We start from the raw sequence: 72089 nt of genomic DNA on the forward strand, positions 1-72089 counted from the left end.
TCTATACATTGTAGCCTAAAATGGACCCATCAGATGAATTTGCTGACAGACCTCCACATGACTACAATTAGATTTTGAGTTTGTATTAAGCTGCCCAGCTAGGATCAGTGTGCTGCACCACAGTCTGAGATGTAGTCATAACAGATGTAAAAAAAAAAAACTCAAGAAGAATGGTGGTTTGGATGGTTGTTTGTGAGAAAGCAAGTTTGGAGCAGTGGGCAGGAGAATTGAACCGGAATGGAAGAGGATATAAAAAGCCCTGACTAAAGTTTATTCTTACACCTGAGCACCATGGTATCTTCATGAAACATTTGGTTTTTAGATTCTGACCCATCAAAATGTTTGGAGATTCCTTTTAATGAATGAGCCTTGATATTCAAACCCTACCACAATCATTTCTGGCCAACAAATATGCATCTAGCTATACTCCCCACTTTGGCATCTTCCGTAAAAGCAAAATAGTTCCAAAAAGCAGAATGAAGTTGCTTTCGTGCCCTCCACCAAAAGACTAGAGAGGAAGGGGGGTCATTTCACACCATTTTTTGCATTATTAAGTATGACAGAAAAACAGCAATGAAGACCAATGTCAACACCTCTAGAAGGATTTGTGCAGGTGAAAAGAATCCTGGGATTTCTGTTAATCTCTGTACCTTCCTTAGAGCATATTTCACATTAAGCTGCGCACTAATATTCCTTCATACTTTATTTTAAATTCAGCAGAGCATGTACATAATGCACTTTTATCTTCTACTTTCCTCATTCATATGAACATATGCTTCTTTACATTTTGGCAGTCCTTCAAATGGGATCAGTTGAAAAAGACTTACAGTTAATGACTTTAACTTTCCAAAACAAAATACACCACATCTTCAAAATCTGGAGCAATTTCTCTAACATTGACAACCACTTCTGTTAGTCAGACCAGTCATTCAAATATATCATAATTTTTTAGGTAAATAAAATTCAAAAATCCTCCAAAACTGCCACAGATATGTATGCAACATAAAATTATATTGTCATTCTTAACAGAAATTATTCTCTATGCATAAAAACCATTACATTACAAAACATTAAATTAGAACAGCTTTTTCCTTTAACATTAATATTAATTATTTCCAATTTGTTGCCATTCACCATCAGAAAAAGGAACACTGAAAATATCTGAAAGAAATTCTGACTTTTAACCAGTGACAAGGTTATAATGTAAGCACCTCCAAAGTTCAGGTGCAAATGAAACTATCAAATAAATTTATAAATATGATGAATGAAGAAAAGGTAACATATATATATATATATATAGTACTCAAAAGTGTATGGATCAAACAGTTAAGAGTAGAACAAATAAAAGGTGATATCAGTATTTGTATTCCTTCTAACTCTAAAAAAAAACCAAAAAACCAAAAACACACAAAAAAAACACAAAACAAAAAAAAAAACACCCACAACCAAAACCATAACCAACTAGCTCTAAGTCAAAAGCCAAAATCACTTGGATCTAGCTCTTGCAGTATTTCTATGGAAACCCGTGAAATTCCTGCAATTTATGCACAAGTAGAGTACACAATTACAGTGATGATAAGGCATAATTTTGCCCCCTGTATGTCATTGAAAATTCAACATTTTATCTTTCATCCAGTGTTTATAGCCTTCACGTCAAACTGAAACAGGAGAACTTTACCCAAAAATAATATAGGAATGTTCAGATCCTTTTTTTTTAATTGATGATGGCTAGAGTTAGTATAGTCTTTAGCATGAAAATTGGAAGCAGATCACTTGCTGTAGGAAACAGCATTTTTCCTTTGACTTAGGAAATTAAATGAAAAAGAAATTGGGGTAACCAGTTTAGCCAAAATCTTTATTTTAATATATATAATGAAAAGGTTATTCTCCAACAGATTTGTCATTAGCAAGAGTTTTACACTCTGCTTAAAATATAAAGCAGCACACAGGAATGAAGAAAAGGGATAGTAAAAATAAGGGATATTCCTTATCAGATGTTTGTCCAATTTTTTAAAACTCTGGCCCCAAGCTTCATTTCTTCAACCAAATGCAGTGGATTAGTGGCAAAAACTATCTCCTTTTTGTAATCTCACACATGCTTACAAGTCCGGATATTCTTCTGTATTTCTGTTGTTGTGCAGTAAACCACATTGCCATTTATAAAGGAATTACAGAGCAATGACTTATCATCTCTCCCATCACTATTTCAAATTGTCTGCTAGTTATCTAATTTCCTTCTCCTCAAGCAGTCCTTTTTCAAGAAAATCCTTCAAGGTTCAGAATTCAGCATAAAAGTAAAAGAGCAGAGGCTTTCCGGTCTAAGAAAAAAATGAGAGAAAAAGAAGCATCATTTAACATTACAATATATAATTTTTTAAATAAGTGCAATGATTTTCAGTAGATGTTCATCTTTCTGAGTGCAAGTTTTCTTAAATACTTTTTCCCTGCACTCTGGATGACCCATTGAAGTCTAGAACAAACCTGAGCAGAGTACATCTGTCCTCATTTTCCTACATGTTTCTACTAGGGGATATAAAAATGATATATGCCTAATAGTGTTTTAAATACATTTATTGAAACTGAATATGATTCTCTTGCAGCATTTTACAGAGTCACATTATCTCAACTCCTGGAAAAACATAGTAAGAGCTAGGCCTGGGGCTGAATGGCTATAAATGGTAAGTTCTTGTAGTAAAGCTTTCCTGCAAACCTTACATTCATTCCTGCTCCTATTACAGAGCACTTGCTTTGAATCATCACCTCAAAGAGTATAATCTTTCCCTGATTTTTCCTTCTCCCATTTTACCTCAGCAAAAGAAATTCAAAAGTGAAGCCTGGAAATCATGGGGAAGAATTAACATATTTCTTTCTTATTTCCCAATAAACTGAGACACAGGGACTTCTTCCACGGCTTGGAATCAGATAGGAAGTGCCTTTGAAGTCCCACACTCCTCACAATTTGCCTCTGATTTATGGTTGTTTATACTCTGTCAGGGGTCCTTGGAAAGGTAATCACTGTACTTTGCAATTCTCTGCAATGTTTTTGCGGAGAACAATATAAATTTAAACTTCCTTTCACACATTAGTTATTTGGATTTTTGTGTTTTATTTCCAGACCTAGAGTGGTCAGCTGGACAAAAATGAGAGCTGTGCCCATCACCTTTGTATAGCTAATTATTCTCCCTTACTGTGACAGTTGTATATCCTCCCTTTCAGCAACATTCCTGTTCAAATCCATCTGTCTGCCCGGTCCCCATCACCCCTGTAGGTAATTTGCTAGCACAAATAGTCATATTTAGAAAAAAAAAAATTCCAACAGGAGACAATCCCATTTTTGTTTTAGTCTAAAAGTCTATATTCTTCAAGAAACCCTCTGCTTATTTTCCAGAATATTTTTCTGAAAAATACTTTTCTGAAAGATATTTTTCCTTCATTGGAAACATTTTGTTTTCCTGTATTCACTCAAAATACTCAAAACTGCTATTCCTCAAGTCAGGCCAAAGGCCCAGTTTGTACCAACAAATGTAAGTAAACTCAGAGCTGCAAAACCACAGATGTCAAAGGCAAGGTTAGCCTAAGATAAAATATACATGAACAAAGAGCTCAGGTGGTGGGAAGATCACAGTTACAAAAAAGCCTTCCCTGCAAATATTTAGCAACATCTTATTGTCAGTTTAGCTAACCAGGTGGGAGCTATATACGTAACAGCAGGAGGGAAAATTCTGCAGGGACACTGAAAACACCTCAAGATGCAGTGAAAAAGAGCATAAAAATCAATAGAAGAATGTTTCAGATGAAGCTAACAATTTAAAGATCAATCAAGTTCAATCGACATTGTTCAAATTAGTATGATAACATCATTGCATTGGTTTGCTGAAATCCATGGGAAAGCATTGATAACTGTGAATTTCCAATGGAAACCAAGCAGGGAAAACTCTCCTCAATCTCTCTGAAATTTCCCAGCAAGTCCCATTACTTCTGACATAAATTTTTCAGGTCACATACAGAAATCCAAGCTCTATTTCACTCAGTGTATCTAGTGACATCCATATATGATGTATGACTAATATCATCACTTCATGCTATATGAAAAAACATTTTCCTTAAAAAAAAATGGGCTACTATATTGCACTCTGTAAAAAGAAAATTATTCCAAGAGTCAGAGCAAAAGTACTCAAATCATCCCAAGCCTAAATTATGGAAGTTACAGAATCATTACTCTCCTCAAAAGCATCCAAGCCTCTCAGCCAAGTCCTTTGTCAGTGATTTTATGTCACCTTTACTACAACTGTGAAGCAACAGGACCTTGGAGTATAGCATCATTACCCAGCTGAGGAACAGCTGAAGAGTGTAGCCTTTTCTTATGAGAGCAATGACTTATGCATAATATTAATATTCAAACCACAACCATGAGAAGTCATTGAAGAAAATATTTTACTCCTTGAAGGTCAACAAGGCCAAAGGACTTCAGGGGACAAATAATTTTGCAGGATAATTGATTGTGGAGGTAGACATATCAGAATGAAACCATTTACATAGCCTTTGGTTTAACCTTTCCAAGCACTTTGAAAATCACTTCAATTCTTCCCGTCTGTGACAGATTTTATGTGCAGATATGAGAAAAGACTTGCCAAATTCTTCAGTAATTCCAGACACTGAAGTGTCTAGATATTTCAAATTATTAGTAATTGTTAATATGGATTTTAGTTATTTTACTCAGTTCTTCAGCCAGAATTTTATTGACTTGGCTGTCTCACTCAGACAGATTAAATACTACCCTTTACTACTAGGGAAGATTCCTACTTTTTTCTTGCAAATACAGAATTAAAAGTGAAGAAATTCTTATAAATAGCTCTTTCTATTGCCATTGTTCAGAAAATATTTCTCACAATATCTTCATAATGGATAATTTCTTGGATAGTGATGCTGGCTTTAGCAAATAACTTACAATCTTTGGTGTACTTTTCCCAGTGATTTCAGAAATATTTTTTGGATACTGCTACTGAAAGCACAGAGCATACTCACTAGCAATTACCTAAATATTGCAGTAATTCCTCTCTTCCACCTTTGGTTACGCCCCCATTTTGGCAAAATATATATACTTAGATATAAAATTACAGCCTGCTCATCTGAACAGGCTTCTCCTTTCTTTCTTTACTCTCTCAGCTGAATTGCTACTACAACTGCTCCTAGTTTTCACTTTCTGAACATTTGCCCTTCATGGCTTTATGCACCGGTAAAACTATTGTTCTTTAGTAGTTTTAGACTTTAAAAATAAAGCTGCAATGAACCCAGTCCTTTGGAACATAATAAAGGTAATATTAAGCCATCAGGGAAGTAACTTCCAGCTTATGTACTGAGTTACTTGCATAAATAAAAAACTAAACACTCTTGCCTCACAGCATTACTTTTATAATCGGTGAAAGAGAAACAGAATACATTAGATATTTCTTCAGATTATAAAGCAGAAGGATTGACAAATCCTTCACAGAAACACAGGTTCAGTTCAAAAGCTGAATTGCTTCTTTAAAATACTAAATTCTTGGTGGGGGAGGAGAATTAACATTTAAGCCATAGCAACTAAAAATGCTCTTCTGTAAAGCTGAAGACAGAATTACTCTATTTCTCTATTAAAAAAAATAATTTAAATTAAATTTTGGTGACATGGGTCCAGCTATAATCAAAATATAATACAAGTAATGCCATAAAATTAGACTTATTGCAAAATTAATAAGAATAAATTAAAACTATGTATAGAAAGAGACCATACCACTACATATTTATCCCAGATCACATATTCAAATTGCCTTGATGACTTGAAGGAACAAACGTGCTACAGCTAAGAGGATATCAGAAATGAAAAATAGAAGTGGGTTTAAAGGATTTTGCAAATAATGAATAAAATAAATCACTATCCAAAATCAGTTTAGAAGTGTTTCCCATATCAACAAGACCAAAAAAAGTGATAAAAACCATGAAAGTTATACAATTGTCTCATGAAGATAAATATGGGAATCTTAAAAAGCCTGGAAAAGAACTTGAGCAGAAATACATTGTTGGCTGGTGTCAACAAGACTACAATAGCTTTTCTCAGCACTACATTGGTTCTTTCTGATGCCATTAACAAATGTACATGTTTTTGCTTTCCACAGGCTTGTATGCCTAATAAAAGGCTTTTTCTAATTTTTCATCTTCTAACATTTTAGCTATAAACAATATCATTAAAGGCAAGACTTTGCAGAATTTTTTTAGTATTTTCACCTCCTCAGAGAAGGAATAACTTATGTGATTATGCTTTTACATGGTGGTAACAGACTACTTACTTGATGGTAGGACAGAAATATTCCTGGTTCAAACTGTGATTTTAATTCTTTCCTGCTTGCATTGGCAAGCTGAACAATTTGATAGAACTTATACTCACCTTGTTTCCAGGAGAAGAATCTCAAATCTATTACAATAGCACAGCTGGAAATTATTACCTAGAGGTCAAGGGACTGCTTGCTATTCCCTTATGCTGATATCCTTAAGTGGTTCAGGAGACGCTTTGTGATAATTAGATTCAGTCCCTCTTAAATAAAAATGGGGCTTCTAGAGGGAGCCAAAAAATACGTTCATTTCTTTTTATAGTAAAATTGAAGAAGACACTGCATTTCATGTTAAAAATAACTCCTACTGGCAGGAGTTTCTTCTTGAAGATCAACATTAATAGGGGACAGTTATGTAATTCACATAGACTAGAAATCAACACAGAGAGATCAGACCATTTTTCATTTCTGTATTATTCATCTGCATCATTTATCTGCATCAAAAGCCTTTCTTCATTTTAAGTATAAACAAACTTGGGTTTTTTTCCTTCTTGTTAAACTAAATGCAAAGAATTGAAAAGGAAATGTTCATGGAGAAAAAATATTATCCTATGTAAATAAAAGAGCAAGAGAGGAAACACATGGAAAGCTAAAGCATGTGAGGGTAAAATCTGTGATCTCATAAACATCCTGTAGTCTCCCTGCACAAACACACTCTGGTAATGGTTCACCAAATGCTTATGTGCATGAGGAATTCCTACTGAATATATAATCATTCTTACATGAAAAGCACTTACATCTCTGACAAGAAAACCATCACTGAATTGAGATGTAATGCTTAAACACAGGAGGGAAAAAAGAAAATAAACTTTGATATGAGTATTGGGTCAACATTTTCAATGGCTCTTTATCAAGTGCCAAAGAACTGAAGCAGACTGAGCAAATAAAAATATAGAGAAAGACAAACACCATTAACTTGACTTGAACTCCATCTACAGAGAGAATATTGTTAGCCTGGTTCTCACAGATTACAGGCAGATGCGTAGAGCTGTATCCAGTCCATTCCTAATTAACAAGCTTTAAGAAGCTTCTCAATTGAGCCACTTCTCATTGCTGTGACAAATACCAGGGTATATAATCTATTAGGAAAAAATCAATTGCTTTTATAATCAACTGAAGAAAACATTTCCTTCCTCAGTTGACATGTAAGTAAGTTGGAGCCATACCGGACCTTAAATCACAACTACATACAGAGAAACCATTTCACATTTTCAGTATTTTGTAACAGTCAATCGCAATTAGTTTACCCATTCCTTAAAATTTAAAGGTAGATGTTCATTCTCATGTACTTAATTCTATGAGACTATGTGTATCTAACCAAAGGCTCTTTTAAAATTATGAAAATACTGGGATGTATTCATTTTATTCATGGCAATTAGGTCACAGGCCAGACTCCACAGCTCCAGAGCACCAGAGTGCACCTGGCAGCTGTTTCACAGGACAGAGGGCTTTCCTTCTTTCCTGCATCACATACCACACACATAAACAGCCTCCAAAATCAACAGGGTTGAGTTTTCAGCTTGATTTTTGTGCAGTTAGATGGTACATCAGGAATATGTAATTACCAGTATTCAACAGATGAATGCAATCACTAAATATCTCTCTCTGTTTGAGCATACCTTTTATTGGACGGAGCAAGATGAAAAAGTATGCTGTGGATTTCCACGCCTCTCCATATGAACTGAGCAAGCACCCTGTGGTGACAGCAGCTGCTCCTCTCTGCTGTAATGGATATAGGCTTGGAAACACTGCTGGAGACAAGACTACATCTGTGGTCTCTAGAATTTTTACATCTTCAAATGCACATTCACTTGCTGTCCCAACAGCCTGATGTGAGTCTTTTGCAAAAACTGTTGTGTTGTCCTCCAAGAACAGATCACCTTTGCATTTGCACTGTGGCTGTGCTCACAATGAGTACTTGTATCCATTCCACTATACTTACAAGTGTTGAAGTGAGGACTGGATTTCAACAACTGGGTTCCCTAAAAAATGCATTAATCTGTGTTTTATTAAAAAGTGCCAAGGAGAAGATACACCCATGTGTTAAAGAGCAGAGTTGCATCTTTAACACAGAGTTGGAGACACAGGGTAACTCCATCACAATGTCATTAGAGACACAGAACCAGAACAGCACACACCCACTGCCCTTGGAACTATCTCTTCGGTTTCTGTCTCAGGCATTTTCCCAGACTGGTTCCACTGTTTTGGAATGCTTCTGTCACGGGTCCTGTTATACAGTAACATTATCTGTAATTTTCACCTGGTAACCTTAGTTTCCTTGAAGACAAGTTTATCTTCCAAACTCCCTTGCAATAAACAGTCTTCTGTATAAGCTTCCATGCCTTGCCAAATCTTTAGTTTCCTTTGGAAGACTCTCAGGACACAAAAAATGCTGAATGAGGAGCAGTGAAGTCTGTGTTTACTGACGGATATTATAAAAAACTGTAGTTTGACTAAACATTCCAGAACTAGGGAAACAGTGTATATGTATCAATGAAGCTGAATCTCTTATTTTATTTATATTTTTATTATTTGTATTTTCTATTGATCACTTCACACCTATTTCTCATTAAAAAAGGTATTCCATTTCAAATCTTAGTGGCTTTATCTAAATTTTGTGGCTGCAAGATCCCAGAAACTGGTTTTGACAGTGTTAGTGAGCCCCCCAGCAGCACAAAACAGACATTAATTTCAAACTTGTTCACTAATTTGGTCGTTCTGAGCAAAATACATTTCTTTCTTTGCCTTTGGGAAAGGGATTCATAAAGACATGGTTTAACAAGCGGTATAACCATGTTACAAAAAAAACTCTTAAGTGTAAAAACAGGGAGATTAGGCTGAAAGAAAGAAAGGCAAAGGACAGTAGAGAGAGAGAAAAAAAACAAGTTTAAAGACAGACATTTGAAAATTTTCATTTGTCTTCACTTGGCCAAAAGTACGCCATGGATCAACAATGCAAACTGCCTCAGCCATATTCTTACTGTATCTGCTGCAGTAAAGCAGCTTAGCCTTTCCTCCATGTGTGCTCCTGTTTACATAATCAATTCTGACTCAGTTATTTAATGACGTGAAATACAAACATTTCTTTATCAACTCATTTTGCAAAATATTCTGCCTAATTAATCTCTCTCCAACACCACCTATTACTTTCTCTCTGTTTTAAAACACAAGTTTTCACAGCAAATGTTACAAGAGGATGACAAGGGCAATTATCACTAGAACAAAGCAGAACAAAGCTATGGTAATGAGAGAAACTGCAGTTCATTAACTGAGGTTCTGGCAGTGATGAAAGGAGTAAACTAAGCCTACCTTTATTTTATAGATAACAAAGCAATCACAGCATGTAAAGTAATACAGAGAAAATAATAATTTACTGGAAAACCAGTAGAACAGAAGACTCTGAAAAATACAAAGAAATGCACACTTATATAAAAAATAATTCACTATATCAAAATTATTGTGAATAGGTGATATATAAGAATTGTTGGGGTGCATAGCAAATAAAACCACCTTTACAAAAGGAAATACTGTTAACTGGGGGGAAAAAAACCAAACCCTCAAAACAACAAAAACAGAAAAAAACAAAAACATAAGGAAAAAAAAAACAAAAAAAAAAACAACCCAAACAAACAAAAAAAAAAACAAACCACAGGAATAAACAGAAGTGCTTTATTGAATTCTGCAAAGGGGTAGCATATTTTGTTATTGTAAAAATTTATCCACAAAAAAGAAAAATGTTGTTTGAATAGGGAAAACACCAGGGGCAGCCCACATACCTTGCAAGGAAAAGACACATAACTTTAGAATGGTGCACTAAGGCCACTTTGGCAGGTTGACATAGATCATGATAAATTGAAAGTGCCATTGCACCTGTTGTTCTGTAGCTGGCACTCAGGATCTGTTAGAAAGGTAAATTAAAATTTCTTCTTTCTTCCTGCTGCGCAGTTCTTTTGAATGAAGTTCAGGAATGGAAAACCTCACAGCGTATGAGATGGAAGGTTCCAATAGGGTTCCTATGTTGGCCCTCTTGCAAATTGACCACCCACAGGCACCTCCACCAGATGTAAATGCTGGCAATAAAAACTGGTTATACATTCATGTCATGTCTTCTTGTCTTCTGATTTCAGCAATTTGGCCTGTCTTAGGAACAGCAAAAAAATAAGTGAAAGCCTTAACTAGGAAAAAGCTTCTGCACTAGAAATTCAGTCAGATTAATCTGAAAGCCATAAAATGCCACATTAAAATCCAACATTTCCTGAACTCATGTTTTGGCAGCACAGCATGGCCTAAAAGCAAATTAAGAATAGCAAATAGAAATCTGAGGCTCAAAAAGGACGAGTGCCTGGCTCAGACTCATGAAGTGAATAACCAAGCCTCAGATCCTGCTTGTGCAATCAATATACTGCCCTGCTCTGCATCCATTTTGAGTGCATTTGTGGCAAGCTGTCTTGGATTTTCAATATCGGTCAAAATAAAAGATCCTTTCATTGCCTTCTTCTGGGCTAGAATTGCCCATCCTTGCCTACAAGGATTTTCCTAGGAAATTCAAAGCCAGTCAGTGGTACCTTCTGGAAGACAGATGCCACAGATGTGTATCTTCCTTATCTCCCTGCACACAGTTCAGCGTGAGCATCTACAGCCTGGGAAGCAGCATTAACCCCATGTGCTAAGCTAAGGAGTTGAGCCTTTCAGCAGTACTCCAGTCGACTAGGAGCAGGAGTAAGTGCCAAGTGACCTGGGTTTCCACCCTCTTTCTCAACTTGTTTTATTTCAGAGCATAACCTCTACAAGTTTCAATTTCCACACTTGAAAAAGTCAGATAATTACCCCTCTATACCTCACAGGGACTCAGTGAAGTTTAAATTAATAATGTTTGCCAAGTGCTATGTAAATGCAAAGAATTATTAAGGTCACTCAGCATCAAAAAGGGGACCAGAGTCCTGGGTTTTATGGTTCTTGGCCCCATATATAAAACACAATACTTTCCACTCAAGAAGTTGTATTAAATAAATCCAGGGCTTCAGTTCTTTATTATTTAATATGTCAAATGTCTAGACAGTTGTTCATTCCAAAACTGATTTCTACTATACATATACATTTTTACAAAGCAAAATTGCACTGTTTTGGGCTGCCTAACTACTCACTAAGACATTTCCTGGCAGGTTAAATAAGAATTTTCCTCCAGCAGTTCTATCTATCCCACAAGCAAATTATTTTTTCTAAGACATTAAATAATAATAAACACAATAATAAAAAACAAAAGGATAGTTCTTATAAGCAGATAATAGATGGAAGCTTGTTTTTATTTACAAACCATTTTAGGGATATACCTATTTGTTTTCCCTTTATTTTTCACCTCAAAAAATTATGCTTTTTATTGGGTGGAAAGAAGAATGCAGGATTTTTCTGTGTTTGTATTCATGCAAGCACTTGATTTTAAGAAAAACCCCAACTCATTAACAATCCTTAACTTCAAATTATGCCATTATAAAGAGTATTTAAGCACAGTACAAATATGCCCTTAATAACATCTTGGCCCATTCATTTGGGAGTCTTTTGGGGAAACACAAAGCTCAGGACTAATTTGTTGTTCAAACTGGCTCACCACTAAGGGGAGATACTATACATAGCTTTAGGATTAAACGACAAGATGATGGAGGCAGTTGCTGTTCTTCCAGACACATCCAATGACAAGTAATTGTTCTCTGGAATATGGTTTAAGAACTAGTAAAATGCTTCATATTATCCCTTTCAGTCACACTAAGAACAGCAGTCTCCAAAACATATTCAGTTCACTCCTTTCCATGGGATAGGTAGGGGAGATAAATTGTAAGTACACTTTGAAAAAAAAAATCTCTTATTGACAATGGACAATATTTTAAAACAATGACTCTCTGTAATATCTTCTCCACCCCAAAGGAAACCAGTAAAATTTGCAAATATCAGACAGCCAGGATAAATTTTCTGCAAAGTAAATTGATTTCACATTTTAGCATTTCTGTTAAAGAAATAGGAAGCATGCCTGGAAGTTCACATTTGAGATTACCCTCAGAACTTCACCCAGACTCTGCAAGATGCAAACCCAGGTTTTATTCTAACCTCCTTTTCTGACATGAAACAATGCAATACATAACAGTGATTTTAAAAAAAAAGACATCTTTTTTATTTCCTTTGTTTGTTTTTTTGCTTGTTTTGTTCTGTGGGTGGGTCAGCATGAGGTTTGAGTCATGCTTTCCCCAACTCTCAATGGTATTCCCATCTACAGTTTTAATTTTGAAGCTATAAGGTCATAAAAATGAAAGAAGAGCTGAGATTGACAATAGACAGGACAATGATATTTCTTCTGAATTTAAAGTCACGAAAGATATCACACCAGTAGTGTGAAAATATGTGCAAATTTCTTATAAATAAGACAGCACATGAATATTTCTGGCATCACTGTAGGATTTAGATACTAAAACTAAGATTTACTCTTACATTCCTTTCATTGCCAAAACTATGGAAAGTTAAGAGGGAAGGGACCATAAAAATCATATAGTCCCAGCCCCTACTGTGAAGAGCAGAGATATCTTCTGCTAGAAGCAGGTTGATTTTAAAGCCTTATCCAACCTCCCTTGAACACTGCCAGCGCTGGGACATCCACAACGTCCTGGACAACCTGTTCCAGTGCCTCACTACCCTCACAGTGAAGAATTTCTTCCTAACACCTAGCCTCTTTCAATTAGTACCCATTATTCCTTGTCCTATCAATACAGATCCTGGTGAAGAGTCCTTCTCCAGCTGCCCTGGATGCTCCTTTCTGTTACTGGGAGGTTGCTGTGAGGTCGCCACACAACCCTCTCCTCTCCAGGCTGAACAGCCCCAACTTTCCCAGCCTGGCTCTGTAGAGGATGTGCTCTAGCTCTCTGAGCAACTTTGTGGCCTCCTCTGGACTTGTTCCAACAAGTCCATGTCCTTCCTGTGATGGGACCCCAGAGCTGGGTGCAGTGCTCCAGGTGGGATCTCACCACAGTGGAACAGAGGAACAGAATCCCCTCCTTCCCCTGCTGCCCACGGTGCTTTGGATGCAGCCCAGGACACGTTTGGCTTTCTGGGCTGTGAGTGCTCATGACCAGGTCATGTTGAGTTTTCCATCAACCATCATCTCCAAGCCTTTCTCCACAGGGCAACTCTCAGTCCTCTCCCACCCAGCCTGTGGGTGTGTCAGGGATTGCCATGACCCAAGTGTAGTACATTGTACTATAATTTAATAAATTTATAAAAATAACTAATAATAAATATTTTAAAAAAACTCTCCATCTGGAAAACAATACTATTACTAATACTCTTGGGCCAAATGTTTACTCTAAAGACAAATGCACAGAAAAAAGGTTATCCTAGTCCTTGCTCTTTCACCGATGGTTTTAGAAATGACTCAGTAGCAGCTGTTGGGAAGCTTAAAATAATTTGAAAACGAGAACTTAAAAACATACAGTTGTTGGCTTAAACCAACTCTAGTGGAAGGAAAAATTTTGCCAGCATTGTGTCCAAGTTGTCCTTGTTGATGAAATATAAAGCTGTACTATTTTCTATGAAGATGGAAGGACAATAATTTAAAGTGAAACCTTATATCTGTGAAACAAACAGAGTTTGTGATGAAGACATCATTTGAATCTGTTTTGGCTTGCTGAACTAAAGCCATTAGAAGGAATATCTCATATATTTCTGATTTTGAACAATACCTTTATTCAAATGTTTAACTTCACATTTCTGTTCATTTTTTAAGTCAGGAGGGAAAGTTCACTTGAGCACAAAATCCACACAGTCCTCAACCCTTCTAGACTGACAGTGGATGAACACATTTCCCACAATATAGCTTTTCTTTAAGAGGCAGAATGACCTGTTTCTGAAGTGGTGAGAGGGGAGAACCATTTAAGGTCCATCTGATTAACCAGATACTTTACAGTGAACATTTTTCTTCAGCTGCAGCAATGGAGGGAAATTCAAAACTCCTTGTCGTATGTTTTTTCTCCCTGAACTTCTCTGATTTCATCCCCAAACAGGTATACTTCAACTCTGCAAGGTGCATGTAAATTATTTGGATTATGTCACAGTAAAATAAAAGCTACATGCTCGAAATCAGCTCGGTGAAAATAAAAAGAAGTGTCATATACAGCAGTGCCTGACATGTTGTGCTCATCACTCTATTAGTCCCAGGGAGACTGTCTTTAAACGAGGAAGCGTTTCAGTTTCAGTGCATTGTCTGGTTCCTGTCTCCTTCCACATTCCATATGTCAGCTCTGTAACTATTACTTGAGCTAATCTAAAAGAAATAACCTACCTATTCAGGAGAAGACTGAACATTTCACGTAAGATTACATTTCTTCCTTTCCATGTCAGAAGCGATAAGCAAAACTCAATACCCTGAGCAAAAAAAATGATAATTCAAAGAGAAAGAAAATACTCTTGACATTTTAACAATAACAAGTTATTAATATAATTCACTTCAGTTGAAAGAAAGTAGAATACATTTACAATGCAACTGAATAAAGGTTAAGTGTATTTTGTGTTTTGCTCTGCATTAAATATAAATATCTGTCATATCAAATCCTAGACGAGTTGTAAGCACTCTCTTAAAATCCATGTTTCTAGAAGAAAGCAATTTAAAATACCATTTTAAATACCACAAATGACAAAATCCAAATCAAGCAAACCCCATATGGAATAGCTCAAGAAATCTAACATAGTTATTCTGAGCAGAGTTCTCCACACACTGGGAACATCACAATCTCTAATACAACTGGTGCTATTGAGATACAGCACCCTTGCAGCATCTCACTTAGGACCAGTTTCCCAAAATAAAGGAATATAAAGCAGACTAGTGTCTTCCTTTTCCTTGCTTGTTTCACGTTATCCCTTCCATGCTTCCCTCTATGAAAATCATATATTTTTACATAAGAAAATATTTAACCAATAAAAAACCACTGGAGATTTCTTCACAAGAATTTTTGCAGGTGCTTGCTATATTATAAAAGTACAAGACAAAATCCAAACATAACTAGTAGCAAATCCAATGTCATTCTCTCCCTCTTGTTAATTTATAAGAGCAGTCAGACTGAAAAAAGAATTTATTTCTGAAGGTAGCATTGGCTTCTCTACATTTGGGACCAAAGACTGAAGCTGCCAGATTTGTCCATTTTCACCAGTGACATCTTTGCTCTTTCCTAGGACACTTTCAAGTCAGCATTTGAAATGCATTTTCTTTCCCGTAAAATTTAGGTCAAACTCTCCCCCAGAGGTAAGAATCTTTGAAATGAAAGGGAAGCAATGGGGTTTAGGCTGGTCTCCCACTACAGTTTTTTTTTAAATTCACCACTAGTTGTGGAATAGTTCTGTTCTAAAACTAGGAGATATGGCCTGTCATTACTAGCAAGAGTCTCACTATATTAAAACAAAATCCAAGTGATGAAAAACAAATGTTCTAACTTTTGGGGATTTTACACCATACAGGATTTGGGGAAACAGCACTTCCCCCTGCCCGCACCATCCCCCCCTTCCCCCTTAGGAAGCATACTCCAGCGAGTAAAGTTCTTCACAGCCAAGAGCCAAACTCCATTTTCTACTATTTGCTTTACAATGCCTAGAAATATGTACAAAGTTGCCTACATAGATACCAACTATTGAATAAATTACCTTTGTTCCCTGTACTCTAATCAGCCACTAACAAATGAGCAGGTGTAACAGAATAAAGGGTATTTGTCAGGAGCATTTCTGTTTTTCTAACATATTTTCCTTCAAAAGCTCAAAAGGTAAAGCACTTGGAAGATGTGGTGTGCAAAAAATGCTTTACAGAAGGTGGGAACTCTCAGAGTCAGAAGAAGAAAAGACACGTGAAAGATATTCATGTGCAGAAGTGTTCTTCATTTGAAGGGAATTAAATGGAGAAAGCTGAGGAAGGAAATAGACAACAAGGAATAACAAAAAAAGATGCAGAGGGTAAAGAAGAATTAAAACTTTAAAAAAAATAGTTAATGAGAAGTTCAGCTGCAAATCAATGCAGCATAAAATTATACAAAGGTAATTAGAAAAACATGTTTAGTCTGTGAATGGAACACACAGATTATATGAAACCATGGTTTTCACATAAGAAAGGCGATTCCAGCATCAATAACAGATACACGTTTACTTATTCTACTGCTGTGAGAAAACATATATTTACAACAAGGTGAAGGTTATATTTAAGTCAAGGAGTGCAGCGAGATCTTGCAAAGGACATATGTATCTTGTGTGATGCAGCTCTAAGCAAACTAGAAACTTGTAACACTGATGATATTTGCAAGGTTTCTAGCTCTGTTCAGAAAACATCTGCAGAAACCAGCTGCACAAGGACAATACCAAAGAGTAAAGAGAAAACAAGCCAGTAAATTTTTCCTTTTAAATCTGTGATGACAAGCTCAAAGGCTGCTGAACAGCCACTTTTTACTGGGAAAAAAGACACATAAAACTTCTGCAATGAGAGTGAAAGTGGCTAGTGGAAGGAATACAGAAGTCTAATAACATGAAAGAATACTTACAAGAAAAGCAAATTCAGTGAGGAATTCAGCAAGTCGATTAAAATAGACACCAATTTAGAGGAATGATCTTCAGCTCCATGTCTGCCTCTACTGCTTCCTCTGAAGTAAAAAAACCAAAGATTGAAAACAAATCTAGTTCACTTCTCTATCACAGAAGGAGGACAGGCTCCCTGTGAGTATAGCAGCTTTCCTGCGTGCATGGCACAGGAGTAGTAGAACAGCAGGAAGTTTGCAAGAGAAGGGAGCATGAAAAGGTCTACTTAGATATTACTCACTCTTCAGGACTCTTCCATACAGAACGACCTCTGAACCTCTTTTGACCTCAAAGTGGGCACTACACTCTGCATTTGTTAAAAGTCCTATGACTAAAAAAATTATCAAACACTGACACATGTTAAGCAGTTGCAGCTGAGACAACATATTTTCTTTCAGATTTGCCTACAAAGAGAAATTAAATAATATACAGCAACATGGCAGTTTAACTCTTGCCATGAAGATTAAGGGGATGACCTCAATTTCCCTCCCACTCATCTGAGACTTGGGCCTTTGGGCTAGTTAGTTCTGTCACAGTCATGCTGTGAAGTTACTTTCAACTCCATTGAGAGATTTTGGTTGAAAGAAAATATCTTGAGGAATGAAATAGTTCTTTAAAATTAGTAAATAAAAGGCTTTAAATAAAAATGCACACCTTTAGTTGTTGCAAATTAATAGATAGAGCTCTACCATGATTTCACAAGGAACATTGAGATCTAAGAAATTACTTATAAAACTGTTCTAAAATACTTTTTTCTTTAAAGAACCATTTATAATAGAATTCTAGAAATCATATTAGTTATATTTGCTATTCACATAATCTTCCAGTGTATGTTCCTAATATATTCAAGAAAGACTTTCCTTCAATGCCTCACACTCAGTACAAGAAAAATTTCATTTTTAGGAAAGCCCAATGGCATTCCAGCCCAAAATCTGTTAAAGCTAGTGTTTTGTTGAGTTGGAGAAATGAAATGGCAGTCAGTGTGCACAACTGGTGACAGGAAAAACATCCAAGAAAGATGTTTCTGACTCAGAAAATAGTTTAAAGTGTTTCCTGCTTCTTCATCAACTAAACAGATTAAATGTTCTGAAGTAAGCCTGATGTACCAAAGCACATTCATAAGTACTTTGGATGATACAACTAAAAGTGACAATAGCAAAAATAACTAGAAAAGGAGAGCTACTACTAACTTCTATGAGAATTGTGAAGAAAAGTAATAGTTTCATCACAATTTTGCCATTTTTCTTATACAGAAATAGTGGAGATGAGAGAACACAAAAAAACCCCAATATTAACATTTTCATAAACTATGATTGTATTTAAAATTGTGTTGTCCTGTTTAGAACCTCTGCATATTTTGTTTAAGGAGTGGCAAGAGATCCAGACAATGAAAACACATCCGGAGTTTGCATTGTCAAAACAACATATTTTCTTGAAAATATATTTATATGAAAACTGTAAAGATAACATTCAAACTCAGATATATCAACGTTACGTAAAAGAGGACAGCATTTTTGCTACAAGTATTTAAATTGATCACTTGGTCTGTATCAGCTCTCAAATGCTGAATCATGTTCACAAGAGAAATCCAACCAGCTGGCTGTGTTCTACATAAGGGTTGAATCAGTGTTATCAGATTATAGTAAAGAGAGTGGCCCAGACTTGAGCACAGAACAAGAATAGAATCTGGTTTTTAGTGTAGTTCTTCGTAAACCAACTGTTGACTTTTGATGAGTTACCTCTAAGGCATGAAAGAGCTAAACCATGAATACTACCAGCTTGTAATTTTTTTTTCTTGAATCTCCAAAAGCATAAACAATTATATTGACAGCTTTTCATAATGCAGTGAAGCGGTTCTACAAGGGTTACTATTATCAAAGACAACCCACCGCCACTAATGACTTTAACACTATCTAGTGATATGTAATATCATCATCAAGCAGAGTTTCTTATTTGCTAGCAGGTAGACTGCATCAGTTCACCCAGAAAACACTCAACAAAAGCATTCTGGGTTCTCCCAGAAAAATTTGGTGTACACTTTATTTTAGGACATTCATACCAGGGGTAGGGTGTGATAACTCAGGCTAGCATGTAATTTCTAACTTCAAACCAGTTCATTGATAGTTGTACCAGGAAAATATTAACAGCTGGCCGAAAACATGAGCTGAAGACATGTTCTCCTGGCACAGGGAACAAGAGCAAGCCTGTACCTTGCTTTGTAAGGTTACAGCTAAGCTCCTTGGAGGCAGTTAGCTTTACATTAGGATGGTGCCTCCAGGAGACACAGTGATGCTTTTGGCTTCTCACAAAACATATTCTACGAGATCACAGAAACATAAAACAGGCACAATGCTAGGCAATGTATTTGCTTAATTTTAAGAAACAAAACAAAAAATCTTGGACATCAAGGAGACTGTGGACCCACAGATTTTATAATATAATCTGTGGGATACTAAAATTGATGGATGCAATTGTTGGTACTTCTAGCATAAACTACGATTGTATTTAAAATTGTGGTTTTGCTTCTAGCAATAGATTTTTGAAAGTTTCTGGAGAGCGTAGTTTTGTGTAGGAAAGTTAATAAGTAAGAGAGTTGCAGTAATTAAAATGGACTTGATGTTTTACAGTATTTTCCCTATTCCTATAATTTTTCTTTCTCATTTTTTTCACTTCTTATCCACTTCCATGTCCCTTCCATGTCCACTTCTTGTACACTTCTTTGTAAATGCGATAAAATATCCATAATCTGTGATTAGTCCACTCAAACTGGAATAAAATAACTATAGGATTTTTTATTTTTTTATATACTGAACTTCAGATCAAAATTTTTTATTAGGGAAAAAAAATCCATGTAAAAATTCACAAACTAAACCATCTGCAAAGAAAATTACAATCTATGGTGTACCTAGAATATCAGGAGCAAGTTAAGATGCCTCATGAAACAGTGATGATTTCTGCAATGTCCCTTGGAGATACATACATCAAAACAGCCCTCTCAAGTAGAAGGCAAGTTTTACTGCATCCCTGAATGCTGGTAACATGTACAGAGAGAAGGATAACTAATATTAGGAATTTTATTTTATGCCTGAAGCTAGAAAGCACTTTTAGCTGATACTGTACTTATAAAATAACATTAATTTAAAACAATTGTATATAATTAAACATATTCTAAATTATCCTTTTGATTAGTAAATGCTACATCAAAATAAATACTCCAGGTTTTTGTTTGTGTAGACATTCAAAACATAAATAATGCTTCTGTTTAGCTCTTTAACAATTTGTTTATTTTGAATGGGAGGAAACATAAAATTTTTTAATTAATAAATAGCTATGAGGCAGAATATTATGCATAGACAAGGGTTTTGTTGCTGTTAAAATGGTGTGTTTTTATTTTGAGATTTGGTGATTCTGACCTGAAAATGGAACTTGTACAAAAAACCCACATGGTGCTCCAAAGAGTAGCAATTTCGCTGTATATTTTTAAACTAAAAGGCAGGCTCATATTACCCCTCTAATATCAACTTGTGCATTCACAGGGTGTAATAATATTTAAATAATTTATAATAGCAGTTAGAGATAGGTATAGTGTCTCAAGCTTCACTAATTTTTAGACAATTTACATGATTCAACATAACAACAGGTAGCACCATAAGACAGTTTAATACTCAGCCTGTGGGAAGACAGTATGATATCTGTGATGTCACAAAGAGCAAGGTTCTTATTGCTTTTACCTCAGGTCAGTAATTTATAGGGTGGTGAGAAGCCTTCGCTTCATAAAACTGTGTTGCTCAAGAAAAAAGACAGTGACCAAGACCAGGGAAGAGTGATATGCCTCAGTGCAAATCCATGGGACAGAAATGTTTTGATGCTGCATGTAATTCTGGACCTGCGTGCAAAAAGACTAAGCTAGAAGGAGAAAAACAGATGAACATGGGTACACATTATCTGCCTAAGGATTTACTAGGAAAACAAGGTCTCTTTAGTCTGGGGAAAAGTGGAGAAGAGTTTGCTAGAAGAGACCTACAAGGTCCTTCATGGCACTTGGAGAAATGAAAGAACAGACTTTGCCTAACCTTTGAGATCCCAAGGACTGGGAAAGCAAATGACACAACCAAGGCGGTGCATGTGTCCCCTGCTTACCCTCACAAAGAGGCATTCATCACATCAGTCAAGCTTTGGAAATCCTTGCCATGGGGCACTGTGACTTACAGGCATCCATGAAGCAACTGCACTACTTGATAGGAGAGTAAAAAGCCACCAGTCTATTAAATAAAAAGACAGGCATCCCCAGGGCACAGGTTGCTGAAAACTAAGACCTTGTTTTGGAGGAGTTGTTCTTACTGTGCTGCAACACCATGGTGCCCTCCATGTCCTGCAGGCACTTCCAGGCTTCTGCTCCCAAATCCTGGCCTGACAGACTTTTGTCATACCTAGGTAAACAATTCACATAACTTTACACAATGAACCTGTCATCTGCTGCATACATCGAGGTGTTGAGGCTCTTTATTGGGTATGAATGTCCTAGGGTGACGTTATGATGCTTGTATCCCCAGTCGTTGCTCTGTTTATGCTGGATATTATGTCCTGTGCCTTCAAGACTGGCTCTGAAGAGCGAAGTTTTGCTTTGTTTTGTTTTGTTATCAGCCTGCTCACTCCTCCAGAGTCGGCGGGACACAGAGACCGGGCAGTACATAGGGCTGCTTTTGCTTTTTTTTTTTTTGGCTTGCTCTCGCTTTGTTCTAGCTCCTGCTTTGCTCTTGCTTTTGCTTCTGCTTGTTAGTTAGTTTAGCTAGGCAGTCCGAATTTTCCCTGGACTGTTTTTCTTTCCCTTTTCTTGGAACCACTCAAACCTGCTCTGGACCGGGACCTGGGAAACACCGAGAGCTTGCACCTCGTGGCCTGCGGCAGCCATCCCCAGTGCCGGAGGGACCGACAACAGAGCGGCCACTCCCAGGAGAGACTTTCTGAATTTGCCATCTTTTTCAGAGCGGTGAAAGAGTTTTGTCATCCAGTATTGTTCGTTTTGTGTGCTGGGGGGTGCTGTGCCTGTTAAATAAACGGGTTCTTTCCACTTCTCTCCGAAGAATCCTTCCCAAAGCGGTTGGGGGGAGGGGCCATTTGGGTTTGCTTTCTGGAGGGTCCCCCTTTGGAGGTTTTCTCCCAAATTTACCCTAAACCAAGACAAAACTTGGCGCCCAGCATGGAGCACTGAGCACGTGATTGGCTCAGGATAAAGCAGGGAGAGAAAGGCTGTTACTATGAAACACACCATAACAGCTTTCCTTTTTACAATCTGAAGATATGCAGGGTTGTGGGCCTTTTGAGCATGCTGCCCTGGCATCAAGGTGAAGTCCAGTTTCTCAGAGGAACAGGTCCAGATTTTCCGTTTCAGCAATTTAGACAGTCCTTCTGCTTTTACACCTGGTAAAGCAGCATTAGACACTGTTGGATTCAATCTATATCAGCACAACAGGGCAGGTTGAGAGAAGCAGCAAGATTTTGGATTCAGAAAGGTAAAAAGTTGTGCTTGAGAGTTCCATCAGCTGCCTGTGTTTATGAAGTTCAAGAGATGCACTGACAAGGATCTGTGAGAGGACTCCAGCACTCTTCTGAGGTTGAAGGGAACAGGGTTGTTGCAATATTTAAAGTTAGCCAGGGCACGACCCCTGGAAGCTGTGCCAGTGCATTTCTAAAGAACTCTGAGCCCAAGCACCTGAACCACAATCTGCACTGGCAGACAGGAGTCCCACTGGAGCAGGCTGAGGGAGAATTCAGAGAGGAACTCCAGCCCTGTGTGGCATGGGCTCTCTTGGGTGGTGATGGGGCTGCATGTACCCGTCCTCCTTGGGCCCTGGGCCCTCCCTGTGGGCTAGTTAAGCAGGATTCAGTAAAGCTATTTCTCATTTGATTTAATTCAACATCCATTCTTTCCTTAATTTTTCCTTTTCCTTATTCTTTCTTCAATTTTTTAACAGCTCTAGAGATAGGTCCAAATCTGAACGTTCCTTTGGAGCTCTGTTGGCCATTCGGGTTTTCAGGCAATCTACATCATCAGTTAAGGTGCCTTTGATGTCTCTTTCAGATATTTTAAGAGGTGAAACTATCATTCTTTCTCCCTGTTTCATTCGTTACTCTTTAAGATCTACCTCCATGGTTAACTGCTTTGTACTGTGATTTTTTCGTAGCTTTCTTTTGCTAAACAAAGGAAATTACTTTTGCTATAAGTAGAGTGCGTGGAGTAGTCATATCTTAGGAGCATAAAACAACAAGTGACCCTGATCATTAGATAAAATTATTTTCTAAACACTGCAGTGAAATGTATTTATCAAAGATATTCCAAATTTACCTCTGAAAACTGGTGAAGACATACAACTTTCAATGTTTCCAAGGAATATAGTCTTCTGGAGGTGCAGATATGTATGTGTTGAAATTTAAAAAAATGCTAGCTTTCATGCTTGTACAGTATTGAAAGTCAGTGATATTCAAGGACCTTTCAAAGGATCTGCAAACGTGACTAGATGCTTTAACAAGGGTTTACAATCTCATGGCTCCAAGAGGCACAGCTCCAGATCAAGCAAGAAATCTTTCAGAGTACCAGGAATTGAAGCCTTCAGCATATAGCTGCGGCATTAGCTGCAAACCCACATTTCCTTCTCTTTGATAATCACAGTTTGAATCCAGTTTTAATGAAGGTGCAGGATTACAGTTATTTTATCTTAGCTGGTTTGTTAATTCCTGGTTGACAACACATTTTCTAATACCAGAGTAATAACTTCAGCACATATAGGAACTGTAATCATGCCAAGACATCCTGTCAGACTTTATAGAAACCACATAGGAGTTAAATAGAACTGTGTGTAAGGCCAGACTAGCAAGTAGAAGCCAGATAAAACATTTGAGCATTCAGATTTGATTAAAGGGCATGGAATTGGCAGCATCCTTGATCTCTCAGCAGAGAATTATGTTGTGAAGAGGTGAAGCAGCACCATAATATAATATAATTTAATGTGGATGAGCTGGTATTTCATTAGCAGCTAATGATTTGGAAGAATGTTTTCAACACATTGCTTTTGAATAGGTTATATATTAAATCCATATAACAGTGCTTAACTAGGTCTGAAGGATGGTTACAGCATCTGTCATTGACAGATTCCAAAATGACTGTCTTGGAGAAAGAAAGAAAGAAAAATGAGATGTCTTGTGAATTTGACTAAAATTGGCTAAGAAAGTCGTTTTGACTGGTAACTTCAACATATGAAGTTCTGTAATACTGGGGCTGGTTTTAGAAATCAGAAAAACACTTATTTCCTGATTTTTCCAGGATTTGAACACTTTATTTCTAGTTAAGAAGTTGTGAATGAGAGAGAGTTTTCTTTTTTAAGTGTGGAGGCAGTTTTAGTTATTTTTGTTCTTGTAGACTAAGTCTTTGCATTTAGGGCAGTATGTCCTTCAAAATTTTGATAAATTGTAGTGTTCAACCCATCAAATATCAAGAAAACAAGAGTTCGGGTAGGGGTCCAAAATTTGGTGGGCTTGAACAGGAGACCTCGTAGGTGGTTAATGTATTTCATGACATGTTTTGGATTTTTGCATGGTTTTCAGGTAAACTAGCAGGTTCCATAGCTATCCTCTTTCTTCACATCCTCTCTGCCCTCCACTTTCCTTCTTCCTCTTCTCCCTTTCCCGCTTTTTATCCTTCCTGATGGATCTTGACATTGTAGTGGTCCTCTTAAACTGTGCTGTTTCTTTCATGCAGTGCATTTTAAACATTTTAAAGGAACCCCTTAAAATTAATTAAATGTATAAAAATACATTAATTTTTTGACCACACCTCCTGTCCAGGTTCATTGGTGCTCTCCATTAGTGGTACTGTAGCTGTTGGGTAAATAGAGTTGTATCACTGTTGGCCCTGAGCCGCTGGCAGGTGGTGGGGAGGCGGTGGAGTGCCGGGCGCTGGTGCTGACGGGGTTCTGTGGCTATGACAATGTGAAGGTGCAGGTGTGGTGTGGCGTGGAGCTGCTGCCTGGAGAGGTCTCGGTGAGCATCCGTGCCTGCGGGCTCAGTTTTGCCGACCTGATGGCACGGCAGGGACTGTACAATCGGCTGCCACCGCCGCCCGTCTACCCCAGCATGGTGTGCACCGGCACCGTTCACGCCCTCGGTGACAGCGATAAGGTAATGGTCCTGGCCAGGTCAGGGCTCTGGCAAGAAGTAGTGAATGTGCTGGCCAGTCACACCTTCTCAGTGCCTGAGGGAATGAGCTTTGAGGAAGCCTCTGCTCTTCTTGTTAACTACATCACGACCCACATGATTCTGTTTGACCTGGAAACATGAGACCCAAGCCCAGCTGTGTAAGCACCATGAGCCCTGGGTGATGCTGTCCTTCCCACTGGACCCTACTTGTGGCTCTGAGCAGCTCTGGTGCTGTTGGTGCTTACTTGGCAGGGATTGTAGGTGTGGTGGGCTTTTGGGCTTAATTTTGGATTTGAAATGGTAAAACCAAGGGCACTAAGAAGAGCTGCCCATCATGAAAGAACTTGTGCTTCATAAGCAAAACCTTGAGGCTAGAATCCTACTTAACTAGCCCACAGGGAGGGCCCAGGGCCCAAGGAGGACGGGTACATGCAGCCCCATCACCACCCAAGAGAGCCCATGCCACACAGGGCTGGAGTTCCTCTCTGAATTCTCCCTCAGCCTGCTCCAGTGGGACTCCTGTCTGCCAGTGCAGATTGTGGTTCAGGTGCTTGGGCTCAGAGTTCTTTAGAAATGCACTGGCACAGCTTCCAGGGGTCGTGCCCTGGCTAACTTTAAATATTGCAACAACCCTGTTCCCTTCAACCTCAGAAGAGTGCTGGAGTCCTCTCACAGATCCTTGTCAGTGCATCTCTTGAACTTCATAAACACAGGCAGCTGATGGAACTCTCAAGCACAACTTTTTACCTTTCTGAATCCAAAATCTTGCTGCTTCTCTCAACCTGCCCTGTTGTGCTGATATAGATTGAATCCAACAGTGTCTAATGCTGCTTTACCAGGTGTAAAAGCAGAAGGACTGTCTAAATTGCTGAAACGGAAAATCTGGACCTGTTCCTCTGAGAAACTGGACTTCACCTTGATGCCAGGGCAGCATGCTCAAAAGGCCCACAACCCTGCATATCTTCAGATTGTAAAAAGGAAAGCTGTTATGGTGTGTTTCATAGTAACAGCCTTTCTCTCCCTGCTTTATCCTGAGCCAATCACGTGCTCAGTGCTCCATGCTGGGCGCCAAGTTTTGTCTTGGTTTAGGGTAAATTTGGGAGAAAACCTCCAAAGGGGGACACTCCAGAAAGCAAACCCAAATGGCCCCTCCCCCCAACCGCTTTGGGAAGGATTCCTCGGAGAGAAGTGGAAAGAACCCGTTTATTTAACAGGCACAGCACCCCCCAGCACACAAAATGAACAATACTGGATCACAAAACTCTTTCACCGCTCTGAAAAAGATGGCAAATTCAGAAAGTCTCTCCTGGGAGTGGCCGCTCTGTTGTCGGTCCCTCCGGCACTGGGGATGGCTGCCGCAGGCCACGAGGTGCAAGCTCTCGGTGTTTCCCAGGTCCCGGTCCAGAGCAGGTTTGAGTGGTTCCAAGAAAAGGGAAAGAAAAACAGTCCAGGGAAAATTCGGACTGCCTAGCTAAACTAACTAACAAGCAGAAGCAAAAGCAAGAGCAAAGCAGGAGCTAGAACAAAGCGAGAGCAAGCCAAAAAAAAAAAAAGCAAAAGCAGCCCTATGTACTGCCCGGTCTCTGTGTCCCGCCGACTCTGGAGGAGTGAGCAGGCTGATAACAAAACAAAACAAAGCAAAACTTCGCTCTTCAGAGCCAGTCTTGAAGGCACAGGACATAATATCCAGCATAAACAGAGCAACGACTGGGGATACAAGCATCATAACGTCACCCTAGGACATTCATACCCAATAAAGAGCCTCAACACCTCGATGTATGCAGCAGATGACAGGTTCATTGTGTAAAGTTATGTGAATTGTTTACCTAGGTATGACAAAAGTCTGTCAGGCCAGGATTTGGGAGCAGAAGCCTGGAAGTGCCTGCAGGACATGGAGGGCACCATGGTGTTGCAGCACAGTAAGAACAACTCCTCCAAAACAAGGTCTTAGTTTTCAGCAACCTGTGCCCTGGGGATGCCTGTCTTTTTATTTAATAGACTGGTGGCTTTTTACTCTCCTATCAAGTAGTGCAGTTGCTTCATGGATGCCTGTAAGTCACAGTGCCCCATGGCAAGGATTTCCAAAGCTTGACTGATGTGATGAATGCCTCTTTGTGAGGGTAAGCAGGGGACACATGCACCGCCTTGGTTGTGTCATTTGCTTTCCCAGTCCTTGGGATCTCAAAGGTTAGGCAAAGTCTGTTCTTTCATTTCTCCAAGTGCCATGAAGGACCTTGTAGGTCTCTTCTAGCAAACTCTTCTCCACTTTTCCCCAGACTAAAGAGACCTTGTTTTCCTAGTAAATCCTTAGGCAGATAATGTGTACCCATGTTCATCTGTTTTTCTCCTTCTAGCTTAGTCTTTCTGCACGCAGGTCCAGAATTACATGCAGCATCAAAACATTTCTGTCCCATGGATTTGCACTGAGGCATATCACTCTTCCCTGGTCTTGGTCACTGTCTTTTTTCTTGAGCAACACAGTTTTATGAAGCGAAGGCTTCTCACCACCCTATAAATTACTGACCTGAGGTAAAAGCAATAAGAACCTTGCTCTTTGTGACATCACAGATATCATACTGTCTTCCCACAGGCTGAGTATTAGACTGTCTTATGTTGCTACCTGTTGTTATGTTGAATCATGTAAATTGTCTAAAAATTAGTGAAGCTTGAGACACTATACCTGTCTCTAACTGCTATTATAAAATTCTTCCTTAACATTTGTAAAAATAAGTAGCATTAGAATTACTAGTCTGATGAATAGTACCTAGGTACTTCATCATAAGTCTGGAATCTCCTTTGAAAAAAAAAGGATTTGTTATAATTTTATTACATAAATTCATTACTTCTATTACATGAAACACTAAAATTCCTAATAAAATTCAGCAGAGTGTCAAAATAGCATTTTTCCAAGAGAAACCTGCATTTCTGTTGTAAAAGCAACTCAATCAGTTTTCCTGTTCTATTTTGGCATATTGACACAGCGTTCAAAATGAAATTCAACTTTTATTTCCACACCAGAAGTATAATGTGCTGGATTTGGTTGGGGTAGAGTTCATTTTCTTCACAGTGGCCTGTATAGGGCTGTGTTTTGGATTTGTGCTGAACAGAGGGTTGATAATACAGAGATGTTTTTGTTATTGCTCAGCAGGGCTTACACAGATCCAAGGCCTTTTCTGCTGTTTGTGCTTTCACGCTGGTGAGGAAGTTGGGGGTGCATGAGAGGCTGGGAGGAGACACAGCTGGGACAGGTGACCCCAACTGACCAAAGGGATTTCCAGACCACGTGACATCATGCTCAGCACATAAAGGTAGGGGGAAGATGGAGAAAAGGTGGAATATTTGCAGTGATGGCATTTGTCTTCTCAAATAAGAGTTACACATGATGGGGCCTTTCTCCTGTGGAGATGGCTGAACACCTACCTGCCCATGGGAAGTGGTGAGAAATAACTTCTTGTTTTGCTTTGTTATGCACATGGATACTGTCTTCCCTATTCAACTGTGTATATCACAACTCAGGAGTTTTCCAGCTTTTACCCTTCCCATTCTCTCCCCAGCTGCATGGGCAGGAGAGTGACCGAGGGCCTTCCTGGGGTGAAACCACGACTGCTTGCTGGGGTGAATCCATGACATGTGGTTTCCACTAGAAGTTCTCTCATCTCAGTGGTCATAGTCCAGTTTACAGAAAGTGACACCTGGATGCAGGCATTACTTTGTACCAATTCTAGACCCCATTATAAAACCCACATCCAGGAAAGATCCTTAAAACTCCAGCTCTTTTTGGATGATCTTTCTCAGAAGGAAGAAGATCCATTTTTTCAGATGCAAAACCTTCCTGGTGTACTGAATAATATCTGAAGAGACTACAGAAGGCACCAAAGTGCTAACTGAAAACTCTTGAATGAGAGGTGAGCTGGATAACTTTTCCACAACACAAAGAAAATGGCTATTTTTGCCAGAACTGAGTCCTTTAGGTTCAGGGCAGATTTTCCTAATGAAACAAAAAACAAACACCACTTTGATTTTTTTCCCACTTACAAGGCCTGATTGTAATTTCACAACGAGATAAGTGCCTGCACATTGAGGGTGGCTGAGCACTGGAACAGGCTGCCCAGGCTGGTCATGGAGCCTCCATCTCTGCAGAGATTCAAAACTCAGCTGGATTCATTCTTGCGTAACCTGCTGTAGGTGGCCCTGCCTTGTCCAGGGGGTTGGACTGGATGATCTGCAGAGACTGCTTGTAACCCTATTTATTGTTTTGGCATGGCCTAGTTTTTGGTAGCAGGGGGGCCACAAAGATGGCTCCTGTAGGAAGCTGCTGGAAGCTTCTACCGTGTCCAGTAGAGCCAATTCCTGATGGCTCTGAAGATGGACATGCTGCTGGCCAAAACTGGGCCAATGAGAAAGGCTGGTAATGCCTCTGTGATGACATATTTAAGAAGAAAATCAAAACAAAGTCACAGGTTTTTGCTTCTAGTCAGAGAAGAGGAGGAGGTGAGAACATGTGAGGGAAACAACATGGAGACACCAAGGTCAGCGGAGAAAGAGGGGGAAGAGGTGCCAATGTTCCTCTGCAGGCCATGGTGAGACCATGGTGAAGCAGCTGTGCCCCTGCAGCCCTTGGGGATCCAGGGGTGATGCAGAGATCCACCCGCAACCCACAGCCCGTGGGGATTGACAGGGGATGCAGAAATACACCCACAGCCGGTGGGGTCCACGGGAGATGCAGAGATCCACCCATAGTCCATGGGGATCTACAGGGGATGCAGAGATCCACCCAGAGCCCATGGGGATCCATGGGGGATGCAGAGATCCACCCGCAGCCCATAGTGGAGGTGCCCATGCTAGAGCAGGTGGATGCCTGGAAGAGGCTGTGATCCAGCAGGAGACCCAGTGGGGAGGGCCCTTGTTCCAGGCTAGAGCAGCCTGTCCTTGGAGGACTGCACCCCGTGGAAAAAGTGACTCATGTTGCAGCAGTTTTGGGAGGACTGTCTGCCCGTGGGGGGAGTTCATGCTGCAGCAGGTGTGGTATGGCTGCGGCTCATGAGAGTGGACCCATGCTGGAGAAGTTCACAGAGAACTGTCTCCCATGGGAGGGACCCCCCAGCCTCACAGGGGAAGGATCCCTCTCCCAGAGATGTGGAAGAAAATCTCAGTGATGAACTAACCAAAACCTCCACATCCTGTCTCCCTGAGCTGTTGGTGGGAGGGGCTAGGGGAAAAAAGGTGTTTAAGGGCTTATTTTACTTCTCATTATCCTCCTCCGATTCTGTTAGTAATAAATTTCACTTTGCAACTTCCAGTTGAGCCAGTTTTGCTCTTAAAGTGTTTTTTCCTGGTCCTTATCTCAAATCAGGAATGCTTCATTTACTTTTTTTTCCTTTTCCATTCTCTCCTCAGCTGTGGCAGGGGAGGGTGAGCAAGCAACTCCCGTGGGTGCCTGGCGTTGGGCCAGTGTCAAACCGCACACCCTAAAGATTCCGTGATTCCACAATAACACAAAAGTCTGAGCCACATTTACAAACATTAAAAATTAGTATATAAATATTCAAAGAACGTGTGGCAGATGAAAACCCATTATCCACTGAAAACCCATTTCTAAATTTTGCACTGGAGATCTGAGCTCCATATTACTTTAATGACTGCTTTGATAGTATGTAATATTAAATTTTCATACTTTTAAAAAATCTTTGTGTCCATAATCAAGCACAAACCTGTATTTGCTTTCTATTTAAAGATAAAAGACCATATCTCTTGGTAAACTTATTATAATGTTTTAATTTTGTTAACTGTATGTGTGTGTCTGTCTTACACAGTACCTTGCAGGCTATGAATATTTGAGAGATTCTGCTAAGCAATTTCAATTAATCTGTCATGTCATAATCAGAGAAACAGTTTGCATTTTTTACAGGAAATGGACAGAGTCCCAGATATACATTGCCTCCCAGAATTTATACTTCCCACCACTCCGAGAAGAAATTGTGCAGGATTTACTACCAATGTTACAATCAGGTTGCAATAAATGTTACTTTGAATTAGACGAGCTTTAATTTACCATGACTTTTGCATCTCTAAGCACCCTGTTGGAGTTCTGCCGTTAATATTAACTGAAGCACGTGGTTCTTTTTATTACTTATTAATGGCCTTATTCAACAGAAATTGAATTTCCACAGCTGCCATGCACTGCATGCTCCTAAGGCTGGGTACCCAAAGTGCCTAATCCTAGTGCAACTGATAGGTTGTCCTTTGTAGAGGGTTACAGCTTTCTTCAGGGCTGCCATACTATCTCAAATAGCCTTCCACAGCCTTCTCATCTAGACCTAAGGAGAAGAACCATACCCAGGTAATGGATGGAACTGTTTCTGGCAGTGGCGACACACCTGTCCATTTTAAAAGGCATTCTCTGGGCATTACAGGGCTTTCCAAGTATTTCAGGTCACAAGTGTGAATGAAAATATTGAACTGTATGAAACTTGATGAAAGCACACATTTTATTGAGTGGTTGACAGGTAATAGGAAAGCACTACAAATTCAATGCTTTCATTCTTCCATTTTGACAAAGGCTATCAAAATTTGATTCTTACTGTTTCTACAATATGTTTCTTAAGGTACAAGGTTCCTACTTAAATGAAAATTCTCCAAAATTTAGGAAAAGCTGAAGACCTTCTCACAGATACTTAATTTCCATAGCCATTTTACCATTTCACGTTTCATAGTCAGTCTGGGGACATGGTACTTGTTTCTTCATGCTAGCATTTCTAATGATGCAGGACATTTCTGCTAAATATAGGAGCTTAAGATAAATTAATTTGGTATATTTGTTTGTCATGTAACTTGATCTTGACTAAAATTATCAGAACCTCAAAGAAAGCGTTTTGATGTAGCACTTGTCAAAGCATGTCTGTAGATATAGCTCTTCATATCTTTTTCCTTGTCAGTCAAGCAGCTTATGTTGGGGGTAGAGAAAGACATTGAATATCAGCTGAGCATCATAGTTTATCGAGATGGAATACTTTGACAAAAGCAGCACCACCAAGAAAGCCTTTCCAGCCTCCCCAAACTGTTTTCTGCCTGTAAATATGTCTTGAGCTATCATAAAATCATTGAATCACAGAATGGTTTGGGTTGGAAGGGACTTTAAACATCATCTTGTTTCAGCCTCCCTGCCGTGTGCACGAATGCCTTCCACTAGACCAAATTTCTCAAAGGCCTATCCAACCTGACCTTAAACACTTACAGGGATCGGATATCCACAGCTTTTCTGAGCCTGTTCCAGTGCCTCACCACCCTCCCAGCTGAGGAATACATCTGAAGCATACAGCTTGCTCTGCAAGCTGCAAATTGAGGTGAAGTTTGTGATGCAGATTGAGATCTGGGTAGAAGCCTGAACAAGAGGCCAGGAACAGCCAACCCTTCGGTTAAAAGGGGAAATGAAGGCTAGTGGTGTCAGACAGGTGAATGGACATTGAGAGACACAGCAGGAGCAGCAAGAGTCAAGAGAAAGAGCAAGACTTGGGCTGCGGTAGACTGTGAGTGTATAAAAGCCTGGGAGTTGCTCTGGGCATTCCTCCTCAGAGACACCAGCTCAGGCTATTTCTGTGTTACTGTGCTGTGAACAAACTTCTCTGTGGAATGAGACATGTGAGACTTTGCTATGAGGAAATCTGCTCTGAATGTGTGGGTGTGTAGCAAGCAAAGCAGGGGCCTGCCACTGGAGCCACTCACTGTGAAGGGGCTTTTGTGCCATCAATGAAAGTTGCTGGCCTTGGGAGTGTGACTGCCAAGAGAGGCTCATGAATGGTCAGACTGGAAAGTTTCCTTGACATTGATGATACAATATTTAATCCAATCCTACTGTCTTTTAGTAACCCCCTTGTTCCGTCACTACATGCCCTCATAAAAAGCCCCTCTCCAGCTCTCCTGCAGGTTCCTTTCAGGTACTGAGAGGCTGCAATTAGGTACCTCAAAGCCTTCTCTTTTCCAGGCAGACCAATCTCAGCTCAGCCTTTCCTATTGGAGATGTGCTCCATGCCTCTTATGAACTTGGCAGCTTTCCTCTGGACTTGTTTCAACAGGTCAATATTGTGTGCTGCTCCTTACCTACCCATATCCCTCAGGACTGTGAACTCCACCAGAGCAGGACCACTGCAGCCGAGGATGCCTCCTGTTTTGATAGCCCAAATTAACTCACCTGTGTTGGTGACCAACAGACTGAGTAACACTGGGCTCTGTATTAGCCCTTCCTGTGGGTCAGGAAGTTGTTTTCCGTGCATTCCAGGAGTTTCCTGGGCTGCCTACAATTTGCTCTGCTATTTCTCCAGCAGACACTGGGGTGTCTGAAGTCTCCCAGCAGGACAAGAGCCTGTGAGTGTGATCCTTTCTGTAGCTGGAGCAAGAAGGTCTCATCAATAGGCTACCCTTGGTCAGGAACCTGTAGTGACACCAAGCACAAGATTCCCTTTGTTACCTCAGTCTCTGTTTCTTATCCACAGGCTTTTACCTGCTCATTGTTGTTGTTCTTCAGTTCACAGATTGTTCTTCAGAAATGGCTCATCACACCCAATCCACCTCTTGATATAGAGGGCAACCCCTCCATCCCTCCTTTCTGCTTTGTGCCTCCTGAACAGCCTCTCACCTTTGAAAACTGCACTCCAGTCAGGAGATTCATCCCAATCAGGCTTCAGTAATTGCAGCTAGGATGTAGCTTTCCAGTGTGGTGGCTTCCAGCTCCTCCTGTTTGTTGCCAACACTACATGCACTGCAGTAGATGCACTTCAGCTGGGCAACTGGCCATGTTGTCTTCCTACAGGTACACCATGTGCTTTGTGTCAGATCATTCTCTGGTGTTTCTCTGCTGGCTCTTGTTACCTCAGGAGTCCCTGGCTCATCTCCATAAGACTGCAAGCGTATCTCAGTGTGGTCAGCGCTCTGTGACTTCAGAGTCAGCAGCAGAGAGACCTCGTTAGCGCCGTGTCCCTCTAATCTTTGCCTCTCATCCTGGAGCTGGCCAGGGATAAGGCTGACATTGCCCCTCTATCCCGACACATCTAGCTCTGCTCTAGTAGTTTTACCAAGCAAAAAGGCTTCTCCTTCACTGAGAAACATCTGATGTCAGCATGCCTGGTGCTGCATAAGCCTTTCTGTTGTCAAAGAACCCAACCTTTTTGCAGTGGAGCCATATATTAATAGACTCAATCTTTCTGTTTCTTCCAATGTTGCTGTCTTCTACTGGAAGAATAGAGGAGAATATAACTTGTGCTCCAGATTCCCTTACTCACTGTCCCAAGACCCTTGAAGGCATTTTTGTCACCCTTGCGCTACATGCTGCCCCTTCATCACCCCCATGGTGGAAGATCAGTAACAGGTAGCAGTCCAACACCCAGCAATTTTCAGCCTGTTTTCTGCAGGTGTTTTACAGACCCTGCCTACCTTAAGGAGGGAGAATCTGCAGTACAAATGTTTTATTTCCATGCTAATAATTAGCACAGAAAAGCTCCCCCTTTATTTTTGCTCAGAATACCAAGCTCTCAATATCTACTATATTAACCAATGTCAGGATTGCATGCAGGGTCCCTATTCATCTCTGAGATGGAAATTGACCGGAATTACAAAATATTTTGTCTGCTGCAACTTTGATTTTCTCTTTTTCCCAGATATACACAGCATTCCAATAGTTTTGTAAATTCATGCCAAGAATGTATGTTCAGATAATTGCAGCATTAAAATAGCTACAGATTAAAATCTTAAAGTTATAAAATGTAATAAAATAAACTAAATACAAGTTAAATACACCAGGGACTGTGATTCTTAGCCAGCATGAAATTACACTATATTTAGTGAGACTGCTCATAAGCTCCAGGACTGATCTACAATATTTCCAGAATCTACACCAATATTAGTCTGCAGACCATAGAAAGCATGAGTTTACAGTCTTTGTAATTGAGATGAATAAAAGGTTAGCAGCACTGGATAATTTTTTTTTTTAAATTCAAATATAGCAAAAATCAATGTAATTTAACAGAAAATTGCTGCTAAACTTCATGTTAATTCAATATGTAGGTGCTTTTTTTTCAAGTTTTGTTTTGATTTCCTTGGGTAATCCCTACATGTCATACTTATAGACTTTCATATTAAACAGAGAAGTTTAATTAAGACTAAATTTAGCTGTTGGAAAACTAAGGCCCAATATAGTCTCAATTGCATATGTACAGAAAGACATTACTATTGTTATTGGTAATACTTGTTAATGCAGAAGACATTACAATTATTATTGGTAATAATTGTTAGTGCTTTTTGTTTCCCACTCTCAGAAGGCTTCATACAACATGCTTAACACTGTTCAGATGGTCTTTTATACTGGATTATAGAATCACAAAATATCTCAATTTGGAAGAAACTCATTAGGGCCAGCAATTCCAACTCCCTGTGCTTCACAGGGCTACTTAAAATTAAACCATAAGAGGATCATACAGCTGCTCCTTCAACTCAGTCAGACTGCTAACCATCTCCCTGGGTAGACTGCTCCAGCGACTGACCACCCTTTGGGTTCAGAACCCTTGTCTCTGCAAGATCCCCTCTATCATCAAGGAAGTCCACAGCTCCTCCTAATTCAGAATCATAATCAAACTGACTTAATGTACACTTGATTCCTGCATCCAGATAATTTATAAAATATAATAATGAGCACTGGCCCTAAAATTGAACCCTGTGGAACTGCAATCACCTATTTCTTGGTTTTTCCATGCATTTGAAGTTTTGCATGTAACCTCTATTTAGGTTATTTTCTTGATTTTGTATTTTAAAAAAATCTTTAAACATCCCTGAAACATTTTCAAATTAAAGACAAACTCACATAAGATAGTTTTAGCTCCACAGATTTTTTTTTTTTATTTAGGATAAAATTTCAAGAAGAATTATTTAAATGCTCAGAAGTGGTTACTTCAACCTAAAATTCAGTTGAAATTAGTAGTCACTTGCACAGCATGGTAGGTATACAGACAAACTGTTCTGCAGAAAATTTAAAAAAAAAAAAAACAGAATGAAGAAATTTTTATTCATTCTTCTGTGGATCAAATATACCAGACAATGCATCTATCAAAATAAACAGAAGGATCACCAGAAATGCAAAATCCATAATATCACCCAAGCCATGTACTTCAGTGTTTCAGTGGCATTACCACTGGGAATGTTTTTTGCTGATTTCTACCTTGACCTTTTTTCCATCTTGCAATCTGAGCTCATTAGAACTCTCCACAGAAGGGAGAACAAACCATTCTTTTCATTTCAGCAAGCACCCTTCTAATTATATCAGTAATTGGCTCTCAGTGCTTTCCTAACCTTTTCTTGAAGAGAAACATTTATAGAACTCTCAGTTCCTTCTCACAGATCACACTTGCTCACACTGTCCTTTTCTGGATTTACATCAATTTATTGATGATTACATCCCAAACCCAGATGTCCCTTTGGTACAAGATCACACATATTACTTAGGAAGCAATATTGTCACCCATTCTTGTTTCTCTAGCATGAGATAATAATCAAATTTTCCTTAACAGCACCCACCTTGTACTTGTGGAGTTACTCTGTCAACATGTTAGCTCATCTTCTCTTGAGTTTCATCTTAATTTTTCCCCAGATCATTTTATAGTATTTTTTTTCTCCTACAGTTAGTGATCTCTAAATGTAAATAAGAGTTTTTAATTTCCATTAAAATCTGAAGAGCTTTAGACCCTTTAAGGAATCACAAAAGGTACAAATACCTATTTCAGCAGATTCTCTAAATCTTGCTATTCACCTCTGCAATATTTTCAATTGAAACAGTGTTTCATTTTTTTAGCCCTTTTAGGCTACTATATTAACCAATGTCAAAAGCTGGCAGTGTGCATTGTATCTCCCCTATCCACATGTCTTTTCACCTTGCTATAATTTGTTTTGACTTACTTTGTTCTCAAATCCAACCTAGTTATTAAACTGTTCCTTGTTATTTCTCAAAATCTCGAAGTCTTGGAACTGAACTAGCTCATTAGTCCATGTTTCCTGGATCTCGCTTTTCTACATAAAAGTTAGTACCAGGCACTACGCATGCCATTTTTCTAGCGCTTCTGTTGCGCTAGAAATGTTCCATCATTTCCCAAAGGCAAATTCCAACCATTTTGAATTTGCTTAGGCAACATCACTAAGCATACTACTATGAAGCTTATTTAACCGGACAATTTTAAAACATCTACTTTATCTAAGTGATCTCTTATCTGTCTTTTCCAGAGTTCAGCTTGAAACCTTTGCCATCAGTATTGTGTTAGCCATTTGCTCCCAACTGATCTTTTTGTGAAGACTAAATGTAACACGCTTGTATGTATCATGAGATGGTTGGAAAGGGTTTTCTTTTTCCTTCAATTTTCTTTTGCCAGTAATAGATTTGTGGAACTTATAATTAACTCATTTTAAAATGCTATCCTTTTACCCTTGACATTTTCTGCTACTTAACCTCATTTCATACCTTGACTTTCAACTTTGTTACTACATATTCACATTACACTTTTCCATAGACTGTCAGCTAAATAACCAAGTTTGCATTTTGTGTATAATCACTCCTTGAAGTCAGTAAAGCTGCTATGAATTCAGCTTATTTATTCTACCCAGCTGTGCTATTCTATCCAGTTTTCTTCCTGTGTAACCTTAAGTAACAATTCTGAGAGCTAATTGAAGTCTGTTTTCTGAAAATCCATAATGTTTGTGGGGTTTTTTGTTTTCTTCTTCTTCTCTTCCCAAAGATCATGAAATCTTATTTCAGTTTCAATCATTTTCAGTTCAAAACTTCAGTGTCATCCTTGCTTTCCCTCTTTATTTGTTCTTTAGCAAAAGAAAGGTTTCACCTGTCAGTTCTTCTTGTATTCTGTTGGACAGTCTGAGTCTTCACTTGGATTTGTTACAATCGTCCACTGAGCACTGCTTTTCACGTGGTGCATTCTACATCTTTTTGACAAAAATTATCACCCATACTTCTACCATATAAGTCTTCATTTTGTATCATAGACTTTGAACAAGTCTAACTCCACCTGTACTCAAAACCCCAGGGCAAGCATATTGTCTTCCTTATGTTCAAGATCACACTTTTTTTTTTCTGCCTGAGCAAAATATACACGGGAATACTAGCATTCCAGTAATGAGAAATGCCACAAAACCCATTATACTATAGAAAAGATGTTTCTGACTGTGCATGAAGATTTTCAGCTTCTCCTGTTTATAACTCACATAGTTTCACTTATGTACTGACATGCAAGATTTTTTTTACTTTTATTAGCTTTCTTGAATGAATATACTTAATTTTGCTGTCTTATCTGAAGACCATTTATGATCATTCACTGTTTCTTCTTACATCTTGCTTCTTGATCTTCACTTAATCAGTAGGTCAAAGTGCAGAGGTGGTTTCTTCCTATGTTTAGGCAAATCCATTCTTGTCCAGTAGACCATAAGTATCCCTGCAAGAGGTTTTATACTTATTTTGAAAAATTCCAGCATAATCAATGTTACTCAAACTTCTGAGTTCAAATTATGTTGGGTGTAAGGGGCAGGGGGTTGTGCTTCATTTTTAAAATAAGGCCAGGAGAATTTAAATTAATATCTCTGTTTACTTTTCAAGAAAGCATAAGGGAACATTGAAGCCTATTTCTGTATTCAGTTATAAGAAGGTGCTCTAGAAGCTCTTTTCTTTTCTACTAAATTCAGTAAAACCTGAGAATAATCCTCCTCTTTGATTTGATTGATTCATAGTTGCCTATTTCATAACTTGCTGACCCTTCTTTGGTTTCTGAGATCCTTGGATACAGTGTACTAGAGCAGCCAGAACCCTGATGCAGTAACTTGAACAATTCTTTTCTGATCATCTTTAGCCTTCATGTCCATTTTTTCACAAGGAGCCCAGCTGTTGCTCTTAAGGCTAGATACCAAGCCATTAATTATTATACATACATAATTTTTTAGACAGGATGCTGAAGAACTCAAGTAGTGAGCAGATGAGTACCTAGGTACTGTTCTTCTTCTGATGTGCAGACTACAAGGAAACTCTGCTGCATCAAAGACTAGTAGCCCTGCTCCAGCAGAGCTGATAGCTCTGCCCAGACCTGACATATACCCAGGCCCCAGTGACAGAAGGGGTAAGTGACAGGCACTCCACAAACCAGCAGTGGAAAAGAAACCAACACAGTCACATGAAAAGCAGCTGAGACTTCAGGAAACACAGATGAAAACATCAAGTACTGGGTATGATCACCATTGATCACGTGAAAGTCTTGTACCAAATGAACCAATAACTCAAGGCATTTCAGAGTCCCTAAAGCACAGGAAAAATGCCAGTATCTGCGCTGCTGAAGTGATCAAAGTATTTGGTTAAGATGGCAGGGATGACAGTAAAGAATAATAACAAGAAGGAAACTGCTTCAGAGAACATTGGGTGCTGTAAATCTCTATGTCCTAACTGAAATTATGAAATCTCCACTTCTCTGGCAGTTCTAGGGGAGCATACAAGAATTGTTTACCATGAATGTTGTTATACTGCACATTAAACTAAAACCCAAACATAGAAATCCTTCCTGAAACCATTGAACATAAGTAACCTCTTATCGTATCCCTTTCCACCTTAGTTTAAAAAAACTACAGTTCTAGATTGGTACCTATGACTCGTGCATGAAGTCTATTTGTTCTGAATTCCTCTTTTAACCCGATTTACACATTGTGTTGGGCAAAACAGCACCTGAACAACAGAGGGTCAGTAGCTGAAAAATTTTAAAACCAAAAGCTTTGCTTTTTCTCATAAAATTCTTAAAGCCAGTACACTCTCAAGAACAAGCAGTAACAGATGTTACAGATGACAGGAAAAGAAGTCTTTGTCCAAGGAAGCATAGGAATAGTTCTGTGACAAAATCCAGCTCATATGTGTACCATCAAAACTAGGCAATTAAGTTTTAAGAGAGTGTTTTCACAAGTCTTATGAGCTGTTTTATGTATTGCTCGTCATGCTTTATTGCTTCTCCCCAGCCCAAGATTTTACCCCTACAACGCCTGTGTAGGGAAAGAAAAGAAACCTACTTTGTTTTTTAAAAAACACTGAATACCTTATCTATATTTATGTGCTATTATTTGTACTGCTAACTGGTTTCTCTGTTAAAAGAAACAGGGTGGTTCTTACTTAGAGCAGTGGCAATGGCCAGCTTGCATGGAAAAAAGTGTGATGGAGTTGACAAAGTGTAAATGAGGGAAGGAGGCGTCTCCTGTAAAGGACCTGGTGGCAACTTATATCAGGTCTAACTGCCTGTGCTGAGGAATGGACATGTAAGCTTCATCTGGACCTTACACAACTAACATAGTAAGCAAATCTGGTCTTATCTGTTTTCAACGAATACAGAACATCAGGCTTCCCAGCATAAGCTAACTGAATTGGTATTAAACTTCATGTACAGCAATTATCACATTAATTAAAAGATGTAATGGGCAGTGACACATACCCTAGAGAATTCTAGGGAGAGAAAAGATTAGGGATTGGTGTTTCCCAGACACTGAAATTGAGTAGGAGACATTGTCTAACCTCTAAGGAATTTCTATGTTCTTTAAATGGGACAGTTGCAAGCTTTTAGAAATGTAACTCAAAATTTTCAAATTGGCTGTAAACATGAATTCTCAAAATCTGGGGTTCTTAAACTTTTTATCTCAAAGGAATTATCTCGGTAGCTGCAGCACATTTCATAAAATGGTAAATAAAACTCTTTTTTATTCCAAGAACAGGTTTTAGAGTATGCAGACACTCCTACCACAGCCCATAATTTGCATGACATATCTTCTCATGTTGATGAGAAACAAATCAAGCATGCAAGTTTCTCTTTCCCTGCCAGTTATTGTCGAAAGCCAAATTTTGTTCTACTTTTCTAAAACCAAAATTGTCCTTTAGCCTCCCAGTTTCTTAATTACATGAGAGTTCAATGCAAACCATAGAATGAAAAAGAGAGACCAACAGGTAAGCCCTGTGTTGCAACCCAAATTGGCGAATGTCCACTGACCTCTTTGTGACCTCTGTGAAATTCCTAGCCTGTGCTGATTATAAAAATGGGGGAGAAAAAATAATAAAAAATATAAGATTTTAGGATTTTCTTTAGGTGCTCATTTCTGTAGGTGCAGCTTGACTGGAGTTATACCTGTGCCATAGGAGGAAGTACAAACTGAGGCCAAATGCTCACTGGACTCCTACTAGTGACATTGAGGAAGAAGAGTTGCAGAGTAGGTCTGTGAAGTTTCATGATCTCTGTGTGGATTGCCATCATCATGTTTATTCTCTGTTAGTAACAGCTCCTACGGGCAGGTGAGAGCTGAGTGAAGTCAGCCAGGCAGCCCACTCTGGCCACCAGGCTAAGAAACACCACCAGCTCATAACACAAGAGAACCACACAGGAGAGTTTTCCAGTTCCAGCTGGACTGTCAATACAGAGCCATTTGATCTCAAAGGAACAGGAAAATTCCCTGTATCTTCTAGATCACTGCATCAGCCTTTTTTGGGTTTTTGTTTTGAAAACACAGGAGGCTTTCCAATTGAGAATGGGTTTCATTAGCATCACACAACAAATGGCAATCATGACTTTTCCATCAGCTTTGTTATGGTAAATTAAATTGGTTCACATCATTGTTCAGAGCTTGAAATGCTGCCTTGTGAAATTATTGATTCATTTTTTTAAAAAATTAATGATATTTTTAAATCATTTTATGTCCCAGAGAAACTGGGATCTATTTTTATGAGAACTCTTTTATTAATTATAGCCAAACACACTTCAAAACTTGTTCAACTTTAAAAAAAACCAAACCCAAATACAGATGATTGACCTCCATGAAGTTCAAACTGAGCAAGGAAAATCTTGATAAAATGTCAGTAGGAACTAATTTACCAATGGGGAAAAAAATACATAAATATGGTAGAGCCTAGGGGATTAGGGAGAAGAATGTTTCCTCCACTTGAGAATTTAAATCTATATCATTGACTCTTCAGAAAAGGGGAATTATTTCTTTGTTCTTACTATCTCACTTTGTATTTTCCTTCCAGGAAAAAAAATAAATGCAAGGTTTGCAACTTCCTTAGGGAAAAAAAGAAAATAAGAAAGAAAAGGAAAGAAAGAAAAATTTTAAAGAGTGATAGTAATTGTGATAGTAATCCTACTGAGAATTGCTGATTAAGAGTTATCTTTGAAATAGATTTTAATTTAGATATCTAGAGGAGATTTTGTGAAATCCACTTGAAGTCTGATATCCATACCTCAAAAAAGAAGTAATTTTGCTGGAGCCTGAAATTGCAAAGATTTTCGTTTCCACCCATTAGACAATAATGTTATAATTTATCCTGTCATTCCAAATGTGTTTTTTAAGTAAACTCACACAGTCCTTCTTGTTCTGTCAAAATTACCAGTGTGAAATTAGAAGGAAAAGTGTTGTCACGGTGACAATAGTTTGACATCTTATTGTACAGTGGTCTGGATAAGTGAGTCAGCCTGAATGAGCAACACAATCCTAATGGAATGTCTTGCCATATTTGCACACATGCATTGCCTATCCAGCTCCAACATATAAACAAACCACTTTACAACAACATGTCAAATTACACTTGCAATGACATTTTGCTTTCTAAACTTCCTCACCAAGAGCATAACAGAGGGGGAATAACAATCAAGCCACAACTCTCCTGGTGATGTGTAATCGAAGCAGTCCATACACGCTTGAGCCCTCACTCCAGGCACAGTTGTAAGTTGTGTTCTCCCAAGCATCTCATCTCATGTCAGGTCTCCCAGTATCTCAGTCCTCCTTCTCTAGGTTGAATGATGTCATGTTCTGCCAACAGAGCCTTGAAATGTACAGAGACATGGCAGTGAGGAGATTCCCTTTCTGAAAAAAAGAAATCTTGCAAAGGATGCTGTGGTTCCAGGCAAACAGAAACCAGCAGAGATATGGCTAGTCTCACTGGCACTTCATAGAGTATGCAAAACCAGGACAATCCCACCATCATCCATTGGAAAAGTCCTGCTTGGGAAGAGCAAAGCAAGGGAACCACTGAGAGAGGACTTTACCACCATTGCAGTGTGTCTGACAATTTGCTTACCAACCTTGCCTTATGGTTTTTACCCCAGGTGATAAATGTGAAGTTCAAGGTACAGACACATCCATCACTGGAGACACCCCAAACTACCAGTGAGGGACCACTGGAAATATGGCTGATAACCAGCCTTTGCTCTATTCCTGCCTTCCACAGATGGAGAAGGAGGAAAATAGTGTAGAACAAGGATGATTAACTCTATATTGCGGCTTTAGGCCCAGATTCATTCTCTCTGTCTAAGTGCTTAATGAAGCCACTAAATCATCCTAGCTCTCCTCTGGAGTCAATATAGGAAAACAACGGGCAGAATTACCTGCTATATTAAAGGCGTACCCAAGGGCAACAAGACACCTATTGTCAGTGTCTTGGGGAAGCACAAACCAATTGGGCCCAAATCCCTTACTACTTACTTCCAGAACATAATGCTCTCTGTTCAGTTTATTGTTTAGTGATCTAACAATCTTCAATTTAAGCCTATTCCTCAAGCTTTCTTCAACTCAGAAATAGATAAAAACCATGAAACTATTTACTAATACTATGAGTACTTCAGCTATATCTATGGGATGGACATAGATTAAAGTTACTGGAAAGACAAAGGAATGTTTTGTGCATTTGCAGGTAGAGTTCAATTAAGTTTGCCTCTATAAAATTGTGTTTCTTTACTATGAAAGCCTTAAATTTTTTCTTTGTGTTTCCAATTAGACTTTGTCTAATATCTGTTCTCTTTCAATAAATTAGATTTCCATTTTCATTATTACAATTTTAGAAGTAGGCTACTTGACCATAATCTTAACAGTCGATTCATTACTATTCACACATTCAGCAATATGTGTTTGTTATGTGTAATACAAATAAACAGAACAGCTGTGAACTCAATGGAACATTCAATGCAAAATATGTCTTGACACTATAATTTCTGTTCAAATAATTTTTTGGGGAAGATCCTGTGTAAGCAGAATTACATTATAAATTAATTTCAGGAGAAAAAAAAACAAAACCAAGGATTTCTAAAACTATGCAATGTTACAACAGATACAGTCACCTGACACCTTAAAGTTAGGAAAAATGTAATTTCACACCCTCAGTAACCATTAATACAAAAAACAAAATCTCACTTTCTGGGAACTGCGATTGGCAGTATTCTTGTGTAAAGTTAGTGTAACTTTGGAAATGTCTCTGGGTGTTAATTCTTATAAAGAACAATTGCAAAAAAATAGGACAAAGAAGTGTAAGCATATATTTCTTTAAGAAAGGTGTCCTTGATCTTTTTACTCAAGCTGAATTTCATACAAATTTCTTTCCAGATTTTCTCTTCACTTGAAAAAGTGGAAAATTATCCTTTTTGACCTTCATTGTAGGTACTTTTAAAGGAGATGAAAGAGTTTTGACAATATGGCTGCTCATTCTCCCAAACAAGTTGTACCACTTCCTTCCACTGCTCGTGCTACAACCCTGTGAGGAGGTGGAGGGGTTAGGCTCATGCAACATTGCCATCTGGTGATGAAGTGCTTTCATTACTATGTGAGCATGTTAGACAGTGCTTTATAAAAGGAAAACTAGACAAGATGGCTTCTTCACTCACCCATTACTTACCACCTTTGCATACTCAGTAGAGAAGATAAGGGATTACAGAAAAATGGGCAATGTCCCTTTAAAAAGTGTTTTCTTGTGTACAGTTCTTATCATCTACTACAAGGAATTGCTCTATGCTCTCACTCTGTGAGAAGCTCCAGCCACATCTGTTGCATTGGGCATACAAGTGGAAAAAAGTTCTGCTGGTTTTAAACTAATAAACATATTTTACATTAGTGTTTTAGTCACAGAGAGGAGAATGGAAAAGAGAAAGCACTATCTCTAGAATCAGAATTGCAGTTAAAAGAAAAGAGAAGTAATTGTTGTTATTCCACTAAAATGATTGCAAGTGACCTGAAAAGCACAAAATCACTTTTGATTTTTTTTTCCCCTAATCCTAAAAGAATCAATGTTGGTATATTTCATAACTTGACATTATTAGGCCAGTATACAGAAAAAAAAAGAGCATGACTTTTTTTTTTTTTTTGCGCCTCTACATAAGTCACTAGAAACGAGTGTCAATAATCCATATCAACAGCTTGTCAAGCCTGCAGCATCACTTGTTACAATCATGGAACAGTACACAAAAGTGATAACAACTGTGAAGGTGTATGCATACAGTACAAAACCTCCTTTTCAAAAGAAATGACAAAAATGTGTAAAGTCATGCAAAAAAAGCATTTGAGTTGTAATTTCTAAGGTAAGATTAAGCTTTAGGTTCATGTCTGCCAGTGTTCCAGTAAGACTGGAGAAATTCCAGCTAATTTTGATGGCATGCCAGAATTCAGAAATAATCAGACTCATATGAATGAGAATCTTCTGAAGGAAAGACATGGCTTTTCTATCAATTATATGTTTTTTCTGGACAGACAACTAGCTAGGATGCCAGCAGGGACCAGTTGTCTTCACCCTACACATTGAAAAGAGCAGGGGTGAATGCGGTGAAGGAGAGAGGAACAGTTGTGGTCAGGGTGAGCTTAGGAGAGAAATTCTCAGGTTACTTCCAGCTGATCACAGCTGCGGAATACAGGAAAAAAATAACAATTTTTTTACCAAATTCTAGCTAAGGAACAAGGGTCATGCTGGAGAAATGAATCAGTTGAAGCTACAGAACCTTGTAATGATGGAAATGGAGAGCTTCTTTTATGGTCTGGTACAAGAAATCTGTTTACACCAGCACATGTAAAAAAGCCTCCCTGGTGTACTTGTAAAGAGTACTCTTATTCATTGTATATATTTAAAATCATATGAAAATGAATATACTGAAAAGTAAGTGGAGAGTGGAGAGCCTTCCATGCACCTTCGTGATTTAAAGGTATAACAAGCAGTTCTTAGAAGCTTGATATCTTATGTCAGAACTGTGGGGAATTTAAGTCAAGCCACTGCAGGAACACAAGGTGCTCTTGTGGCACTGCCATTTTATTTGTTTTAGAATTATAATAGCATATTACAAAAGTAACTCAAAAGAATTAATTAGTGTCCAGAGGCCACAGAACTGGCACTGAGAACAAGTACACTGCTGCTACGTGCCAGATTTGCCTGGGCCACAGAACACTACAGATGCAGCACAACTAGGGAAAAAAAATACAGTCAGAGGGAAGTTCCTCAAAAGATTTCTAGTCTTCATTCTTTGGGATGCAATATGGGCCACATTAAGGTAGCACAGCAGCTTTCTTGTGAGCTGCAGGGCAATTTTGGGTACCACCAAACCTAAAGAAACCTAAAGAGAAAGTATCCTTTTGCTACTTCTTTGCCTATGGCATCTATGGCAATACTTAGATGCTTTTCACCTCATTTTAGGGCCCTGGAAAAAGTGAGGATATTCATGTTTGCTCTTTTCACTGCAACCGTAGATCTTTGCTAATCTGGCCACATTTGGACTCTCTATCTACAGAGCTTTTGTGTATGTTCAGGCACTGCCTTTTCCCTGAAACAGAATCACTTATTGCCAGTTAGGTTAGTAAATTAACTTCAGATGGACACACTTCTGCTTTCTGATGAGCAGATCTAAATAGTAAGTCATCACGGGTATAATAATTCTCAATTCATTTGTATATACAATTATTCCATTTGTTCAGGCATGTTCTGAATCAGCAATTCAAAAAATTCAAAAAGCCAATTATGCTGAGAGCAAACAAAAAAAAGTGTGTGTTTTGTTTGGGTTTTTTTTTTTTTTTTTTAAGATTATGACATTAAGATTCTCAGGGAATTCTCTGACTAAAGATTTCCTTTAAAAGTCAGCACATCTCAGGTACAGATCCCAGAGGAACCGACATTTTATCTCATGTTCAAGGTCACAAAAATCCTCTGAAAATAAATTATGGATGGGAAAGAGACTGATCATATCAAATAGCAAAGCATAGAGCAACATTAAACAAAAGTCTTAGTTGTCCGAACATGTTTACTTTTCATTTGCTTAAGGTAACACAAAGGCATTGCACGGGGGCACCAGCAGGGGTCTCTAAGTGCCAATGCTCCCTGTACTAGTAGAGGCCTTCCTGGAAGGAATGAAGACTATGTCATGTCTGTTATGTCATTGTTACCCTTTAATTCTTAATCATAGTTATAATTTCCATAATTTCTAGATCCATGAAACATAATGGAAGGTGCTATGCATTGTCCTGCCACTCTCAGACAGGATAACGTCAGAAGAGCAGCAACACAACCATTTAAATTATTCTAGAACAAGCTCTCTATTTCTTAATTCTGTTCATGACTTTACAGCTTACTGATACACTGTTTAAGCATTTTGACATTTTGAAAAAAGAGAAAACCATAAAAAAACAGACACTCAGACAATAATGCAAAAATGAGCCTTTAAAAATGGCAGCTCCACCTCAAGGGGTGCAAGATCCAGCTTCAAATGACACTGTAAGGAGTGCCAGCAAGCATTTAAAAGGAATCTAATTAAGAAAACTGACTGGCACTTGATCTCATTGCTGGTCTTTTGGTGTAGGGAGAAATCAATCTAGCACAGACTTGACAGCTGTATAACATAAAGGGCAAACTGCAAACTGGTGACTAGGTCCAGACTAAAATCTATATCATGCTTTCAGAGAGGGCTCTGCCAGCATTAAATCAGAGAAACAGACAAATACAGGGACTTTGACTCCACAGAGTAGTTGACTTTAGCAGACCCTACACACAGCAGTTTGTCCTGTGTTTCACCTGCAAAAGAGAAGGAAGATGTTGCTTTTTGCATAGTGCAAAATGAAGTATATTCTTTTCCAAAGCACAGGATTTTTCGTGGGAAAAATGAGGGAAGAGTGAATTTTATTCCTACAAGATTCATTTTCAACCAGCAGAGGCATTCATGTATACAGTAGTAAGGAGAGATCTTAATTCCTCTACATTCCATATTTATCTGTGTCCATTTGAAAATCCAAGAGATTATTTACCAAAGATGAAGTAAAAAGGCGTAGTCACATATTCGCATATAGAACAAATGCAAAAGCAACAAAATACAAAGATGACTGGGTTCTTATCAAATAATCTGCAAGACAGTCACATTGCAGGAGATGGAGTGGCAGCAAAGACACTTAAAAGAAATAAATACATAGGATGAGGAAAAGCAGGGTTTTTAAAGAAAGAATTTTAAATAGCTTAAAAATTTTAACTTATGCCTAAGAAAAAACAGAGAAAGACACCTACTACATGTTTCATCTATAGTGTCTTCCACCATCTATTTAGAATACAGCTTTAGAAAGCTTCACAAGCCTTCCTGGACAGGAATGTCATCTTCACGTGACTGTAAGCAAGGCTCCATGGTACAGAACATCACAGCTTCTAAAAAACCCTGAATGAGGTTGGCATACATAGAAATTTATTATTTCTAACCTAAACATATACCAAGCTGGTACAACCATTAAGTAGGGCCCCTGATACTAATGTCAATGAAAACTTTTACAAAACATACATGACACTGTTCATTGGAGATATAGAAGAAAAGTTCATGCAGCAAGACAACTAAAACTGGGAAAATAAGACTCATTAGTATTTCATTATAGCTTTTTTGATCTGAAAAAACATGAAATTTCATCATTTTGTGTATTTACATTGCTACAAGCAGATGGTGAAAAGCACAGTGGAGAAGTCAGCAACTGTTTTTGTCCCACAGACTCAAGCTGCAGTTGCTAGGGCTTTGTAGGAGGGCATACACATATGAAATTTAAATAGAAATCATGTGTATGTCACCCTCTTTCCTAAAGAGTCATATTCAAAAAAAAAACCAAAAAAACCTTACGCTCTCATGTATAACATGCTTAAAGGTCCAAGTGCGAACATTATTGTACCAGCACTACAAAAATGCAGTGAACATATCCTTTCCTAAAAGCTTCTACCACAGATTAACAGAAAATAAGAAAAAAAATAAAAATCAAATAAAAATCTTTGTAGTCAGCAATTGAACTTACTAGCTATTGAGACCTCAAGAACATGCAAACCATTGAATTTCAATCTGCATTATCATCCCCAGGTATTTTTGGTCATCTTTGTTTGAAGATGGCACTCAGTCTCTGAATGGTGGGAGTAAGAATTTATCATAGTCTTAAGGAAATAGTTACAGTGCTTAGTCCTAACTAAAAGACATGTAAATATGTCTTCTTTATTTTTGGATACAACTTTATTGCCAGATGTTTTTTGTTCTTTTGTTTCCTTTAGCTATCCAGATTGCACTAATTTTACCTCTCAAGGACTGGTTGGTCAATCCAAGACACATGTTTTTCTGAAGACTTCCTCACACAGTGTCCTGTGGCACAGACAAATGCCATGAGCAGCACTGCACTGGCCAATGGCACAGTATATTTTGGCAAATATGAGTGAGCTTGGGCACAAAAGAAATGCAGCTACACACACTCTGTTAAACTGCTCATGGAAGTTTATAAACACTACACCTAGTTCTGGACACGGCTCAGACACGGCCAGCTTCGGCAGAGGCATGCATGTGGAAAGGGGGTCTTTGCCCATCCCACTGTGTGTGACAGTCACACCATTTAAGAGACTCCCTTTCTTTAAAAAGGTGTCAAAACCTGTTCATCATACTGCAGAACAACACAAATCCTTGGTCCAAAAAATTTAGTCCACCATGATTTCACATTGATTTCAAAATTCACCCACACGCATACACCAAGCAAGGTCATATCTGCATGCTGAATTTTGTAGCATAGGAAAGGGGTGGCAGAAGAAGAGACATCTTGAAGCCTTTTTATTCTCTTGAATCTCAAGCACAGCGCTTTGCTATTAGTTACAGTAAAAATTACTTTTCCTTTTGACCTCTGACAAATAGACAAGTTTCCTGCTTCAAACAGACTTCTTACCACTCAGTCTTCCATTTAGGGATGTGTTGCAGAAACACTAACCAGCACCTAGTCCAAAAGATCAGAAGCCTTGATGAATTGTGCAATGCTTTTTAATCAAATCAAGACTTTCACAAAGGGGCAGGCAGGAATCTGACAATGTGAAAAGCATTTCAAACATCTTCTGACTGAAAAATTTGCAGATCAATGACAGTGGACAAAAGCTGAACTTAAAAAGACTTTTGATCACATCCCCAGCAGTTTCTATTAGAAATGAGCTTGATATAATAAATTTAAATTTAGACAGCCTGAAGAACAGAAGCATATAAATTTGAGGGTTTGGTTTCACTCATTAAGATGGTAAAAACTCATTTGAAAATTTGAAAAATACACTTGGATTTTATGTTCTGGGGTGGTCAAAACCTACATATTATAGTTCTGATCAAAACAAGCTCAAGAGGCCCAAAAGAGGCAAAGGAATGCAAAGACAATGACACCTCTATGTCACCATCTTTCTGTTCACCAAATTCTGACAGTTCAGGAGGCCAAAGCTACCACTCCCACCAGTCTCTATCACCAGAACCAGCTTTCATAATTCACTTGCCAGGAGTAAAGCTGTCACACAAGAACTGTGTATTACCACCTGAATATTCAGGATTGGCAGCAAATCCAGGCAGATGCTGTCCTTGTACTGGGCATCAGTGCTATTCCTCTTCTTTTAAACAGCTTTTAACATTGTGCTTATTTAATGCCTAGGGCCCAACATATATAATTTTCTTGATTTTCTGCTAATTAAAATTCTTTGGTTCTTAATTCAAAATTTAAGAATATTCAACACACACTATAATACTACAACTAAATTTTACATTATTCTAAAACAAAGGAGAGGTCTCTTTCAACATGTCTGTGACAGCTATATCCTGTTGACAATTTTAAGATCAGCAGCTTCATATTTAGTAGTGATCTGAGCTTTCCTATGAGCTGACAATAATCCACTTAAGTTATTGGACCACTCCCCTTTGGGTAAAAACATTCAAAACTATTTAAAATCTTTACTGCTGTACTCATTATCTGTGTTGCATCAATTCTTTTTTTTTTTCTTAATTTTTGTTTTTCAGCTCAATTAGATGTTCAGACACATATAAAAGCAGTTCAAAAATTATGACCTTCTGGACTTACAAATGCAAAAATTTTCTATGGAGCTTTGAATATGCTCCCCACACCTGCATCAAAATAGAAAGGCGGATGATAGTAGCCATAAGTATCTTAAAAGGGATTTCTTTTAATTACTTAACAATTTCACTTGACCTGCATTTACACTGTTTCTCTTCTCTCTGTGTCATCTAATAGCAGAACCTGCAGCTAGTTTGCTGGAAATGAACAAGAGCCAGGAGCGCTGCATCCTTCCCCATATGGGGAGTTCTGAGCAAACCAAGGTTGGATTGTACAGGCCCACCAACCTTGCCAAGCACATGTGGCCATCAATAGTGAGGACTGATTCTTGCTGGTAGCAATATTTACATGGCTCAAGAGCCAAAGCTTTGCTAGCATGGCTTTGGAAACAGAGAGGTGAGGATTTGCCAAACAGCAATCCTTCTTCACTACCAAGTGATAAAATGCAGTTGTCGCTGGCAGGCTGACACAGGCACAGCACAGCCTTCCATCAGATCAGGGCCAGGATTGCTTCTGCTTGCAGAGACCATGCTACAGCATCTGCTGGAATCTGCTCTTGCTTGGTTTTAAGTCAGGGGCAGTTACTGCTAACCTGTCAGGGAGCATACCATACACACAAAGCCATACAGCTGCCATCACCTAGGGAATGTGATCTCTGAATATGTTCCCTAAGTCCTCACATGGCAGTTACCCCACAGGAATACCCAGGAATGCTGTTATAGTTAGCCTGTATATAGAACTGACCAGGGTGATGAATTTCAGGTGCAGGATTCTGTGTGGATTGCAGTGGAGGTGGGCCTGAATGTGATCCTCCATGTCCAGTGCTGGCCCTTACAAATTTCTCATGAACAAATAGCACAGTGTCTTTCTTGGTGACCATTATTAAGTAAAAAAAAAAAAAAAATATTTTCCTACTTCTAGCCCATTTTCATAGTACTTTGTCATCTTCACAAAATTTTGGGTTCTTTTCCACAGAAATTATATTTTTTCACTTGACTTGTATACTGTTCTACTGTGAGCAGCTGTAACAAAGTGAAAAAAAAAGAGAGAAGCTTTCTTCCCCAAATTACTAAAACCCATAAACTAAAAGAAATAGTAAAATGGTTAATTCTTCTACAGTGAAGTCAAGGCTGTATCTTCCTGAGGACAACATCCTAGAGCACTCTAAACGATGCTGAAAATTTCTTTGGCTGCTTCTTTTCTTCTTCACAATAAATCATATAATTACTCACTATAGAGAAAGGGACAATCTAATCATCCAGATGAATGCTCTCACCCCACTCAGTGAAGTATCACAAGTTTTTCAACAGCTGTTTAAAAATTTTATATATAACAGAAAACCTTCACTGTACCTTTATCCCAAAATACACCATAGTAGATTTTCTGGATGGCAAAAACTACATGAGCTACACTGGAGCTATCTTGATACTGTTAAGCAAGCTCTGAGAGGATCAACAGCTTGAAGTGAGAACTCATCTCAGGCAACATCAACAGCCTACTATAGGTGGTAAGTTAGGTAACCCTCATCATTCTTTCTGGCAGAGAGGATCAAATTTCACATCCTTGGTCAGAACACTACTGTTTTTTAAGATAGTCTCCCTCAAAGAACATAGCAGAGAGAAAAACCATTGTAATGAATCTATCTCCAAAGTTACCCAAAGATTCTGAGCACCATAAAACCTCCTCTGGCTGGAGGTTACTGCCTTCCTCAAGGGGGACCAATTGTGGAAACTATGCAAACTTGTTATACTTAGATACAATGAAGTTTTACTGTTTACTTTTAATTTTAGGGGCCACTTTACTGGCCCCTAAAAGCTTACTGTCAGAATACAGATCTCAATGTAAAGTATAAACTTCACATCACTTTCCACATCTGATACCGCAATATTATTTCAAATAGGCAGACTTGGGAAAAAAAAAACAAAGAAACAAACAAACAGTAAAAAACTTTTCCATCCCATGCCACCTTAGTTCTTTTCTATCTTTCCTGTAAAAAATATGAGTAAGAATCCAGAGGTGACTCGCCAGCTGCAAATCTCTGTTCTACTTATTAAAATACAAGCTATTTCCAGGAATGTCCTGGTCAAGAAGTAGAATTTTTTATGGGCAAGATATTTGGTTCAAAATTGAAAAAATCCTTTTTAACTGCTGATGGAACCTACAATAAAAACTGACTAGATTATAGCTAGAATTCATGAAAATATTATTTTAAAGATTTTTCTATAGATTCCCCTAAATCTCTGAAACACAAAAAAAAAATCTCATAACTGTTACATTAAATTAAGCACTTTATTTTTTGAAGAAAAGAATGAAGTAGAGGAATGTTGCATATTTAGTTTCAAGGCAGACATATTGCCCTCATTAAACAAAAAAAATTTGCCAAACTTCAAGTACAAAGCTGCACAATGCTGGCAAGCTGCAACTCAGACTATGTTTCAGTCCCATGGTTAATATCACTCAGAATTTCTTGATGCTTATGGTTAGCATTAAAGTTCAGAGTAAAGACCTTTCTTAAGGAGGACAAACACATTGTTCGTTTCTTGTTGACATTGTTCAGAACTCCATTACAAGTGCTGCAGGACAGATTATGCCTCTCATTCAGACAAGAAAAACCCACCACACTAAAATGCATAATTATCACTGAACTTGCTCTGAGATACTCCCCAAAAATGGAATTTCTCCAAAGTCAGTACATTCCATCACACACTTTTTCTCAAACACCCTGAAGGACTTTAGAAAACAGCAATGTATGATGGGTTTGGCATAGATTTTTGAAGAAAATATGGCATTTAATGTTCTTATCAGACAGACTTTCATGAATGCTGCATATAAAGATCTGAGAATGAGCACTTAGAAGTGTTTTAAAAGCATACCACAGTAGGCTTGGCGCAGATAATATGACAAAATAAACTTGTCTGGCTGAAAATGAGTCTATAAAACATAAATTAGCTCATTTAACCCTCTTTAGCTTTGGTTCTGAAGCTTGTCACTGAGGTACAGCCTTCTGTGTTAAATGAATATCAAAGAAATTATTTGAAAGAATGTCTAGTAGGACACTCATTAGCACTACCTGCATTATATGAAAATACATATTATTCCATCCAATGTCAGTAGCACACACTAGGACATATTCTAGAGAGGAAAGAACTAGTTAGAAAAAGATTGCAGGGAAAAGCTCCTGCCAGACCGCTCTCTCACACACACACCTCCCCTCATTTAAAATTTATGAAGATGAAGTGCTGCTTTTGTTTCCTATCTCCAAGATGAGCTCTAATACTCTTGCCAAAAAGCAAGCTAACACAGTGTAATTGTTTTACATATAAATTGCACGTCCAATCTGCTTAGTTTTCAAAGAACATTGATGAGGCTACTTTGATACCCGACTGCCAGATGACAAAGTGCAGGGCACAGAGGCAGATGGGCATGATGCGAATTTTTAATCATTGTGTTTCTCAGTCATTTTACAGAGTGTGGAATAGCAGGGGAGAGACATAGGGGAGAATAAAAATTAATTGTAAGAACAAGATGGTTTTTATTTTCATTAAGAATAATTTAGAAAAAATAAATAAGAAACAATTCAGCACAAAGGTCCTCTGAGGCATTTTAAATCTGTTGTATTCCATACAGCTAAAAGGGTTTTTTGAAAGGCAACAAAATGGACAGAGAGAATGGAAAGAAAGCACAAAGACAGCTTCCTTTTGTTAACAAAGACACTAGTCTTCATTCTGAGAGAAAAGTAGCTTCTGAGTTTGATATTTACAGAAGACACTCGTAAATTGCTGGCACCATAAATTAGAATATAAAGTTATCATCTTTTAGCTTTCTCAAGTTCATAGACATACCTTCACTGTTGGCACTCATCTCCTATTTTTATCTCCATCTTATTTCTTGTCATCTGTTTTCAGAAAGCAGAACCATATGGAAATATATAAGGAAAGCCATGAACAGACAAATTCTCAAAATATATCCTCAGTGACGGTCAGCCAGTGCAGAAAGATGTGAAGCTTTTACCTTTGATCCATACACTTCATTCTATTATCCGGAGACAGAACAAAAAACTTGATTGTGTTTATCATGCCTGTCTGGGTTAATTTAGTACCTTCCCAGGTTAAACTATTGTTCTCTAATTATACTCTCTAAGCTTTACAGTGCAGGGGTCAGGAAGTGCATTGCTTTTCTTGTTGGGCACGTAAAGCACATGGCTTCAGCAGCTGCATCAATCCTGCTGGCTTTTTGTAACCTTATTTTTATCACATCCAGCCACTGATGCTTCAAGGATAAGCAGGGCATCCTGTAACACCTCTTTACATGTCAGTGAACACATGTGAAGAATAATGCTGTATGTGGAAAAGAATGCAAGGAAAAGTCTGGCAATAGAGAATCATCACAATGTCAATCTACACCTCACTGTGAAATAAGAAAGGAAAGCAGAGGCGAGGTTCTTTTGCCAAGATTTTTTTCCTTTTTTTAGTTATTGCAGCTACTGCCATTCTGTTAAATGGAAGCACAAATACCAATTTAATATTTAATACATATCCTCTTTTATTCTCAAAATTATTCAAAAGACATTAGCTCTCATTTTTCTTTTTCTTTCACAGATGCTTTCCATCCACTTATGCACATATGTATACTCCTGGCTTAAAAGAGACAGTAAGAAAATAGGACCACTGACATTTCATGAAAACTTTTGAAAGAGAAACTTACTCAGGGTGTACATGTTCAATTCTAAATTTACCATCATTTTGCCATCTGAATACTAGTTATGACTTCTGCTTGTGACACATTTGTTCCATGCATGGAATAGGAACAATCACAAGTACTTTTACATACAACACCAAGGCACATTGTGTTTTAAACGTTATTTTGTCCAAGGGCTTAACACTTAACTGCCCAGATATTTTCACTCCCACTAAGGTATAGATTTCCAGGTTGCTAGTACACCAATTCTGAGCCATTTAACCAATTTTTTTAACACATGCTTAACTTAGTCACATTTATCTCTTTATATATTGGTCTTTTAGCTCTGACATCAGGATTAGCAAGGGCTATTGAGTAATGACTTGCTATTTAAAAATTACCAAGTATGAAATTTTACTTGCACAAATAGTTGTTAACAAGGGCTTGCAGAAAGCCTGAGTAAAAAGCACAAAGAATACCTTTGGTATTTGATTTTTTTTCTCTCGTGAAAGAAGAAATAGTAGCATGATTAAAAAAAAATCAGTATGAGGTATGAAATATTCTGCTTCAGAGTAACTGGTGTGCGCAGAATGCATCCATCAAGAGAAGTCCCACAGCCTATTAGCAGGACCATAGATTTTGCATTTACTAAAACCTGTCTGACCCTGTGAGAAGAGAGCAAGGAGAAAGGGAGAACAAACCAGCAACAGACATAGCCTGAACTTCACATGAGTGTTATTGATCTTATTGACTGGGGCACTGAAGTGCTGCTGTACATTTAGTAGGGAGAACAACAGAAAATTACATTAATTCAAATTGTGAAATCAATATGTAACAGTATAGTTAATGGCAGTTCACCTTCAACACACCTTTAATAAAACAATAGTGAACTAGAACTGCAAGAGTCATAGGCAAAATAGTAATCTGAATTAGTGTGAAATATGTGTTTTAAGGGCCTGTAAAATGTAGACATTTCCATGTAAGTGTAGGTGTTCCTTGCAGCTGCTTCAGTTCTTGTTGCAAGTAAAAGGCTCCTGTCACCATGTTGTGTTACACTTTGTGTTAAATGGTCACTCAGATAAGCACTGAGAAAAATCCTAATACTTCACTGCCACACGTCTTTTCTGACGTATTTGTGGACCTTGAGAAGAAGAATAAAAACAAAGAGTAACAATATTGAGGAAGGAGTGGGCCACTGCCCAGCTTGTGTTAACATACAGGGCCTTCCTCTCAGATAAGTGAGCTGCATCCTGATCTGAGCCTCAAGGGCTCCTTCTGTGGGATGATTCTGGTGAGAAAAAAAAATAAATTGTAATAAGACCTTTTTGTCAAGCTAGCACCACAAAAACACAGATCAGCAAAACAAACAAAAAACAGATTTAGGTCACTGCACTTGAATCTCCTGATCACAGGTTCCCAGGACATATTTAACCTGCTGCTGACTTGTCAAGTGAGATTTTTAATGCAACCCCCATGCAACCAGAATACCAGATCATAGTATATGACAGATGATTCCAAGAAATTATGTCATTAACATATTAATAGCATTGGATTAATGATTAACACATCAAATTCGTTAGACACACATTAATCCATGCAGTTTAAAATCATTAGTAAAGCAAATCCTTTTCCCTGCCTAATAACTTAGATCCCTAAGATCACTGGAGATCTAGGTTTAAACCCTTCTTTTTCATAGGCATCTTTCACTCCTAGCAAAGTACATCAGCTGTCTTGACTTATACTCAATTCTGCCTATCTAACAGAATGTTAATAATACTAAAACAGCAACCAGATATTTCACAGGCATAAACACAATTTAGCCTATTCAAAGGGAGGCAAAAAAACTCGTTAGGCTTAAAAGCCTTCATTATTCTGGGATCTCTGAGTAAGATTTTGGGAGAAAAATTCCTTCCCACAGAAAAATTTCTTCCCACAGAAATCTTCCCAAAGATTTCTTCACCTGAACAGCTTTGTAACACTTCATGTGATATAATCCACTACACTTATTTAAGACAATCATCTTCACCATTTCTTTTTTTTTTTTTTTTTTTTTTGACTAGAGAGAGGAGGAGATCAGGCTTTCTGGATGAGCTATGAAAGGCCATGATCACCTGCCTTTTTACTACCTAGTGACTCAGTACCACAAGGTTCCTGTGCACTCTTTTACAAGCAGCCTTCCTCCTTACCATGTTCAGTGCAATGCAAACAAGAAGGTAATACACTTTGAAAAAAACAACATATAGAGTGATAGTTCCTAAGCTGACTGTTTCTAGTTGTAAAAGATTATGTGATTAAATTAGATGGTTTTATGAAAATATCAGTCCAAAACCCAGTTCCCTGTGGTGAACTAGGTGGATGTCATTCCAGGTGAAAGTATCCCAGAGGATCCTTTCCATGCTGGAAGTCTACAATTCAAAAGAAAAGAGGGAAAAAAAAAATCCCAAAACTAACCCAAATAAACACAAAGAAAAAAAAATATTTTAAAAGCCTGTAATATGCACACATCAGGAAATATTTAAGTTTACATATACATTTCTTCTAGTTCCCATTATTCCAGAATTATAAGTGCTATTGAATGCAGATTTTCTTAACACAGTTAACTTAGGTCACACTACTACCAATAAAATTTCAGAAGTGACTGGCTAACTAAATATTATTTTTGTAAAATCTGGCACACAACTTAATGAGGATTTTTTCCTTTATATTGGCATAGCTGCTAGTATTTTGAAAGTATCCACTGTGGCCTAATTATTTGAATTCTAAATACTTCCTAAATCTTTCTTATTCATTATTTTTATCTGTATGGTTTGGGAAAGTTTTATATCTTTTTTGAAGATTAATTCAAAAATTTACAAAGTAATAGAGGCATCATGTTTTCATAACGCCTGGGTCCAGGAGACCCTTGATAGATGGAGTAACTGTGAATTAAGGAATAATAAGCTCCTCTGAAGTGAATTTTTAATTACTGCACTGCCTTAATGCAGTTCACTGGTGCCATGAATGTCATCCAGGATATATTTTCTAATAGTGCTTTTCCTTTAATGCACCTTTCCATTAAAAACAGATGACATTTTGTCATTACTAAAGCTGGGGTGGTGCAGGCATATCCATAGTGACTACAGTTAGATTATTATTTATTGTAAAACACCCATAAGATTTAGACGTGGCATATGTATTACTTAGGTGAATTTTTTCAGGTGTTACTTCTCTTCTGATAACTGGATTTTAGACACCAAATATTTATTTTCCTTTCATTTCCTCAATAAATTTCGCTGCCAAAATAACATATTCTAGTCAACTAATATGTTTAAATAACATTAGGAAAATAGACTACCCTTTTCCAAAAGGACATAGACCATTTTTCATTCTGTCATTGAAAGCAAATTCCTAATTATATTGACAAAAAATTTCAAATCAACCTGATGCATTCCCCAAAAGGTCCCACACATAGCACATTCTGACTTTCATTTAACATAAGTAGCACAGCAATACTGATGTCATAGCAAAGAATGAGCTTAAGGCAATGATATTTAAAGATTCTTATTAGCAAGCAATAATTAATACTTCCTGTCAATTGTATGATTCCTTAGCTGCATACCATGCTCAATATACACAATATACAAGTGACCTATATTTGTTTTTTCATGTCTATTATTTCCCAACACAAATGTTTTATCCATTCAAATGAAGTTATATTAATCACAGTGACTTCTTTTTAACTAAATGTATTAGTAGAAAAACTAACATGGTAGCTAGAAGTGTAATGCAGTGGTTTTGTTTGACAGCTTTTGTGGGTACAATGTAAACCTTAGCTGGTTTACATTGATAAGAGAACTGCATTTGGAATTACTTGTTATTTGGAGGGGAATGAGTTCTTTTCAATTGTCATTGAAGTGCTGCACCAGGGCTTTGATTTGCATAAAACCTGGTTATATTTAGTATCTGCTCATGTATCCATGCTAATTCACCATTGCTTCATCAGCACACAAAGATTATCTTTCTGCCTGTATTTCTTCTAAGATCTTCCTTAGACTTCCTATTATTGGAAGACTTCTTATTATTGGATTTCTTATTATACTTCAGTTTAGAAAGATGACTGAAATCATACCTATAATACTTGTGGGTCTCCAGATGTCTCCTAACATCCCATCTTTCTGTAGAATTTGTTCTCCAACCTGCAATAAATGTCTGAAACTCATATTCTATTTCTAAAGGACTCCTCACTGGAAGTTGTAATGACTTCTGAGGTGCACAGGATCTCAGTAAACGTATGAAATTATGATCAAAACTATAGAATCACAGAATATCAAGTGGCTGGAAATGACCTTAAAGTCTATATAATTTGGGACTGCTTGTGCCCTGCCATGTTGTCTCTCCAACACAAAATCCAGGTGACTGCAAACCTCCATGAGGATCAGGGCTTGCAAACGTGAAGCTGCTCCTATCTGCCTGTAGAACATTTCATCTACACCATCCCCCAATCAGATGGTCTGCAGCAGATCCACATCATAATATCCCCTGTCCCTGCCTTCTCCTTAATCTTGACCCACAAGATCACAGCTGGCTCCTCATCCTTCTCCAGGCAGAGTTCCATAGTCTCCAGCTGGTCATCGACATGGGGCAACACCCCCTCCTCATCTTCCTAGCACGCCTTTCCTAAAAAGCCTTAACCTTCCATTCCAATGCTCAAGTCATAGGAGCCTTCCCACCATGTCTCCATGATGCCAATGATAAATCCACATATCTCTCTTGCGTGTTCCCCGTAACACACATGTTCAAGTAGAGGTGTCTCAGCCAGGCCCCAGGCTCTGGTTAAAGCCAGCTCACTAGCTGGAGTATCTGGAATGCCTCTGCAATTCTCTGGGCATAAATTACAGGTGTCAGCACTTGACTGGCATGATTGGAATGGACAGTGCCCTCCCCTTACAAATCTAGTGTAAAGCCCTCTTCACTAGTCAGGTGACCAACCTGGCGGATGCAGGGAAGGCTGTGGATGTGTCTGCCTGGACTTCAGCAGAGCCTTTGACGCTGTCTCCCACAGCACACTCCTGGAAAAGCTGGCAGCCCACGGCTTGGACAGGAGCACTCTTTGCTGGGCTGGGAACTGGCTGGATGGCTGGGCCCAGAGGGTGGTGGTAAAGGGTGCTGCAGCCAGGTGGGGGCTGCTCACCAGGTGTGTTCCCCAGGGGTCTGTGCTGGGGCCAGTTCTGTTTAATGTCTTCACTGATGATCTGGATGAGAGGATGGAGTCCACCATCAGTAAATTTGGTGATGACACCAAGCTGGGAGCATGCCCTTTTGGAGGGTATGAGGGCTCTGCAGAAGGACCTGGACAGGCTGGGTAAATGAGCTGAGTCCAACAACATGAACTTCAAGTGCTAAGTCCTGCATTTTGGCCGCAATAACCCCAATAAAGGGGTTATTATAGGCTGGGGACAGAGTGGCTGGATAGTGCCCAGGCAGAAAGGCACCTGGGGATATTGGTCAACAGCCTGCTGAACAGGAGCCAGCAGTGAGCCCTGGTGGCCAAGAAGGCCAATGGCATCCTGGCCTGTATCAGGAATAGTGTGGCCAGCAGGAGCAGGGAGGTCATCCTTCCCCTCTAGTCAGCACTGGTGAGGCTGCACCTTGAGTGCTGTGTCCAGTTCTGGGCCCCTCAGTTTGGGAAGGACGTTGAGACACTTGAGCACATCCAGAGCAGAGCAACAAGGCTGGTGAGGGGCTTGGAACAAAAGTGCTGTGAAGAGTGGCTGAGGGAGTTGGGCTTGTTTAGCCTGGAAAAAAGGAGACTCAGAGGTGACCTCATCATCCTACAACTCCCTGAAAGGTGGTTGTAGCCAGGTGAGAGCCAGTATCTTTGCCCAGGCAACAACTGACAGAACCAGAGGACAAAGACCTGACCTGCGCCAAAGGAAGTGTAGGTTAGACACTGAAAGAGTGATTGCACCCTGAAATCATCTGCTCAGGGAGGTGGTACAGTCACCATCCCTGGACATGTTTAAAAGACTGGATGTGTCACTCAGTGCCATGGTTTAGTTGATAAGGAACTGTAAGGTGTAGTGCTGGACTAGATTATCTTAAAAGTCTTTTCCAATTATTTTAATTCTGTGATTTTGTGATTCTGTCACCATCAAAGCACTTTTGGTCACTGAAATCTTGGCAGCATCAGCCTATGTATGCACTTGGGTTGCCTGGACGCCTGGGTCCTGCAGTCAAGTACCACTCTGCACAAAAGCCCATATCACTAAATTCCTGATCTATCTACCGAGTCCAGCCAGAAGGCAAATATCAGAAAGGTCCTTATTAATAAAACAAAAACCAAACAAAACAACAACAACAAAAAAACAAAAAAAAAAAAAACAAAAAAAAAAAAAAAAAACAACCAGGTATTTCTAGAAAAAAAAGAGTTTTATTTCTACTGAAATTTTTTTCCAGAAACTCATTATACTTTCCGAGCATGTCAAGCACATCACTTTGAGCTCACACTGTGCTCAATTGTGCTTTCTTTTACACACAGCTGAGTTCTGCCCAACTAGAACCGAGTTACACAAAACATTTAGGGACTAATTCTCCAAGTAAAAACATATATAACCCTGTTTGGTTCAGGTATGTCTGAGTATAAGCTCAACTGTCAACTGTTTCCAGGATTTAATTTATGTCATATCCAAATTACTAACACATACAATTGCCTTAATGTACATGTGGGATGGTAAAATACGTACATATATATATATATGTATGCAGAGCAAATATTACTCTTGCTTCATATGCAAACGAAGTGCCAGCCAGCAAGGAAGTAAAGATGGATTTGTTTTATTAGACGTCGGGAGAAGAAATTGTCCAGCTCTGATGAAAATATAGGTTTTAGGTTTTAATTATTATTCAAATGGAGTCACTTTCATTAGCAATTATGCATTTCATTTTGCAATTTAATAAATCATCACAGTGGGAGATAAATCAGCAGATATTCATGCTTCAGCCTGAAATTTCTAGTGTCATTTGCATAAAAGACAACATCTCAGAAAAAACACACTCCTGGTTACATTTTCACATAGTGGAAATGACTGCAAAAGCTAAAGAGATGCTGCAGGGACAGATTTATTTAAAAGAAAAGTCACACTGTCAATATTAAAATATGAAAATTTCACAATAATAGTGTGATTTTATATAGCTCAGAAGGAGAATACCTTCTTATTGAAACTCATCTTAAATGTTCTCTGTGATATATATCAACATAGCACTCTTTTTCTTAAAAAAATTCCACACTTGTCAGAACTCAGAATGTCCCACAGACATTCTTGGACGTTCCAGACCCAGGTCAAAAGCATCTGAGACCCTGGCATGCAGCCAGAGACCCCTGTGGCTTTGAATCTGACCCATGGAACAGTTTACCAACTTTACAGGAAGAACAAGAAGTCACAAAAGTTTAGATATTGTAGTAGAAGTAGTCACGAAGTAAAGGGTAGGATTTCTGAGTGCTGTACAGGGGGGTTTTAAGCCTTGTACGCAGGGGTCCAAGTTTTGTACATGGGGGTCGGGAGATCTAAGATGGAGGGACTTGGGTGTGCCCTGTCCTCTTTCTTTCTCCTTCCTAGCCTCCATGTCTTTGGTGATGTTGGCACTCACAGATTGGTTTAGAGTAGAAAGTCACCATTCAATATAGATAGCAGGTATTGGAGAAAAAGTATAAACATGTAACACATAATGTATGATATAAAAGATGGCACCAGCCCCCTGGGAGGGCAGTGTGCCTTTGTCTGAGCTGCTGAACGGGCCACAGCAGTTCAGGGAGAAAAATCTTGTAGATAACCAACAATAAACAACCTTGAGAACAGACAACAGAAGACTACTGAGTCTTTCTTCGAAGGCACGGGTTGGAGGAGGAACTTTTCCATCTTTCGGGGTCATCCCAATCCGGGGGTGAAACCCCACACACACTCATTGAAGTCATCATTTTACTAACACTAGTGCTAGGCACTCAGATGAAAAATAACAGAAAAAATACAAGTTTAACTAAGAGAGTTATAATCATGCATAATAAGTGTGCCACATGGAAGAGCCACATTTGTCAATTTGTCAGCCGAAATTTTACAGTTTTGTACATCTTCACTCTTAAAAAACTAATTACTTACATTTCTATATTTTTGCTTCAAGATTTGAAAATTCAGCCACAGAAGAGAAAATAACCTTAATGGCAGTGGTGCTCCTTCCAACTTTTAACTCCAGGCTGGAAATCAAGCAATTAGTTGATGATATAATGTAAGATACCATAAAAGGTTTATTGAGCTCCAGACAAAAATATGTTGACACTGTTTGAATTTACACTTCTTCCTGATCTTTATATACTTCCTCATCTTTATCTTAATTATACATTAGAGAGCTTTCAAGTAAACTGCTTTCAAACACGAATACATGCAAATAAATTCTCAGGAAAGTGCATACTCTTACTGGAACAATTCCTCTCATTTCAGGAATTTCATACAGGAATTGAAGCCTGTATCAGCTTCTTTATCCATAAGACTTGTTTTTCTACCTAAAAATAGCCCCAAAACGCATCATTAAGCTGTATTGTTTCTTTGCTAGACATGCAAGTAAACCAGAAATATTTCCAATTTGGAGGAAGTTCGTGTCATCTGAGGTCTCTAGCTTGACCCACAAAAACAATCCTAAGAATAATTTTAGTGCAGGGAAAGGAAAAAACACACAGTACTGCAATTTTCTGGTAGCATAAGTTTCATGTGTTAAAATTAGGAGTTTTGCAATAGGAAGTATTGCAAAGTGAAGTTAAGATTTTACTGGAAAACAAAGAAAAAAGAGAGAGAGAAAAGTAATAAGGTCTCAGTTATTACAATATCTTTTTGATGGTTTTTTATTCACATTTGAAGGCTGAGCAAGGTTTCACAAATTAGAGATAACCCTGCATATTTTTAAAACTAGGAGAGTATTGAGACAAAAAGCAAGAGGAGAGCACAGCTGGGTTGCAGAGTCTTTTCACCCAGAAAACAAATTTAAAGGTCCTATGGATTAAACAGTTTGAAATACTACAGATTAAAACAATGTGAATATTTCATTGAACTGGGGAAAAAAATGAAAGCAAATGAAAAGGTATTCAAAAGTACAACATCTGCCTCAGACATGGGATAAATACATAGACCATTAGAGTACCAAGAACACTTTTTATTCCAAAACAAGCTGAAAGGTATTTTTTTATCACATGAAACACATCAGCAGAGGATATGCATTAATCATAGAGAAAAAGCAAAAATAAAGTAGAAGCTATGTAAAAAATAAATGCATAAATGCAAAATTAGAGAGATGAACAAAATTAAAGTCTTGAGCTGGTGAAAAGAACATGACAAATGCCCTGCCTACTGGGCCACATGGCAGCTGTGTCAGTGTGCTAAAGCTTGCAATAAAGGAAAAAAATCACATGCTCTGAAAGCAAAACAGCATCTGAGAGAAGTTTCTGCACTTTATGACTGTAATGCAATGCAAAATATCACTAAGAAATGGTTTCTAGAATTCAGACTAGCATTAGATGCAAAGATAAGGCATTAGTAGGCAGAGTCAGCTGAATGCCAAGCAGTCAGTGGGGCATGAGTAAAACCATGGAGCTAAAAAAAGAACTACAAAAGAGGGGACACAAGATAAAATTATTCAGTCTTACATAAGCAGCATTAGGATAATGCAAATCCTTTGCAAAATTCTGGTGAGGGTGCTAAAATTTTAGGCAGGACAAGATATAACCATATGATACATGAACAGAAATTCAGGCGAAGCCACCAGCACTTAGCACATTCTGCCAGGGCCCATAGTATCCATGGGGATCTCTGCAAAGGTGGTATAGATTATTATGACAGATTTACAGGACCATAGCATCCTGCCAATAAGCACACTAAACCAGATAAAAACACTAAGCAATACAGCATCCAGACCACTGATTCCTTTTGTGATATGAGAGTAATGGGAAAAACCAAACAGAAAAAAAAAAAGGAATTATGGGTAATTTCTGTTAAGTAATTTGTGTCAAAGAAATATTAAAAAAAAGGGGGAATGAGAGTCATGGGCACATTAGTCAGTGTTTGAAAGGTTAAAAACACACATTTTTAAGACAGATTCTAGTCACAAAAGAGTGCTCCAAAGAAACCTTCTGGTAATGGTCTGAAAATGTAATGTTCTCAATCCCAAGGTTTGCACAGTAAACAGTGCCAGAGATGAACATAATGCTTTTTACCCAAAACTACCATTTAAAATCTAAAATGGTTCTACAGCAGGCCAAGAGGATCTGCACCACCTGGGAAAACAGAAAACAGAGATGAAGCAAATGAACTGAACTAGTTCCATCACTTCTGAGATAACAAAAACAAGCACAACAAAAATAAAGACGATTAAACACAAACTAATATTCTATGATTATTTGCATCAAATATTCTAAGAAGGATCAGCTACTGAAGGTTCTGAAGTATCTAAGATCATCAAGTGCAAAATCTGTCACTGTACATTAAAGCATTGAAGTCCTTGAGATATAGAATCCTTTAAATTATTTTGAGCTGATTAGGGATAGTCAACAAGCTCTGGCTGGATTTGACTTTCAAGTCGAGCCTACTACAGATATTTGCCAAACATGACCAAAGATATGCAGCATACAGTTGTTACACATTCCAGGAAACACAGCAAAAGCCGCAAAAACCAAATGTCTCTTGGAAATTGAGAGCATTCCCAATTTCAGGGAGAGGGAAATGGAGTACTTCATTGACTGACAGACTTGTCAAGGCTCTGCATGCCAGAATTGCACAGCAAATAAGTAAAACAGAAATATAAATCTGCTTCTCAGCCATTAAACACATAACCTCTTTTTAACTTGCAAGCTACTAAGTCAAAATATGAAGTCAGTAGGGATCTACCCAGCATGCTATGATAAAATACTGCTGATCTGATTTCAATGTGATTTGGAAGTGTAGGCACCCAGAGCATTCAGAAACTGATTCATGTTTACTCACTCTTGGGGCAGGAGCAGAGCAACACCAAGTGATATGGCCCAGCCTTCGACACAAACAAATTATATTAACCACATGCCACTACCTTAGCGGCAAAGACTTAACTGGGACAAACATGTATGTTGCCTGTATTGTTTCTGCTGTGAGTGTAGCACACACCCTCTGCCTGAGAGCAAGGAGGATCATGACCACCCTTATCACCACCACAGCAAAAGTATTCCAAACACTACCACAGAGGCTTCATTCGGATTTTTGAGGAAGATGGTGACCTGCAGATGTTCTGCAAAAACCCAAGACAAGTGTTTGCAATTCTTTAGAAATCAAGTGGTTTTGACAGCAGATGGCTGTTTGCTAGCAGCATGTTTACACCCCATAGCCAGGAATTCAGTCATATGACTCTATCACAGCGCCACAGCCAGCCAAAAGCCAAAGCTTTTGAGTCAGCAGCTAGAATTTTAACCTTTTAACAGCTGCATGAAACAAATAAATGTGTCAAGCCAGCCTTGAAAAAAATAACTACACATGAAGTCTGATTTACAAAATCTCAATAAAACATTCAATGCCAAGACACAAGCCTGGATATGTGCAGAAGGACACAAAATCCGAGTCAGACATACTATTCAAAAAGGTTGTGAACTCGCTCTCACCAGAGAAATGTAAGAACTGTCTGGACACAGTCATGTGCCATGTGCTGTGGGGTGGTCATGCTTGAGGAGGAGGTTGGACCACATGACTCACTGTGGTCTCTTACACCCTGACCCATTCTGTGCTTCTGTAATAGAGTGTGGATCAAAATGGTGACAAAAAAATCTTCCTGGGACCCCATGAGGAAAAAAAAATCTGAAGATAAATTATGTTCTGGAAAAGAGCTGCATATATGAAACAGAAAACTTTATGGAGTTTCATTTGTTTAAATTTCAGGTTAAGTGAATGGGTACATATTATTTAAAAACCATAAATATGTCCACTCATTATGAACATATGGAGCCATGAAATACACCAAGAATCAGCAACCCAGGAAAAACATATGCACTAGTAAGTAGCCAGCATCAATTTAGACATCCTCAAAAACACTATATATGCACTAAAAAACCCAAACAAACAAACAAACAAAACCCAACAAAACTAATTTTTAAAAGGTAAGGAAAAAAGGTATTAAAAAAAGGTCAAACTTCAAATAACCCACAAACCTCATTCAATGTTAAGATAAAAGGAAAAGCTTTCAGATTTAGAGAAGAAAAGTTTAGTTGCCAAACAGCAGGGTGAGGTTTATCGCTGAGTTTAAAAGAATGAGGATAGTGATGTCAACACAAGTTTTACTACAATACAATAAAAAACAATACAATAAATGTAAGCAAGGTACAGTAGCTTCATCTAGCTGTGTTCCATTAAGAGAATAAAAAGATATTACAATAATCAGCAACCAGACAATAAGGGCATGCAGTGTGCACGTACAAAGGACCTTAAAATTTTGAAGCACTTGAAAAACCAGAACTGCTCAGCAAGGTTTGTACGCTCATTTTGCGCTTCAGAAGTGAGCACATTTACCTCAGGAGCGCTGCTCCTGAATCAGAGAATCATAGAATAACCCGAGGTGAAGGGACTCCTAAGATCATCAGATCCAACTCCTCCCTGAAGGCAAACACATTTTGGCTTTCAGCACAGCTGCTACAAAAAATTGCACTGCACCTTTCAAACTAGTCTACTTATAACCAGTCCAAAGTAAGGAGGGACATTTAAAAAAGTGAACTTTAAAAATGGTGGAAATTATTGAAACAAAGGATCCAATGCTTTCAGCAGGATTTCAAAGCACTGAATAAGCACAGAGTCTTGTATTGTTCTATGCACAGATGTCAACATATGAAGACTGTTTTGTGGAGAAGCTCATGCAGCAGCAGTTTGCTCCTTTTTTAACACTTAAGTCCACTTTTTTGTTTTATCTGGAGTATATAGTTAATTCTATAAAAATGATGGTCCTGACTTGTGAACCACCAAATTAATTTTAGAGATTTTGCTGGTAGAGGTTTTTATTTTACAAGTTAAAATTAATTAAGGCTTGGGTTCTTTAAGAAGTGCTTTTTCTCACTGAAAAATGTTTTCCTTAAATAGAGTCTGAACTTTAAACTCCTTCAGTTTAAAACTATTACTCCTTGTCTTAATGCTACAGGGCCTATTAAAAAGTCTGTCCCCATCTTTATTATAAATCCCCTTTACAGAAAGGGCAGGTGGATGCCTTTGACCAAAAACCCACTTCCTTCTTTCAAGAAATCATTTCAGTCATGTTTTCAAGGTTTTCCCTAAAGATTGACAACTAAAACTATTTTTAGGATGACTGGTAAAAGTTACATGCAACCATGAATCCAGGAACATAAGCTGCCAGTCAAAGCAGTACAATAAAACTTCCATATCTGAGATGTGAGAAGGACATGCAGATGTGTTACATTATTTGATTGTAATCTACATCCATGACACAATACTGGCATCACAGGGAGGATTTAATCTGCCTGGGGGTTGTACAGTTTTTCCTGTCTATTTGACATGCATGCGCCATTTATTAAACCTACTCATTATTCATCATCACATCATCACATTTTAAATTTCTTATGTATTCCAGTAGATTTTTAAAAATGAATCTTTATATATGTTTATTTGAACTTTTTTGTTACTATCTGAGCAGATATGAGGGAAAATATTTGCTGGTACATACAGCTTTAGATAATCTTGGTATTTTTTAAAAAATCAACAAAAATCACAACAATTTGTATCAGCTTACTTCTTTCCCTAGTACGGGTACATAAATACCAGAAAAAAAAACCAAAAAGGCAAGAACTCAAGGCCTTCAATTACACTAGAAAACACAGAATCAATATAATCAAATGTTACTGGATGGAAAATACAAAAGAAACTATAAAATATTTCCAGGGATCAATAACCTAGAATACAGAAAGTTTTGACAGTTTTGGTACATGAACCTAGACATACAAAATACAGCACAGGTGTCTAAACAATTGATTTCAGTTTAATAAGAAACGAGACTAATTTGCTCCACACTCAGTTAGTAGAAGCATTAAAAAAAAAAAAAAATCCAGAATCCACAGTTCCATGTAATTCATTCCTCATTTTTATTTCTTACATTTCTAGTGTACCTAGTAATAAAAATTTGAAGTGGATAATATGGTAATTAGGTTTTATATGAATTTTCTTTATCTAACAGTATTAGGAAGCTACACTGCCAGCGCAGTGCCAGGAACGCTACAGATAACATCTAAGGTGCACAATGGGAAGAAAGTGATCACTGCAAAAAGTGATCACGTTTATTTGCTTCATGCCTGATGTAAATAAGAAATCCTTCTTATAGTTTTCTAGAACACAACAGACTGCAGTACAGCATTGCAGACTTTAGTATGGCAGAAGAAAGAACAAATTAATCCAGGGGGTTTTTTGTGTTAATAATTATTGGTTTCCAGCAACAGATTCCCTCAGACACCTCACTGCCAGTAATAATAAACTGACTATTTAGTCCTTGTTTAGGTTTATGGCAGAATTTTACTTTTAAAGCAATGTAAAAGAAAGCATACGCCTCATCACATTAGTCTGTCTTGCTGTTTATCATCTGTAGCAATCTTCTGAGAATCTGACTGAAAATCTGGAGTTTCTCTACATGATGTCCCTTGGAAAACATCACAGAATTACTGCCGTGTAAAATTAGCCTAATCTTAATTATCTTGCTGTCTTTTTCCTGAGCTTAATTAACTTTTATGAGTGCTTTTCTACAGTGCAATGAGTACTAAACCCATTTCATCGTATTCAGCATTTCATAATTTCTTTTCCTTCAGTTCTAGGACAAGAAAAAGCTCTTCACAGTCCTAATTGTTATGGCAGAAGCTCAGGTATGAAATCTGAAAGAGAGCTGTAGCAAAAAATTTAAGAACGTTCAGCCATGCATACAAATAGAAGGGCAGAAATCTGCAAATGGTGAGAGATAATCCATCCTATCCTCTATTTAACTGACTTTAAATATTTAATTATCTTGTTAAGTAAATCCAGATTATTACATTCAAATCCTAGTCATTGCAGGTCATGAGGCTGCTTTAGGTGAAGAACAAATTGTCTACAGTCCACACAGCTCAAATAATTTTAAAATAATAAAGCAGCTAATTTGCATGGCCAAGCCTTCTCCCTTAGTATTTATTCAAATTTTTGTATGATCTGGACCCTTTTATCACAAGAGACAACAACACTAAGAAGACTGAGCATGTATTGTAGCATGTCACTTTCCTTCTGCTTGAATTTCACTTTGTTTTTGTCAGATTATAAAAACCATCTCTATTCTTTGGGGAAAGAAGACACAAAGACTGTTTTTTTTTGTCCATTCATGAGACAAAACAGCAATTTTATTTAAACTGGCTGTCTAAAAATCCAATAGATTTATCTTAATTAAAATAATACTATCTTCCAAGTTACGACAATGTCCATTAGCCCTTACAGAGCATTTACTACAGATTACTCTCTTCACCTCTACCTTGCCAGCAAGAAGCAGGGTGGTTTTGTCTCTAGGTATGATCAGATGAGGTACTCTGTGAATGACGGGTTGATAGGCAGGTGTTCAGGTAAGCTCCATTTTAATAACACAAGAGGCAGAACAGACAAATGAAAATGTAGTAAGGGGACACCAGGCACACCCTATTTAAAGGTCTAAGGGCTACCAGATTTTACAGAATATTTGTTTGACTTCTCAGGATTTAATCCTGTCACTAGTTGACTGTCAACATCAAAGACAGATTCAGATTCTTAAAATAGCCAACACCAGAGAAAAAATAATTAGCATCCATTCAGAAAGCAGGGAAAATCTAAACTATGTTTTCCATTTGCACTTTTCCCATGGCAGGCACAAACAACAACAAAAAATCTTAACAATAACTTCATCAAAGTGAGCAAGAAAGCTTGATTATCATCAATAACTAACTTAAAGTTGGCTCATGATGGGGTAATCATTCTATGCACTTGGTCATCTCCTCTGTCAACCTGGACACCAATGAAGTACCCTCTACATAAAAAACTAATGCACTGCATGAAGAATAAAGAGGGCCAAAGTACAGGACATTTCACTTCA

At 38.3% G+C, this 72089-nt stretch overlaps 1 long non-coding RNA gene across 1 annotated transcript; it reads right to left on the reverse strand.

The window, feature by feature from the left end:
- Positions 1-10037: 10037 nt before the first annotated feature.
- LOC119696046 lies at positions 10038-55415 on the reverse strand. The gene is made up of 4 exons (XR_005255485.1): positions 55145-55415; positions 16919-17017; positions 14686-14768; positions 10038-10505 (listed from the first exon to the last, which is right to left on the reverse strand). It is a non-coding gene; the product is annotated as an uncharacterized LOC119696046 (long non-coding RNA).
- Between the last annotated feature and the right edge of the window lie 16674 nt (positions 55416-72089).

Source organism: Motacilla alba, chromosome Z (assembly GCF_015832195.1).
Source record: "Motacilla alba alba isolate MOTALB_02 chromosome Z, Motacilla_alba_V1.0_pri, whole genome shotgun sequence".
NCBI lineage: Eukaryota > Metazoa > Chordata > Aves > Passeriformes > Motacillidae > Motacilla > Motacilla alba.